Source organism: Bidens hawaiensis, unplaced genomic scaffold (genome assembly GCF_021521415.1).
Source record: "Bidens hawaiensis isolate Kalapana, Puna unplaced genomic scaffold, B.hawaiensis_p1.1 tig00017857_1, whole genome shotgun sequence".
NCBI classification, from domain to species: domain Eukaryota; kingdom Viridiplantae; phylum Streptophyta; class Magnoliopsida; order Asterales; family Asteraceae; genus Bidens; species Bidens hawaiensis.
Genome location: NW_027492694.1, coordinates 45,428 through 117,516, shown reverse-complemented (window position 1 = coordinate 117,516; position 72,089 = coordinate 45,428). Strand labels below are relative to the sequence as shown.

General features: G+C 40.3%; 3 protein-coding genes across 3 annotated transcripts; 2 read left to right on the top strand and 1 right to left on the bottom strand.

Annotated features, from left to right (window-relative positions):
- Positions 1–7,217: 7,217 nt before the first annotated feature.
- On the top strand, positions 7,218–11,008 carry LOC143554840 (exonuclease 1-like). The gene is made up of 10 exons (XM_077044515.1): positions 7,218–7,279; positions 7,355–7,410; positions 7,568–7,875; positions 7,950–7,994; positions 8,494–8,643; positions 9,330–9,444; positions 9,528–9,628; positions 9,711–9,808; positions 9,884–9,976; positions 10,423–11,008. Exons 1-10 carry the CDS (start codon positions 7,218–7,220, stop codon positions 11,006–11,008), a joined length of 1,614 nt encoding a protein of 537 aa, XP_076900630.1.
- Positions 11,009–13,796: 2,788 nt separating this feature from the next.
- Positions 13,797–28,754, bottom strand: LOC143554845 (beta-glucosidase 44-like). The gene is made up of 10 exons (XM_077044522.1): positions 28,701–28,754; positions 16,473–16,548; positions 16,309–16,380; positions 16,143–16,230; positions 15,710–15,962; positions 15,470–15,585; positions 15,177–15,394; positions 14,831–14,862; positions 14,645–14,747; positions 13,797–14,261 (listed from the first exon to the last, which is right to left on the bottom strand). Exons 2-10 carry the CDS (start codon positions 16,531–16,533, stop codon positions 13,984–13,986), a joined length of 1,221 nt encoding a protein of 406 aa, XP_076900637.1. The 5' UTR covers positions 16,534–16,548; positions 28,701–28,754; the 3' UTR covers positions 13,797–13,983.
- A 2,096-nt stretch (positions 28,755–30,850) lies between these two features.
- On the top strand, positions 30,851–33,131 carry LOC143554843 (putative receptor-like protein kinase At5g59700). Its single transcript, XM_077044520.1, has 2 exons — positions 30,851–31,117; positions 32,790–33,131. The coding sequence occupies exons 1-2, from the start codon at positions 30,851–30,853 to the stop codon at positions 33,129–33,131; spliced, it is 609 nt and encodes a 202-aa protein (XP_076900635.1).
- The last annotated feature ends 38,958 nt before the right edge of the window (positions 33,132–72,089 follow it).

The following is a 72,089-nucleotide window of genomic DNA, read 5'->3' as shown; positions in this document are numbered from 1 at the left end:
TATGCTTAAGTTATTGTTATGTATTTTATACAAGCCTACTTTATCAATGCACGATTGAGAACAAAGTACAGGACTTACCTCAGTTGGTTTGGTGGAGGTGAAGGCTATGAAGGCATGCTGAAGATCCCTCATCTGCTCCTCAGCTTCGTTCTCCTCTTCCTCGACATCCATCTCAGCAAAATTTGCAACTTGGTTACTCAAGTTCAGTGCTGCCATCTGATCTTCCCAAGAGAAGTTCTGAACCACCAAACCTCGCTCACCCGCACTCGAACTAGCCACATTCTCTTATCTTCCACCATTTACCATAACCATTGCCCTCTCTCTATTTCCTTCCTTAGCCGGATTGGTACACCCATGAATAAAATGACCCTGCTCATGACATTTGTAGCACCTTAGAGAACTTTTGTAGAATCCCACTTTCTGATTTGCAGGCACATTCCAGTTGTTCCTGCCTGTCCTCTTAATGAACTTCTTGGCTCCAAAAACAGCCATGGCGATTTGCCAAGAAATATCCATCTCCTCCACATCATCAGGATATATCTGATCTAGCTCAGCAGCCACAACGGGTTGTACCAGGTCTCTAGCAAGAAAAGCATTATAGCAGTTCATAAAACCTGCTATTAAAACTATGTTCTCTTGAGTCTCTTTGGAAATAATAGGAGTTTGAATAGGAGACTGGCTGGAGGTGGCCATAGAAGCTTGCGATTTTAGTGCAGGAGTTGGTTGTGGAAAGAAAACAGTAGCAGCTGGTGTAGATTGTGGAATGGGTTGACTTTGAGATTACCTGAACATGGAGAAGGTCTGCTAAAACTGCTGCGGTTGAGCTAGCTGATTTTTGAACAATGAGAAATTGTCTTGTGAAACTAGAGCATTGTTAGTCGTAACGCTATAACCAGCAATATTGTAGGTACTTGCATGATTGATAGCACGCTGCTTGTCATCCATGTCACAAGCCTTAATAATCTCCATCACCTCAGAGAGAGTCAGTCAAGCCAGATCCTTGGTCTTCTTATTAACAGCCACATTTAAATCCCAGCTCTGTGGCGGAGAGTTGACTAGCTTGTTGTTGATCTCAGCAGGTGTGAGATTTATATTTGCAGACCTAATCTCCGTGACTAACGAGATGAACCGGTGAAGCTGTTTGTCAAGAGACTCTCCAAAAACATAGTTGAACATGTTGAATTGTTGTCTTAGGAGATCATGCCCGCTTCTCCTCATATCTTCATTTCCTTCAAACACTTCAATGAGAGCCTCCTAGAGTGCTTAAGCAGAATTCAACTCTCTAAATCCCAAGGCAATCTCAGGTGAAAGTGCCATGGTCAAAGTAGCTAGAGCCTTCTCATCTTGCTCAACAATGTCAAAATCAGCATCTGTATATGACTCAACTGGCTTTGTCTCCACTTCTTCGGAATACTCTCTTTCATAGGTAATAACCTGAGGACCTCTAACTATGCTTCTCCACAATTTTGCATCCTTTGATTTCACGTACTTCTCAAATCTGAACTTCCACTCAGCAAACCCTTCTGATATCAGTAGTTGTGGTACGCGAGTGGTAGTTCCCATTATAGAATCAAGCTCTTGATGAAGAGTGGCATTGGAAGATGCACTAACACCTGATTGATCCATAATATCCTTGACCGAGAACTTGATAAAATGAACGAAAACAGCAAAATTCTTCCGAAAACACAGAAAGTTGACCGAGAACTATTTACAATATCTGATAACACATCAGGTTGCCCTAGAACGATGAAATCTACCCAAGAACTTGAAGATCCTCCCGATAACCTTGAATTCAACCCGAGAGCTAAAGCAGATTTACCTTGAACTTGGAATGGTTCAAGATATGGTAATCCTTGAATATTTAACTAAATCCCGAGAATGATTTGATTCAAATTAAACATGAGACTTTCAAAATCTATTCCAAACTAAACTTTTACCAGCCGAAGAACACGAAGAACAATCTTCTTCAACCTCCAGAAATCCTCAACCAAAGAAAAACACCCGCAAATCACCGGTAGAATCCTTGATATCACCAATAATCGAGCCTAGAATAGGTCTATAGGATCTGATACCAATTGTAAGTCCCATGATGGATCTTTCAATGTGATATCAAGAGACTCAATGATTAGGCGGAAGCTAATCACCAAGCCGATTCTATGTAACAAGCAAGAACACACATAAAACAAATAAACAAGCTTCAAAACACACGTATATTATACGTCGGGTGCTTAAGCCCTTAACAACTTACACGGGTAAATAATACTTTTGAACGAACAACCCTAACTTCGTTAACATACATGAATATATATTCTACCAACTAGGCCCAAAAAAAACTAAAGCCCACCGAGATCAATAGATCTCGGTTTACATACAAAAGCCCAACCAAGCCAAAAAATAAATCCAACACTACAAGCATAAACCACAAAATACGACCCAACAAAAATCGTTATAATACAAAATAGATAATAAAAAGCAACTCAGACCGAATACACATGTGTCTGGATCCATACATAACTGATAATTGGCATACAAAACCAAGTCAGTCATAACCAGTTCTCCAACAGGGTCACATAGCCTAGGGGAAGGTTGTGTCCGAACAGGGGCTATGTACTCGGGGAACCTTTGAATTATGTGTGTAAGGAAATGGGACAAATTCGGGATTGACAGGTGTTCTTGCTAAGTTTGTGAAACAGAAAACTATATTTGTATTTAACAACTGTTATAAACTGTTTTATCGAGTCAACGTTTCACCAGCATATAGATGATGTGTTTTTCCAACCCACGCAGGTAACTAGGTGTTGATAGTGATATACAGGAATTTGGAGTCATGATATTAGAAGATCGCTCATGATGTCTCAATTTTCTTTATAAATCCTTGTAATAATAATAACACTGTTTTGTAACCGAAAACACGCACCATCTCCCTCTCCTCCCCCGTCAGCCACACGCCGACGTCAGTTAGAGACAAAAATGGAAATTGTGGAACCTTCAAGTGAGTTCCAAGGCGAAGGAAGTCATGACAGAGGTCGTCCAGTTTAACGGAACATACCCCGCGGACCTGCGTATGATAAGAGTCACGCTTCTCGAAGATATCGTGACACCACGTATCATGATGAAGGATACGCGAGTGATGATAGTCGCACGTATGGAAGGAAAGGGACCAGCCGGGTGCGAACAATGGTAAAACACACTGAATGTTGTAGTGATGCTGAAGAAGACTTCACGAAACCTTACCGCCATGCGGCATTCGTAGTAAAGTCAAAATTCATTCTACGGATTGGTACAGCCCCCTTCCTAACAAACGTCATGATCCCAAGTAACCTGGGCAAATACAATGGAATGTCGGATCCAAGTGATCAACCGTTGGATATTACTGCATTAGGAGGAGTCAGCGGATGGACCCTCCCATACTGGGGCCATATGTTAGCCTTGAATCTCACCGACGAGGCTCGAGAATGGTTCGAAAAGTTGCCTGGTGGACAGATCAAGAAATGGGATGATTTGGTGGCAAAATTTCTCAATTTTTAGCCAACAGAGAAAGCACACACGCGACCCGTCCAAGATATTGAAAGTTGTTCGTCAAGATAACGAGTCAATTGAGAACTTCATTACTCGTTTCAACAATGAAAGTTTGAACATAGAAGGAATTAGTGAAGATATGCTGTAAGGTGCGTTCCGGAAGAATATTCGAAGCAACGACCTGATTCGCTGTTTGATTGGCCGTCATGGGATGCCCAAAACTTGGGATGCCATCATAACTGTAGCAAAAGTTTTTGCAACCACAGAAAAACTTCTGGGATGGGATACTCCGAAACAACATGCCAAATCAGAGTCCGAAAACGCACGCCCCAAAAAGGAAAAACGGGGTTCAATTTGGTCCCGCATTCAGGCACCCGCTAAACCCTCCAAGCAATTTGATGCAACGTATTTAATTAGACAGAAACACAAGGACCGTGGGTATGGACAGGAGAGTCACAAGTGGACTCCCCTAAGAAAAAATCCAATATAAATCTTAACTACTGAGAATATCGAGTTTAGGAAGCCGCAGCCGATGACGTGCAGGGATCACCTGAACCCGAATAAACATTGTATGTTTCATGAAGATATAGGGCATAATACAGATGATTGTGTAAGCCTGCGAAACAAGATTGAGGCCGCAATAAGCTAGAACATTTGTTGAAGAACGTTCACCAAGGCGCTCATAAAGAACCTGCCCAAGCGGATAAAGGCCCGGCGAAAAAACAAATCAAGGACTTAAACGTCCATATAATCCAGGGCAGAATGTCTCGCATTAAAAAAAATTGGAGACTCAGGATGATGACTGGAAAAGTGAACCAGTGATCTTCCCAAGGATGAAAGGAGACCCTTGCATGAAACAACCACTGGTCAGCACTCTTTTGACATTATAAATCCCAGTACGTATTCTTTGACACTTTGAGACCGAGAGGTGATAGGAAGGTAGGGTTGTCTCATTGCCTTTGCATGCTAGAATAAGAATTGTGCGAGAGCGAGTTCGTTTCTTGTCAGGTTTAGGTGTTTTGAGCGACTAGTTGATCTATTTTAGTTTAAGTTGAATTGTTCCTTTATCCTTGGTTGTGTAGTATTCATTTCCATTAGGGTCGAGTGTTGGTGAGACCGAGAGGTGATCTAGCATTAGGACACGTTAGCAATTATTTCCCAGTTTGGTCGTTTTAGCCGATTTTGAGTAGTTAGGGTTTATTGAGTGAGACCGAGAGGTAATCCAGTGAGCCCGAGCGATTCTTAGTCATGTCATCTTTAGGGACCGGTGTCTTGAAGTCATCCAATCCATTAGCTTGTTAGGCCTACAATTTGATTCAGACCTAGGTAGACGTTTTTCTCTATCCTAAGTTAACACAGTTAGTTTTCCGTTAAGTTTTCTATTTTTGGTAAGTTTTGTCAGTCAGTTAGGTTAGTTCAGTTAAGTTAAAAGAAATCAAAAATCAATTAAATATTATTCTAAGGTAGGTCTTGTCTAGGGTTAGTAATCGTTAGCGTCTTACGTGTCTACGTGTTCGATACTCGGACTTCCTAGGTCTATACTACTTGCGATCGGTACACTTGCCGGTTGTGTGTGGTTTTAGGATTTTCGTTTTAATATTAAATCTTAGTTGTGAGAGTCATCAGTATAGGGTTATTAGACACACATCAAACCAAAACCCCCAAAATTTTCGGCCATATGGTAAAACCCCACCATAAACCCAAAATTTTTTTGGGTCTAATGAAGCATGCATCCGTATAAGCGGCTCTTGATGCCATTGTTAGGTTTTAACAAGATTATCAAAGTCATAAAATCCCAATTTTATGAAAAACGCAGCGGAAATAAGATTTAAATCTTGTTAATTTAATAGGTATAAAACCTATTTTACACATGCAAAACCCAAACCCGGATCCAAATACGAAATACACACTATCAAACACATGCATGTCACTATAAGTACATGCATATTAAAGCTACCTTTCAAATCCAAGGAAGAGGAAGGAGATGATGATGAAGAAAGTAAGAACTTGAATATGAAGCACCTCAAGCTAGCATACCCCAAGCTTCCAACAAACATCACTTGTAGCTAGGATTTGGCAACACTTGTATCTTCTCCTTGGTTCCTTTTTCCTTGGCCGTCCAAAGAGAGGAAGAGAAGAATGGAGCGTAGAGGATTTATCCTCTGGTCTTGTTCTTGGCCGTCCAAGAGAAGAAGAGAGGAGTTGAGAGAGTTTTCCTCTATTGCTTTACTTGTGTATTATGTTGTGTGTTGTGTGTAATGAGAAAGAACAATGAAAGAAAACAAGTAGTCTTTTAAAATAAGGCACCACCCCAAGGAACCAATAGGAAGCTATGCATGTCTCCACTCACTTGCAACAATAATAAAATAATATCAAGTCAAGGGGGGGGGGGTGGCCGGCCCCTTCCTTCATTGTTATTATTATTATTATTTTGTTTTATAACCTTTCCATTTATGTTATAAAGCACAATTGTGTTATTTCCCAACATAACACAATATAGTAACATGCTTGACATATTATTACTTAATCCCTTTTTCTCAAAGTATAAATCATCCACATAATTTATTTATTTCACAAGTACATTATATTTGGAAACCCATTTTCAAATAACTCAAGTGTTAATATTCATTTGTTATGATCATATCATATGTAAACAAATATTGTTGGTGTTTGTCTAGCTTGTTATTGGGTATGACCTGACTTAGATCATGACGTACTAGCCATATCAATAAAAATACGTGTCTTGGACATAACGAGTCCAACATTATCTATGTAGAGTCTCTAGTTCTATTATTATTTTTTCCTTTCTTATTGATATTTTGTTTACGACAAAATACTATTTTCTTTTCTCATAAAGGGCTTTCTTTCCAAATTATATATAAGAATTTTAATTAATAGTAAATATACATTTCTATATCAATATACATTTTCTTTTTATTAAATGTAGTTTATCAAACCACTTAGATTATCCTAAGAACATTTTTGGTTTATGTTTCACGTGCGAGGTAATTGGTCCAACGCATATGCATGGTTTAACGTTTTCATATATATTTTTGGTATAGTTTAATAACTCCGTCATAACGTGCATGTCATAAATACTAGTTAAATTCAATTGATGTTTATTGTTTTGGTCATTTCATTATTATCTTCAAATAAATACTATTGTAAAAACAATTTTCCTAAAAAATGACTGTCGACGATTTTGTAGAAAACAATAATTTATTTTTGAACAAAACATTGGATTTTTTCGATCGGCCAAGCAAACTTTAAATATAAAAAAAAATCGTTACAAGCAAGACACTAACAATGACATGAAGCATTGAAATCACCTGGAAAAACATAAAAATATGTCGCTAGCAAGGAGCATACCCCACCCGACCACCAAATTACACCGCCACATCTCCCAAGTTAAGCCGGCGTTATTTCCTCTGATTCTTTACCCATGAGAAGGTTAGAACCTCGATCTCACCCACCACATAATGAAGATTAACCGGCTTGCCGTCAAACACAATTTAATACCTAATAATTTATTTATTATATTAAACAACTTTTATAGTTACAATATCAAAACACTGGCGGGAGGGTTTCCCTCAATTAAAAATTTGAAGTCAGTCAGTCTTTGGCGGTAAAAAAGATGTTGAATGGGCGTACAAAAGTAAAGCGTCAGATCCGCATCGCATCAATTGTTTAGAAAGGAAATGGGGATGAAAGATATTCTGAGATTCATGAAGCCCTACGTTCACCCCATTCACATCAACACAAACGGGTATCCATTCAAATACCAATACTACTAATACATGATTGGTTGATTCTATTCGAATTTCTAATTGTTGTTTTTTTCCCCTTTTCAGGTGGGCATCGATGCTTACTCAAAGGAGGTATTTATACATATACTTACTTTGCTCACTAATTCTTTCTTTGAAGGATAGGATATATATGAACATTGTTATTTCATTCAATCAAGGTTGTAAATGTCTGGATTTTTTCAACACTGAGTGCAGGATATATAGATGATGAATGAAAAAGAAAGAAACTGACATTCATTTCTGATCAGCATATTCATGTAGTATGGAGCTTTGTCTGAACGCGGAAGGAGACCAAAAAAAGTTCCAATACATAAACTACTGTCTGCATCGAATCAACATGCTTCGACATCATAACATTACTCCTGTCCTAGTTTTTGATGGCTGTAACATCCCTTGCAAATCCCAAACTGACAAACATTTCATTCATTATTCCCATTTCTTCAATTCATGTAGTTACTTTTGGTTTTGTAGTAAAAGGAAAGAAAACCGCGAGTTAGCAATGGTGAAACTCAAAGAAGGTGATACCAATGCTGCAGTAGAGATGTTTCAGGTACTTACTACCTGCTAATAATATGTCGAATGTTGTCTTTGTACCAATAATGAATGCTGCGTTTTTGGATGCAGAGGGCAGTGAGCATTACACCATCAATGGCATACCAACTAATTCAGGTATTCCAATTAGGACTCAGCTTGGCTCTGCTTGCTTACTTCAACGAGCTGAAAGTTTGAGCACGAGCTTGAGCCGTTCTTTTTACAAAGAGTTAATTGCAATAATGGTCCATGTAGTGAAACCCAAAACGCAAGTTCCAACCCTGTGGTGGCATTTTCGCAGTGGTCCTTTTTTTGCAATCGGGACCCCACTGTGAACCCAAAGATTGCTTTTTCTGTGAAAAGACCGTTTTACCCTTGCAATTTACAACCCTGTGGTTTTAAATACATGCAATTTGGAAACAGTTAGAGGGTCCAAATTGCATGAAATCAAGAATTTACATGGTTTGACAATATACAACATTAACCAATTGAAACACAACGTTTGACTTTCCAAAGTCAAACTGTGACTTTCAACAAATGCAGCTGTCTAATATACTCAAATGCATACAATACATACCTATACACAAATACATACAGATACACATACACATATTTTGAAGTGGCCTTACATTTGCAGGTTCTAAGATCAGAGAATATAGAGTTTGTTGTAGCACCGTATGAGGCGGATGCACAATTAGCCTATTTATCCAGTCTTGATGCTGACAAAGGTGGAATTGCTGCAGTTATATCAGAGGACAGTGATCTTCTTGCTTATGGTTGCACCTCTGTAAGACTATTCCCATTCACAACCCAACCCAACCAAATTATTCAATAAAAAATTAATTTCTCTCTTTTCCACCTACATAACCAATCAAACCCAAAATTTTCACTCCCATTAACAACCTAATCAAACAAAACTTTTTACAATAAAATATAATTACAATTTTAATAGAAATTAAAAGAAGGTTTTAATTTAAAAATAAAAAATAGATTAAAATTAAAAACAAAATTATAATTAAAATTTAATGAGAAAGGGAGTATGATACAGAAAAGAATACGAATTTGGATTACTTGTTTTAACTTAATTCGTTTTAGTTATGATATTTGAATTTAATTATGTTATTTTAAGTATGTTTAAACTTTAATATTAAATGTGTGGTCATAGGTGGGAAGTTTTCAACCACAGTTCAAATAAGAAAGAAGGTTTTTAATTAATAGTGAGATCAATTTGTGGGTGGCAAAGTACCAACCGACTTACGGTCGGTGAGCCAAACAAGTTGCTCAAGTTGATTGCCACATAAGCTAGTTTTTTATTTTCTTTTATTTCCACGTATGCTATACAAGGCAGGCCGACCGACCGAATTGTGAACAAGCAATGGGAGTGGTCTAAGAACTTCAGTCAAACTTGACTTAAATAATCTTTAATAATTAGTGCTTGTTTTAACATTTTATTTGCTGTATTTTGTGACTCAGGTTATTTTCAAGATGGACCGATATGGCAGTGGGGAAGAGATAGTTATTAATAAAGTTTTTGATTCATTGGGACGTCTACCTTCGTTCTTACATTTTAATAAAGAGTTGTTCAGCGGTAACGATACACATATAATTTTAAATAGTTAACATTATAGGTATTATATTCAATATATAATAATGATAGCAGTGAATATGTAGGCATGTGTGTTTTAGCTGGATGTGATTTTCTTCCATCTGTGCCTGGAATTGGCATTGGGAAGGCTCATGCTTTGGTTTCAAAGTATCGTAACTTAGATCGTGTAAGCATGAATATATGAAGTAAAGTTATTGTAAGTTTGTAACTGTCAAATATCTGACATTGGTTCATTAATTTGCTTACAGGTTTTATCTATGTTAAAGTTTGAGAAAGGAGATCAAATGCCTAAGGACTATTTGACATCTTTTAAAGAAGCATTAGCTGTTTTTCAGCATGCCAGAATGTTCGTAACCCTTTTATTGCCGTTTTTACATGATTTTACATATTCTGATTCTTACAACTTGTATATTATCTGCAGCTATGATGCAGATTCAAGAAAGCTAAAACACTTGACACCACTTGGGGAAACGCTTGTACATTATTCAGGCGAAGAGCTTGATTTCCTTGGACCGTATCCTTTTATTTAATGTTCACCAACGAGGTGGGAATTTTGATTTGTTTACTTATGAATGTGTTAATTCAGGTAAGGTTTTATTTTTTAAACAATCAAATGGGCATAGCATTTAGCTTAACAGGAAATGTGACAAGCAGGTTGACTTGCACTTATAAACCACCAACACTGTTTTATAAACCAAGTTAGAATATTATAGTTAAAAGTATTTATTATTACTAGTATATTCTCATATATACTAAATGATACAATTGGCAGCGATGGCCAGTTTAACCAAAGAATGATTTGATTTGGGGAAAAAGTTATTTATTTTTTTGAAACAACTCATTTTAACCTTAGTCTATTTTGTTCATCACATGTTTTAACCCAAACCAAATTATAAGCGTTAACACGACATTTTAACCCGCACTCATTATGCTTTAATTTTTGTACTTGACTATGGTTAGTGAATTATCTTCCTCACAAGCTTCTGCAATAGCCGAAGGTCAACTAGACCCTTGTACCATGAAGGCGTTTAATGAGCTTCCTGGTTGTGACGGTCAACTGAAAAAACCAACGGCAGTCAACAACCTGGTTCCTAACCGGATCTTGAAAAAGGAAACCACAGAGGGATGTTTTACCATTGTCTCATCTCGCAAAACTGGAACCAAAAAAATTACAGTGGTGAACAAAACTAAGCCTGATTCAAATTTTGAACTATTATCAAATCTTAAACAGTTGATATCTCCATTAAACGGCAATAGTGTCAACATAGTTAACCACACGATTCCTGCCAAAAGATCATCAGTGGTTCCTAATAACAACCCTTTTAAGAGACAGAAACAGACAGTTGTAATCGATGACTGTGCTTCTGAATATTCAGAGGTTACGGAAGTTGAAGATCTTGAAATGACTCCCGACTCGCAGAGTAGTGTAGAGTCTAAATTTGTTAACAAGACTGGAGTAAAAAAGATAGTAACAAGTGGAAAGAAAGTTGAAAGTAAATCAGAGAGCAACAAAAACACCATCTTGAATTTTTTCTCAAGGGTGTAATGCACTTTTGGCTATTCTAACTTTGAATTGAACCTGTTTTGACCCGGACCTGAGGCTTGTTTTGCTGGGCCTACTTTTAAAATGAAGCAAGGTTTTGTCATTTTCTTGGTTCATGATACTACATAACTATGAATGATATAACTTAATTGTCATTCAAGGTGGCAGTGCAGCTGTAAGGGTATGTCTTGCATGTTCGGTTTTTTATTAAGGTTTCATTCTTTCTTTTTAGTTACTGTCAAAGTGATAATCAGAGAAGAGACTAATTTTGATTTTTATTATATGTAATCGAACACCAAAAACTCAGCAATACAACTGTAACAGCTTGATTACAATTAACAAACCAGTACCATGATGATTTGTTTCTTCAATCACTTGAGATCTAACAGACTTATCAATTCTTAGAACAAGATGAACAAGAATTTAAACCCTAGATCAACTAATCGCCTAACAGTATGAAAGAGAAGAGTACCAGTCTGTTATTATAATCTCTTCTAAAATCTAATACGATCTGATGGAAATAACAAACTCAACCAGCTACAAGCCCATAGCAACATGTCTCTTATCTACAAGCCCATCTAGAAGCCCAAATAGCATGCATCCACTTAAGTCCAAGCCCATCTACTCAACTTGTACTCCAGATCATCAATTCCTCACAACAACAAACATTGAATTGTATTAGTAACATTTTAAATGTGTTATATCTTTCAACACCCCTTCTCAATTCAATGTCCAAACATATCAAAAATATTCAACTTGTTACAAAGTTCTACATGTTGATTTATTAGAAGTCCTTTCGTAAAAACATCGGCAACTTGATTTTCAGATTTAATGGTAACAGTTTTAATTGTTCCTTTTGAAATTTTATCCCTTAAAAAAAACAAGTCTAACTTGAAATGTTTAGTTCTCTCATGAAAGACAGGATTGGCTGCAATAGAAATTGCAGCCATATTATCACAATATAAGTTTACAGGAAGACTAACCTTGACTTTGAGTTCAAATAGCAAATTTATTAACCACATAATCTCAGATGTTGCAGCACACATTGGACGGTATTCTGACTCGGCAGAAGACTAATGTTTTCTCCAAAAGATCGCTTTCTTAAAGACATCACTATGACACCATTTAAGTAAAACATAATCACTTTACATTTCCACTCAAAAGAAGCCAAAGATCATCATCTGCTAACAAATCTCCCTTAGGCTGAACAACTGGCAGTACCTTATGGCATTCAGGAATTAAGAGACCCCGAAAGTGAATACCCTGAATAATTAAAACAAAAGGGTAACTTTCAACACAAACTCACCAACATGTTTTCTTGAATAAAATATGAATATGAATCTAACCAATCAATATGCATAAAATATGTAAAGATTACAATGGCAGGTGGAAAGAATATATACCTCATATGGATAAAGTTAGGATGTTTCCCATAGCAGCCCTGACATTCCTCTCGCACCAAGTAACTTTAGAAATTTTAAAACATGCGTTACATACTAAGAAATGAAAATGGTTTACTAAGCAGATGCAAATAATAACATCTCAAACTTACATTTTTAAGTTGCAAATCCAATTATATTTGTAGAATATGCAGAAGACATATTAGTAAAGAATAATCCTAAAATTACATCTCAAGTTTTTCCACAAACTACTTCCATGGTTTCACCAATCCTTAGATTCAAATTGGTATGCTTAGATGGATTATGAGCCCATGTTTACATAAGGCTGAAATCATAACTTAAGGCTCAGATCATAGTCATGGCTGCAATTGTGGTTGCTTGTTTCCAAGCACCACAGTCACCACGCCAAGAGTCCGTCATCATCATCGCCAAAAAAACAACCCAAAAGGTGTAGCACAATCATCAAAGCATTCCGTCAAACACCTTATGTGCACCATACCTAGGCTCAGAAAAACCATCACAGCCTTTCTAAAACCCAAACAGACAGACGTGCACTTCATTGAACACCTCATGTGCACCGCGTGTAACGTAACAATAGACGCTACACACCTCATGTTTTTAGCAAGACGTTTCATGTGCTATTACAAACACAAATAAAAAGGTCAAAAATAGCTACACGCATGCCGAATCTCAGGAAACCATCATTGCTTCAGCAGTGGCCACATAAAGGCCACAAATGAACAGATATAACGGGAAAAAACAATACAACAAAACACAAAACACAACAATCAGCCTCATACAATACCAAATAAAACATCACAAACGGTAACTTATAACTTTATAAGGCATAATTCATTAAACATTCCATATTTAGGGCTAACCACATCAGTTCTAGGTTTTGACGGCCACCGAACCACCGCCGCCACTTAGATTTAGATGGAACAACACATGCCACAACCTCACTAACGGACCCCTGCGTCATAAAACACCGCCGCCGTCATGCTATCGCCACCTAGGGTTTCCAAATGGAACCGGCAACGGTAGGCGTCCGTACAGTTGAAGACGACGGTCGGTTTGAAGATGGTGGTACCAGAGCTCGAAGACGAAGTGACAGTGGTACCGAAGGTTGAGTGAGATCGGGAGAGAATTGTGTTTGAGAAGTCGTCAAAGTTGGTGTTGGAGTGTGAATTATGGGTGGAGCCATGGAGGAAGACACAAACACGTGTATGATACGTGTAAAATTCTTAGAAACAAAGGACACCAAACACTTGGTACCAATAGAGAAGCAGAGAACATGACTTTATAAAGCATTAGTACAAATACTACAGCATAATGAACAATCTCTAAAGCTTAAGAAAGTTGCAAATTAATATATATATATATATATTAAACACAACTCAAACTAATTCATTTGCATGTAAAAACGTTGGTTGAAATTGTCACATTCATGGCATTTTGTCAGTTACAAAGCAAAGCATGTGAATATGATTTATATATTAACTCAAACATTTGCATTTAACCATTTATTACAACTTATTGATGCATGTTTATTTAGAACTTGTTCTACTTCTCATGTTCTCAGTGCTTATTTCTGCTTAGTATTTTCTTGAACCAGTAAGCAGACATCTTTGGGTACCGCTTTAGCGTTTTAAAGTCAACGTAAACAATGCCAAACCTTGAAGTGTACCCTAATCGCCATTCAAAGTTGTCTAGCAGTGACCAAGCAAAGTAGCCGATAATATTTGCACCATCATCAACCGATTGCTTGAGTGCAGCCAGATAACCCTTGTAGTAATTGATCCTTGTTGTGTCATGTAAACCCTTAGCAAGGGTTATATTACCTGGATCATCCATGCCTATAACATACACAATGAAAACCAAAATTAATTGGATGATGTTTATTTGATAAATGTTATGTGTATTGATAGTTAAACTAAATATAGGGGTCAATGTGTCATTAGTAGAAAGTATGTTTTATGTATTTGTTAAAATAAAAGGGTCTAGTATGTATACATGTAAAGTTAGAAATTGATTTACAGTTATTTGGGTTAGAAGTCACGACGTTTCATTGAAACGTTGTGTCTGTTGGTTGGGAATATAAACCCATCAACACCTGTTGTAACAAACGATCGATTTAGTAATCAGAATGTTTAATTCGTCTTTGTTCTTCAATTCTTCATGTCAGTTTGATATATGATTGCATCTTGATTTACCAACAATGTGATAATTTTGTTCATACCATTTTCAGCCAGAATAACAGTTGGGTTCCCGTAACGTTCTTTAATATACATAATTGCTTTGTATAGACCCCATGGTACGTTGTACAACCAGTATGAATATGCCTGCATTTTCAACCATGTTAGTCATGAAAGTTCTCTTAATAAAATTCATAGACGTCTTTTTCTTTGAAAAATGCTGTGATTACCCTTGGACCGATTGGAACCCCTTTGCGCTCATCTACATAAAAGGTAAAGAACATTTAAGTACATATACTAATTTGAGAGTACTTGTCGCATATTAAAACAGGCTGCTACAGAAATATTAGCTTCAATAATGTACACCAGTGTGCTATCACATCATACATGCCATATGATAGAGGGAAAATGGTAGCATCAGTTAATTCTTTGTCACTAAAAAATCATACAAGACGCATGATTTGTCACTCATACGGCAAGTATAATCATTGGCTCGTATGAAACTCAGTTGTTTGGATATTGTGTCAGTAGTGAGGTTTGTTTAGATGTCCCTAAAGAAAGAAAAAGAGTTCTTACAAGCAAATCCCGCATTCCAGTCCATTTGATAGCCAAGTTCCTTTGGTGGTTTTTGATGTGGATCATACATGTAATAAGTTGTATACTGATTAATCCCAATTAAATCAAAAGACCCCTTCACCATTTTCACCTCTTCTTTTGTGAATTTGGGTAGACGATCCTTGACAATGTTTTGCATGGTTTTTGGGTATTCACCGTAAACAATAGGATGCAAAAACCTACATAGAAAAACTTAGTCATATCATATCATATCCTATGCATGAGTTCCAAACGCCAATCAATGTTTCATTTACCATCCAACATGAAAGTCACGTGCTCTTTGAGCAGCCAAATTGTCGGCTTTCGATCTTGTGAGCGGTTCATACCAAACAAAATCCAACAAAATCCCGATACGTCCCTTCTGTTTTTCCTGTATAACTTAATGCGTTCATACTAGGCTAGCTACCACAAAATATAATTATTTAATGGGAAATTATAAGTTGAAATAATTTAAAATGTTCAGTTAAGTTTGTTGAATGCATCATCTTAATTACTTGATATTTTTGGCGGTATCTTTCAACTGCCGCCGCATGACTTAAGATGAGATTGTGGGCGGCAATGTACGGTTCGGTTGCGGAATTTCCAGCCGTGCAATTCCCGTATGCCTTGGAACACCTTCCTGGGGCGAAAAACCCAGTGTCATAACCGAGGGCGGCCACAACTCTAGGCTCATTAAATGTCATCCAGTTCTTAACTCTATCTCCAAATGCGTTGAAGCAAAAGCCGGCATAATTAGCATAATCTTCCCTGTGTTTTGCACAAATGAACAATACATTCATGGTGAACCGAATAATTAGTAATATTAATTTGAAGAATGTATGTAATGTATATTTGGGTTAATAGTTAATACCATAAAAAAGTAGTAAACTTTCCAGCTTATAATAAAGCTTAAAGCATTTATATTTTTTTAGTATGTAGAGTACTTACACAACTTGATGGTTCAGCCATCCAAGATACTTTTGTTCAAGGGCTAGTGGAAAATCATAATGATTAAGATTGGCGTACGGGGTAATGCCTGTAACAAAAAATCAAATAATTTCATTAAAAAGAACATTGGTTTTCTGATTTTATTCCATTTAAAAAAAAAAAAAACCTTTCTTCAGCATGTAGTCAATTAAACGGTTATAGTAAGCAACTCCTTTTTTATTCACCTTCCCGGTCCCCTCTACACATAATAATTGAATAAAATTCAAACAAACAATAATCACAAGTGCGGCTTTCTTAGGTCAGCTATTGATACGAGGGTTTGATGGTTACTTGGAAATATCCGAGTCCATGAGATCGAGAAGCGATAAGCATCAAAATTGAGGTTTGCCATCAAATCGATATCTTCCTGTACCCCGTACAAACACTTTAGCTATACACGTTTGTAGTACGCAACTAAGAATTAGATTTTTATACTTTACATATTTTTAAAGCCCTATTTAATAGGTGTGTGTTTTCAACAATTTATTCAAACCTTATGTTTTTGTGAGCGAATCTTTTAAAGAAAAATTGGGATGAAAGCAATAAGAAGAAAACAAAATTGCAAGAGAGGCATCTGGGTCCAGTCACCACTGCCCAAGACGATTGTCGTCACATGTTCACGGGGCCTTTCAATTTCAGTTCAACGTTGGACCACTGCTTCATTCCACTATTATTTCATTATAATATTTTCTTCATCTAAATAACATATACATACATATATATATATATATATATATTAAGGGTTTTACAAATATGGGGAGATTTCAAATGAGAACCCCTTTGAGTTTTAAGAACTCGAAAGAACTCAGTGTAACAATTTTTTTTAATGCTGGTTGGTGAAGAGGTAGGTCCCAGCAGAGACCAGTTGGTCCCGCAAGACTCACCTTGAACAGGGTTGTCTGCGCAAAGGCCATCTGCTCCCGCAGGACCCACCATGCTCATAGAATCTTACGCGCAGTACGCAAGCTGTACACGCAGGGAAAGCCTCTCAATGGTGAAGTACCCCGCCTGTTCCCGCAGTTGCGGATACAAGCCATCAGGGAAGGCTACCCGCAGACAGCAAGGCTACACGTACAAGATTAGCTACTTCAGCAGTCACGTGAAGGCATGAGCAAGGCGGGAACAATCCCGCCCAAATGAGCCAGTCTGATTCTGAAAGATCTTTTGTACCATACCTACCAAGGTATGGATAGGACAGACGATCTGACCAGAACAGCCCATGAGCCAATCACAGGGTGACAGCTCACCGACAACAGTGCGAGGAGGAGCACCCTCTAGTACTGTTTGTCACTATTAGCCGCTGCCTACTCACCAACTCTCACTGTGGAGCAGGCGCAGCCTACAGTTGGTGGAATAGTATTACTGTTGGCCGTAACCTATTCACCAACCAGCATGGTCTGCGTACAATCCACAGTCAGTAGGACGTGCATGGTCTACAGTTGGTGGAATAGTGCAGCCGACTTTATTACTGTTGGCTGTAACCTACCCACCAACCAGTATGGCCTGTGCGTAATCCACTGTTGGTTGAACAGGAATACTATTCAGCCGGCTGTACCTTCTAGAAAACCTACCTTCGGCTATAAATACTCCAATATCTTGGAATGGTAAGATCATCTACTATCTCGTATAACTTACTTGATAACTGCTCTAATAGTATTCACATACTTTTATATTCAAAGAGCAATATAGACTGATTCTCACGCCGGAGGGTGGTCACAAGGAGGAACCCCCCCTTCTCAGTGACGAGCTTACGGTGTCTGTTTTGCAGGTTCCCGGAAGTACAACCTACTCTGCTGGACCTAACCTTCGTGGGAAACATTACCTGGCCCCCAGATTACCTGTAATCTGCCCGGGGTTGATTAGTGTTTCTTCATTGGCGCCATCCGGGGTTGATTGTTGATCCAACACGCACCTTACTCAAGCGCTTACTGCAGCGAAACGCAGACATCTTCGCGTGGACACCAGCCGACATGACTGGTGTACCCCGGGGAAAGGCAGAGCATAAGCTCAAATGCGATCCGGCCGTAACGCCGATCGTACAAAAGCGCAGAGTAATGGGGCCCGAGCAAACCAACGCGTGCAGAACCCAAGTCAAGGAACTCCTTGATGCGGGCATCGTGCGCGTTAGCAAATATCAAACATGGGTTGCAAATCCCGTAATGGTACCGAAGAATAATAAACAATGGCGCATGTGCATAGATTTCAAAGATTTGAATAAAGCATGCCCCAAAGATTGTTATCCGTTGCCAGAAATTGATCTCAAGGTGGATTCGGTGGCACCATTTCGCCTTAAATGCTTCTTGGATGCGTATAAGGGGTACCATCAAATCCACATGGCTGTGGATGACCAGGACAAAACCGCCTTTCGGACGCCCGATGGCACATTTTGTTATAAAATGATGCCGTTCGGACTTAAGAACGCGGGGTCCACGTACCAACGACTAATGGACAAAGAGTTTCACGCCCAAATTGGGAGAAACTTGGAAGTCTATATGGATGATTTGGTCATCAAAAGCCCCGAGCCAGAGACGATGTTGAAAGACATTGAGGAAACTTTCAACACGCTCAGAAAGATAAACATGAAGCTCAACCCGAGCAAGTGTTCATTTGGGGTGGAAGAAGGGAAGTTCTTAGGGGTCATTATTACTAAAGATGGCTTCAGAGCGAACCCTGAAAAGGTCGAAGCCATTGTCAAAATGGAATCACCTACCACCATAAAACAGGCTCAAACACTTAATGGACGACTAGTCGCGCTTAACCGCTTTTTGGCAAACCATGCGGATAGGTCGTTCCCTTTTGTGTCAACACTAAGAAATTGTTTAAAGAAAACGCACTTCCGCTGGACACCAGAAGCGGAAGCAGCTTTCCAGGAGATTCGATCACGCCTGATCGAACTCCCAACACTCACAGCACCACAAGCGGGAGAGGAGTTAATCCTATACCTCTCCGCAACAGATAGAGCAACCGGGGCAGTCCTGCTTGTAGAACGAAAAGGCATCCAGATGCCAATCTATTATGTTAGCCGCGTGCTGGCAGACGCGGAAACCCGGTACTCTACCCTGGAAAAACTGGTCTTGGCACTTATACACGCTTCACGCAGGTTGAGACGATATTTCCAGGGTCACCCAATCACTATTCTCACCAACTTCAAACTCTCAAATGTTCTAGGCAAACCCGAGTTATCGGGACGCCTAGCCAAATGGGCAATTGAATTGGGAGAATATGCGATTCAATACAAGCCGAGACCAGCCATTAAAGGCCAGGTCCTGGCTGATTTTATTGCCGAAGTCCCCGCTGCGCGGGAGAAAGAGTGCCAGGAGGAGGTTCAACCCTCCCCAGCACACGAAATCGATGAGGTCTGGCGACTCTATACTGATGGAGCAGCTAGTAACGAGGGTTCAGGCGCAGGGTTAAAATTAACAAACCCAGCAGGCCAGGAATATACTTATGCTATTCGGCTGGATTTCCCAAGTACGAATAACGAAGCTGAATATGAAGCATTCCTGGCCGGATTGAGGATTGCGCGAAAGATGGGTGTCAAAAATTTGGAAGCCCACGTTGATTCCATGCTAGTGGCAAACCAAATAAACGGGACGTACACGGCTGTGAACCACACAATGGCCCTGTACCTTGCCCAAGCCAAAGCCATCATGCGCGATTTTAATGATTGTAAAGTGATACACGTCAAGCGCAGCGAAAACAAATCTGCGGATGCGTTAAGCAAGCTTGCATCACTGGCCTTCACCCACTTGGGAAAGGACATCCGCGTGGAACTCCTCGAAACACCATCAGTCCCGCACAAGGAAATTTGTGTCATCCAAACCGGTACAGAAACATGGATGACCCCAATAATAAAATACCTTGAAGCAGGAACGTTACCAGAATCGAAGTCACAGGCAAGAAAACTACGCTGTAAAGCACTAAATTATCAGCTGGTCAATGACACCCTTTACAGACGTAACTTTCTTGGCCCGTTGTTAAGATGCGTGGACAACCAAGATGCTGACTACCTCCTGAGGGAGGTTCACGAAGGCATCTGTGGAGTACACGCAGGCCCCCGCGCTGTGGTAGCCAAGCTAAACAACGCGGGATACTTCTGGCCGGGGATGCATATGGACGCGTTGGCATACATCAGAAAATGCAGATCTTGCCAGCTTTACGCACCCAACACGCATCGCCCGAAAAATGATCTTGTTCCTGTCACTTCCTCGTGGCCATCTCAGAAGTGGGCCATCGACGTGACAGGCCCATTTCCAACAGCAGCTGGGAATGTTCAGTTCCTAGTGGTAGCCATTGACTACTTCACCAAATGGATAGAAGCGAAACCTTTAGCCCAAACAACCGCAAAGCATATCAAAAAATTTATTTGGGAATTTATTATTTGTCGTTTTGGACTTCCACAGAATTTGGTAAGCGACAATGGCACCAACTTTGCTGACAAGAAGCTGCAGCAGTGGCTGAAAGAACTTCAAATCACCCACACCTTTACCTCAGTGGCACACCCGCAAGGTAACGGTGAGGTGGAAAGAGCAAATAAGAGCATCGTCGAAGGCATAAAGAAAAGACTCTTGGAACATAGATCCGGTTGGGTGGACGAACTTCCACACGTCCTTTGGGCAAACAGAACGCTGAAGAAGACCAGTACGGGAGAAACCCCGTTCAGTCTCACTTATGGCACTGAAGCCATGATCCCAGTCGAAATCGGTTTACCCTCACCAAGGGTCTTAATCCAACCAGAAGACAATGATGCGGAAAGACGGTTAGACCTTATGCTAGCCGAAGAGCGCAGAGACTTAGCCGCCGTGCGTGAAGAAAACTACAAACGACAAATGCAAAAATACTACAACACGCGGGTAAAACTCTGCAACTTCAAGGAAGGAGACTACATACTGCGTAACAACGAGGCTTCGAACCAACAACGCCCAGGAAAGTTGGCCCCGATTTGGGAGGGGCCATACATTATCAAAGAGGTTCTGGGAAAGGGCGCGTACCGGCTCGAAAGGCTCGATGGCACTCCCATCCCTAGAACATGGAATGGAGCTCAATTACGCAAATGTTATATGTAGATCAATTCCAACTTGTAAAGAAAAGGCCTAGAGCCACTTCTAATGGAAATGATTCTCCTTTCATGATGTATTGATAGCTTGTAACCTATGAACTTCCCTTACAGGAAGAAGTAGTTGCGTGTGGAAGGCGGCAATACCCGCATAAACACAACGCCAAAATGTTAAAAAAGTTCTAAGGAAAACCTACACGCAGGTCAGATGTAGGTAAAGTTTAGCCATCCTTGTAAGTGCAAGTGACGGTCTTACCCGCACAATCACATTCAAGGAAGCCAAACTTAACTTACCATCTACCACGTTAAAAGGTTAACTTATGAACACTTAAAAAAGGATAAGAAAAAACCTACACGCAGGTCAGATATAGGTCTAAAGTTAAAGCCATCCTTCTAAGTGCAAGTGACGGTTACACCCGCACAATCACGAAAGAGGGAGCAAAAACTTTAGTCCATTATCAACCACGTTCAAAGGTTTAACTTAATGCCTTAGAAATTTTGAAAAACCTACACGCAGGTTAGATAGAGGGTAAAGGTTAGCCATCCTACCAAGTGCAAGTGACGGTTTTACCCGCACAATCACGAAGGAGGAGGCGAAACTTTAGCCCATCATCAACCACGTTCAAAGGTTCTTATTCTAAACACTTGGGAAATTGCTAATTTAAACTAAGTATGCAAGTCATAAGTTTATAAAGCAAAGAACCCAAGGAAGGAAATAACAATCTTATACGCAAAGAGATTAATATTTCACAATCATTTACAAGAATGGCTGGGTAACTACCCGCCTAAAAGAAATCTATACAAAGCTAAGTCTATCCTACCAGCGGGAAGGGATCTTCAGGATCAGGCTTCAGGGCCACCTCCCGCTTGGGCCAGCACCATCAGAGCGCGGCTGCCCAAGGAAAGCCTTAAGGATGTTTAGCCCATCATCAGCAGCAGCAGCTTCATTCACCTTCTCCACCACTGGATGCGGGAAGGCAGCGTACTGGTTCACAGCTTGGTCATAAGCAGCTTCAGTGTTAACATTGAATAAAGGGAAGTTGGAGGGCGGAAAGCCTCTCTCAGCAAACCCTAGACCAAGCAGGAAGCCAGTCTTCTGCCCATCCTCATGAGAAGCGTTGAGGGCTGCGCTCATCGCATCGTCATAAGAGGTCTCTGAAAGGACCTGACGCACAACCTACAAAAGAATAAAGTTAGAACATTTTCTAATTACGAGCAGAAAGCGTAAAGAAAAAGAGGATACCTGAGGCAACGCTTCTCGAAGCAACCATTGGAGGGTAGCTTGACTTTCTTTACAAGCACGTTCGGCTCCGCTTTTATCAAGGTTGGCAAGTTGAACTTCCTTGGCGGCAGCTTCTTCGACGCTTTTGAGTTTCCTTTCAGTACGGTCAAGCACCCCCCTCTGGTCAAGGATCTCCTGCAGCTTCTTGGCATCTTCCATTGCCAAGGCGTCATGAGCATGCTGAAGAGCCTTTAATTTGCATTTAAGCTGCTCATTCTCTTCGCGAAGTGGCTCAGCAACAGCTTCAGCCTTGGCAGCCCTCTCAGTTGAGTTTCGCGCAGTCTCCTTGGCCAGCCGAAGCTGTTCATTCACAGCTTGGGCAGCCTTGGAGCGGGCCTCGAGTCGCGCCTGGACTTCAACCTCAAGGGCCTTGAATGCCTTCTCCTTCTCGGCTGCGGCAGCGGCCAACTGCCGGTTCTCCTCCCGAAGAGCCCGCGCTTCAGATATATCTTTGGCGCGAGCTGCTTTTAACTTGTCGTTTTCACGACAAAGCAGCTCGACGCGGGGGCTGCGTTCGGGCCTGGAGAACCCGAAGCTCATTGGTTAGCCTACCCTCTTGGTAGCTAGCCATGGCTTCCCCCAACGCACCATGAGGAGCAGCGTGGCGAGCCCAGTCCACGCACTCCACAGGGGTGCGAAGGGTTGTTCCTCGGCGTATGTTCCATCTTGGAACATACACTTCATTGGAATCCGACACTGCAAAAGAAACAAAGGCAGTTAGGAAAAGATGATAAAAATATGTAAAGGAAAAAGAACCCTACGTACCTGTAGGGTCAATAACAGGCCGATAGCCGCCAAACCCATCACCTGAACCTAAAGGAAATCCATCCAACAGGTCAGGCAGACGGGAAGGTGGCATAGATCGGCGGGAAGCCTGGCGCATACCTGAAGGTCCGGCCGTCGGTGCCGGTGGCGCAGGTATAGTGGCAGCCGCTGTGGTAGCCATGGTTGGCGCCACCTCCTCAGCAACAGTAACCGCCGGCTCCGTGAAAGATGCTGTAAAAATTGCACTCACGGCCGGCGGAGACACCTTCTCAGCTGGAACAGCCTCAGGAAGGCTGGAACCAGCGGAAGCAGGCGTAGACGCCTGGGTCGATGCCTCGGGAAGGCTGACCGAGCCTACCGTCATTGGCGGGGGAATACTTGCTCCAACTCCACCCTGGAATGCGTCAACATCCACACCTACATAAGCAAAAGTGTTAGAAAAATTTATTTTAAACAACAAATCTAGACAAGAATTATGGGGGCACTTACGGGGTTTCTTGAGCTTGAACGCACGGACGAGCGGGGGCGAACCCGATGGAGCCGCCTCTTGACACCGGTTAACCGTCGTTGCCGCTGCCTCCTCGGAGGTGACACCTGCAGCCTCCGGAGCGTGGTCTCTTCACCACCGGGCTTCCCCGCCACCTCTGCATTATCTGACTCCGAGTCAGATAGGACTACCGGGTCGGCCGTAGAGGCCACCTTCTCCTTGCCCTTCGCGACGGCAGCCTTTCTCTTCCGCACCAGTGGAGGACCTTCTGCGGATTCCTCAGAAGAAGAAATGTCATGAACTCCAGCAGCAGGCACAGCTTTGAGAGGTTCAGGGTAGAAGATAGGCTTACCTGGCCGTCGGTGGCTCAGGATCTCTTGGCTGGTAGGTAAACCTCCACGAACCGACCCGCAGTCTGCTCGAGGATGGGCAACTCGTTCTCGTCCAGAGCACGAGTACCCATCCGCGCAGGACCATCTTCCTCCCGCGGATTCAGGAGCGACTGAAGATCGTTACCCTCTGAAATCAACAAGAAAGTTAGAAAAAATCGTAGTCAGCAAAAAAGAAACAAGACATACCATAAGGGGTAGAGTTCGAACCATATTCAAGGACGATCGGAACCTTATCCGCATTCGCCGCCTTCCACACCCGGCTCATCCCCAGCATCACCATCGCCGACTCCGGAAAACGGAAAACCGGGGACTGGACCCGGGATATCTTCGAAAACCATTCCGCCTCCTCGTAGTTAAGGGCGGGAAGGTTCGGAAGCGCCTGGCCATTCTTAAACTTCATGGCGATGGGGACGGCGCGAGCGGATATGAAGAAGAACTCTCTTCTCCATGAGCGAAGACTCCGCTCGGTGGTACAAATCTTTAAACCCTTTATACGGGTTGTAAGAGTGTACCACCCCTGGATGCACCTCCAAGTGTAGAAGGTCATCAGACGGTCAACAAAGGGCTCAAGGCCCAGTATCCGGCACACCCACTCAAAGTGCCGGACCTTGGCAATGGCCATGGGGTGCACCTCTGTCAGGTGCACACCGTGCCTCTCCAGGACACGGTACACAAACTTTGTCAACGGAAACCTAAGGTTTCCGTAGACAAAGAATGCAGCATAAACCCCGATCTTGCCACTAGGGGCATCGTACACAGTATGGTGGGGTTCAGGAAACTCAGGCTCGAGAGACTCGAGCATGAACTTCCTGACGATATACTGGTACAGATCGACAGGAAGAGAACACTGGCACTCGCCAGCAGTCTTCTGATCATCAGTATCATGAGAAGACATGGTGGAAAGAAGAAAGTGATTTCGGGAAAATGCTTGCCTGAAAAGGGGAGTATTTGCCGGAAATCACTAAGAAGAAGAAGAAAGGTGAAAGTGTGAATTACAGATAACTCTCTCCCCCTTTATATAGTAATCGCAATTAATGCGGTGAATTTAATGCGGAGGAGAGAGAAATCAAAGGTGCAATGAAACTATGACACGTGGCAAAAAGCAGGCTGGCAACAGCTGTTGAAAGGACGTGTGCCAGTAATTTCGCGGCCACGCGCCTGAAAAATCACGCCCACGCGCCTGAAAAAACGACTGGAATGACCATGTTCTGTCACGTCACCATAACTTCCTGCACGTCCTGACACAGTCAGAAGAAACTGTCGCACGACGTTTCAGAGGTTTGGACTGTTCTTATCTTTTCACCAACTCTTCGAATTTCAAAATTCAAAATTCGAAAATATTAAAAAGTAAGCGGGAAAATATCCCTTACCCCTTGGCAAACAAGTAACCGTAAGACGGCTGCGGGTACAGTGTTAAGGCAAAACCCTTCACATACCCAGCACCCGCAGGGAATTGAAGCCAAGAAAACCTTGGTAAACAAGTAACCGTAAGACGGCTGCGGGTACAGTGTTAAGGCAGAACCCTTCACATACCTAGCACCCGCAGGGAATTGAAGCCAAGTACCCGGCAACCAAGTAACTATAAGACGGGTGCGGGTACAGTGTAAAGGCAAAACCCTTCACATACCTAGCACCCGCAGGGAATTGACGCCAGGAATACCTTGGAAGTAAAGTAACCGTTAAGACGAGCGCAGGTACAGTGTTAAGGCAAAACCCTTCACATACCTAGCGCTCCGCTGGGAATTGAAACCAAGAAGGATCTTCTGGGCAATGCTTGCGGAAACGGAAGTAACATCCCCGCATAGCGGGAACGTCGAGAACTACGTTGTTTGAAGCTCTAAGATGGAATTGGTGGTCTTAACATAATTGATCACTATGTTCAAAACTACCAAAACCTCATGGAAAATACATACAACTGGGACTCAACGCTCCTGACTTGCGAGGAGGTTACAGACCTACCCGCATCATACCCAGAGACCAAGCAGGAAACTCGGGCATTTCTGCAAGTGACAAGGACTTCCCATGGAAAACCTTACAAAACCCTTTTCAAAACCCTTTGCTTAAGTCCAAAAGTTCACCTCACTTTATTAAACACGCATGAGAAGAACATTGGACTGGGGGGGACTTGAAGAGGTAGGTCCCAGCAGAGACCAGTTGGTCCCGCAAGACTCACCTTGAACAGGGTTGTCTGCGCAAAGGCCATCTGCTCCCGCAGGACCCACCATGCTCATAGAATCTTACGCGCAGTACGCAAGCTGTACACGCAGGGAAAGCCTCTCAATGGTGAAGTACCCCGCCTGTTCCCGCAGTTGCGGATACAAGCCATCAGGGAAGGCTACCCGCAGACAGCAAGGCTACACGTACAAGATTAGCTACTTCAGCAGTCACGTGAAGGCATGAGCAAGGCGGGAACAATCCCGCCCAAATGAGCCAGTCTGATTCTGAAAGATCTTTTGTACCATACCTACCAAGGTATGGATAGGACAGACGATCTGACCAGAACAGCCCATGAGCCAATCACAGGGGTGACAGCTCACCGACAACAGTGCGAGGAGGAGCACCCTCTAGTACTGTTTGTCACTATTAGCGCTGCCTACTCACCAACTCTCACTGTGGAGCAGGCGCAGCCTACAGTTGGTGGAATAGTATTACTGTTGGCCGTAACCTATTCACCAACCAGCATGGTCTGCGTACAATCCACAGTCAGTAGGACGTGCATGGTCTACAGTTGGTGGAATAGTGCAGCCGACTTTATTACTGTTGGCTGTAACCTACCCACCAACCAGTATGGCCTGTGCGTAATCCACTGTTGGTTGAACAGGAATACTATTCAGCCGGCTGTACCTTCTAGAAAAACCTACCTTCGGCTATAAATACTCCAATATCTTGGAATGGTAAGATCATCTACTATCTCGTATAACTTACTTGATAACTGCTCTAATAGTATTCACATACTTTTATATTCAAGAGCAATATAGACTGATTCTCACGCCGGAGGGTGGTCACAAGGAGGAACCCCCCCTTCTCAGTGACGAGCTTACGGTGTCTGTTTTGCAGGTTCCCGGGAAGTACAACCTACTCTGCTGGACCTAACCTTCGTGGGAAACATTACCTGGCCCCCAGATTACCTGTAATCTGCCCGGGGTTGATTAGTGTTTCTTCAGACACTGCTTCATTCCACTATTATTTCATTATAATATTTCTTCATCTAAATAACATATACATACATATATATATATATATATATATTAAGGGTTTTACAAATATGGGGAGATTTCAAATGAGAACCCCTTTGAGTTTTAAGAACTCGAAAGAACTCAGTGTAACAATTTTTTTTTTCGAATTTTTTTACACATGCGTAATATATGTAAGTTACATACACGTAAAAAAATTACATAATTTTTTACGCACCGAGTCGACTTTTTACACATGTGTAACGGACGTAAAAGTTAGTGTAACCACTTACATATTTATTCTCTCTCCTACTTTAACTTCTTTGTCAGATTTAATCTCAACCACATATTCCAATCCATTTAATTAAATGTGTGACATAGAATTGAGTTCTTTAAGTTCTTAAAACTCAACATGGTTCTCAAAATATCTCTCCCCTTACAAATATTTAAACCCATTACAACCTTAAACATGGGCACAATAATCATTCTTGCATTAAATTTTACGTGTGTTTCGTGTTTCTCCAAAGTAGTTACAACGATTTTTAAACGGTCATAACTTTTTCGTACGTTAATAATTTAAAAAAAAAAGTGTACCATAGAAACGAAAATTTTATTCTCTTTAATTTGACTATAGTATTGTCATGGATTTTTTTTTTCAGTTAATAAAAAAACATTTTACGTATAGGTGTTTGCAGTCTGGTTTTGATGACTTGAAATTAAACTGTGAGCTAAGCCGTTAGTAATGGTTTTTAGTCGTCGAAAACAGATTCCGGTCCGTTAAAAATCGAATGGTTAGGTTTAGATTTCGTTTGTGGTTCGATTTAAATTGAGTTTAAAATAAGAATTATTTATCCACATATACAAATAAACGGTTTCAAGGTTTCAAACTTAATAATGAGCACCCATAAATCTATTATGTGATTACAAATGTCTATGATTCCCGCTGCATCACGCAGACACCCTCATAGTATGTGTGTGTGTGTGTGTGTGTGTGTGTGTGTGTGTGGTTAGGATAAAATAAAAACACATTTGTGTTGAGAAAATTCTAGAAACTCTTTTCAAACACATGTTTTAAATTAAATTTTGAATCTTGTGGCCCACAACTAAAGTTAACAAAAATGTAAAAGTAAATTTAACTTTTCTCTCCAGAAAAATTTTTAAAAGTTAAAAAAATGTAAAAAAATCACGAAACATATTTTTTTATTTTTTGATATTTTGTATTAAATGTAACAACATATTACATATGTAAACAAAAAAACAAAAATAATGTTAGATAGGGCTTTCACGGGTTTTCTCAACTCAAATTGAGTTTTCATTATATACATACCCTATATATATTTACGTAATGTAATAACCAAACTCACCTTGTAGCGATGATATTGATCCACGGTAACTTCCCCCGTGGCATTGTTCGGCTCAAGTCCTGCACATATTTTGTTACACTCTGGTATTACCATTTTATATGTAAATCATGAAACAAACATTTATGTAAATGGAAACATTGCATAAAAGCTCAAAATTCAAACGAGCAGTCAAGCATAACTCGGGTTATGATTGGAGTTTTGGAGCCCATTACCAATGGGTGGAATTGTTTTTAGCGGCGAAGCTTGGGCTAACTAATAGGGGTGGCCAAAATTCACGAACTCAAATATTTTCAGGTCAGTGATTCAGTTCAAGTCCGATCAAAAACCTAAAAGTTTTCGGGTTCGCGATTCAATTCAGGTCTGATAAATAACAAAAAAAGATAGCTTTTTAAATTACCGTTCTAACACATTCAAAAGATCGTTCCATCACATAAAAAAACATAACCTTTCATTTATTCAAAGGACCATTATAACATATAAAAAAACTAGATAACTTTTTAACAAACAAAGACCTAAAATATTTATGATGATAGGTTTTATTAAAGAAAATAATAATAATAATAATAATAATAATAATAATAATCTAATCTAACTATACCATTAAAGTAACACAAGTTGTCCACATGACATTTACTACTCCACATAGAATGCCAAGTAGATGCCATTTCACTATTTCCTATTATATTATGGCCCATGACCCGTAAGGCTTTATAAAATTTTAAAAAATAAATTATTGTGTGATACAGGTTTAGAACCAAGATCTCATGTTTTAAACCAATTGTGCTTACCAGCTCCACTAAATTGGTAATTGTGTTTGATTTCTTGATTTAACATATATAAATGTGATTTCTCTTTAAATATAAAACAAAAATTATTTTTAATTGCTAACATTTTCATAATTCACAATATCACATTGTCTTCTCATATATCTTTAACTCAACCATTTAAAATTGTTCATCGTTTTTCTTTTTATTTTAGAATATAATATATTTTTATTTATTTTCTTTTACAGTAAAACCTTAGTCATTATAAATTTAGTTTTTAAATATGTGACAAAATTTGTTATAAATGTCCTTTTATACACACAATATTTAATATAAGAATATCGGTATGAATGTTTTATTTTAAATAAACAAACATCAAGATTTGATTTTCAACTTAAAATTATAGTACATAATATATCAAAAACTTAATAGAAAAAGTTATAAATAAAAATTATTATATGTAACAACTGAATTTACGTATTACAAATAATAATTTTTTATTTTTATTATATTTTTCGCCCGTATGAAACACAGACTCTAACCTATTAATAATAAAACGAAGGGGTTTTATACAAAAAGAATCATGGGTGACCAATAAGCTGGATTCCATTGTTGTCTTTAGTTTTTCTAGAAAATATTAACCCGCTTATCCATGTCAGATATTTAATTTGCAGGTAAACAACTTGGAGAATTGGAAGATTCATCTCGCTGATATTAAATTAGCAACTAATAATTTTTCAGACACATACAAAATTGCATCTTGTGATGGTTGTACTTTGTACAAAGCAGAGCTTGACCATTTTGGTAAAGGTAATCCTTTATCTGTTAAAAGGTGTGTGGTTATAAAACAGTACCCTTCAAGAAATGAGCACTACGGAGAAAAAGAGTTTATTAGAGAAATTGAAATGCTTAGCACTATTAAGCATCCCAACATAGTCACTCTGCATGGATTTTGTGTTGAAGTTACGAGATGATCCTTGTCATTGACAATGTTTCTAATGGAAACCTTGGCGATTGTTTTGGAAAGGTCAACGGCATGCGTGCTTTTAATTGGAAAAACGTTTAAAAATCTCCATTGATGTTGCACACGCATTAAAGTACCTACACTTTGAGATGGAAAACCAAAAGACCATAATAAACCGTGATATATGTAGCTACAACATTGTGTTGGACGAGAGCTGGGGGGGGGGGGGGCAAAGATTCTTTATTTTGGTGACTCTGTATTCCTACCTCCAAATCAGGACGACAAAGCTCTCTATCTTGACGGCATGTGCAGATCTTCCTATGTAGATCCGGAATATGAGAAGACTCGTAAGTTGAAAAGAGAATCAGATGTTTATAGTTTTGGAGTAGTTTTGTTTGAAATTCTATGTGGGAGGCTAGCCAATGACCCATATTGCGTTAAAGAGAGTGGTCAATGGGCTAGCCCCTATGGCAAGACAAAGCTATATCATGGGAAGACTAGAGGATATAATAGATCCTATAATAAAGGAAGAAGTTGGTGAAAACAAATTTGTTCTGAACATGGGACCCAACAAAGATTCCTTGCACACATTTATTGAAATTGCATATATGTGTTTGGCAGAAACTCAAGACCAACACCCAACAATGAAAGTCGTTGTCGATGAACTTCAGAAAGCATTGACCTTTCAAGTAAGTCATTGTTCTAACTAAATATTATTGATCCCAAGAAGTAATCAGTGTGTTGAGTCGGTAGATTAAAGCTGTTAGGTTTACATTGCTAAAAATCATTTCCATTTTCTCAGTTCACTTTCTTTTAGGGATATTGGTTTTAATACTCTCAACTTTCTCTCATTGGTAGATAATATTCTCAACTTTCACTTTGTCTCCGATCACTCCCACTTTTACCATATTTGTTTTTATCACTCTCCTGTTAACTTAAGGCTGACGCTGTTAGTGGAGACGGGCTCGGCGTGGCTTTATTTATAATATTTTCTTAGTTAACTCAGCTAATGTGTCTTCCTTACATAGAAATTCTTTCTTTTTTTTTATCAAACATCAATTAATATACTTGTATCAAAGTCTAAAACATCCTACCATTAACAACTGCATATATTCTAATGGCATCAAACAGTTGTAATAGACTTGATGGGTGTGTTTTGGTTTTCGGTTTAGGAGTTAGGATTGGTGGTGAACAGTGGGATTATGTGGGTGGTTGGCGACGGTGGAAGTGTAAGCAACGACGGTGGTTGAATCGGTGGCGAGGGAAAGTGAACGGTGGTTGAGAGTTGTGTTTGGGATGACAAGGTGTGATGAAGGCCATGGCGGCTGGCGGCGGCGATTAAGATGAACACGGACAAGGGTCGATGTGGTAGCTGTTGGATGGCGACGTCGGAACTGTGAGGGTTTAATCAATCGGTGGCAGAGCAGGGGTCTCCCGTGTTATAGGGTGTTTGTGTTGATGAAGATGACGGCGACGACAGTTAAAGATGAGAGATGATGGCTCAAATTGTTTGATGTAGTATATTAATTGATGTTTGATAAAAAAAAAGAAGTATTTCCATGTAAGCAAGACACATCAGCTGAGTTAACTAAGAAAATAGTATAAAGAAAGTCACGTCAGTGTCTACACTAACGGCGTTAGCCTTAAGTTAACGGGGGAGTGAAAAACAAATATGGTGAAAGTTGGGAGTGGTAGGATACAAAGTGAAAGTTGAGAGTGTTATTCACCAACGGAAGAAAGTTGGGAGTATTAAAAACCAATATCCCTTTGTTTTATTGTTTTGTATTTAAACTTTTGACTCTGAATTTAGGACTTTGCTGAACTACTGACATGAAAGTGTGAAGAAAGAATATGGCCAAAGTTCAATAAAAACTTTTGAAAACTTAGCATATTGCTTTAACGGATAAAGCACATTTATCAAGTTGTTGATTGTTTGAAGTCTATATATGATACCAAATGTTCAATTTTATCATCGTTTTATAGTTTTCAAAAATTTTAGAACTTTTTATTACCAATTCAGTTTTTTTCACTGCTTACAGTTTCTGCACCAATTACCATTACCATTACCATTTCAGTTTTCATCACCGTTTATTGTTCACCAATTTGTAGTCTTTCATTACTATTTACTAATATGTATTTTATCAATTTATAGTTTTCTATTAGCATTCACCAATCTGTAGATATGTTTTTCAACACAATTTTAATCATCACAATTTTTATTTTAACAACTTATTGTTATCAATATCAGTATTTTATTTGTTGTCATGTTTGATAGGAAAACAAGAAGGACAACCCCAGAATTTCACTCGAGGAAATAAAAGTGGCCACAAAAAACTTCAGTCGTGACAATTGCATTGGCAGAGGAGGATTTGGAGTGTTTTTAAAGGAGAACTTCAAGACGGTAATGAGCATAAAACCATTGTTGCAAAGCGTTTGGATACACGTCATGGTCAAGGGGAACGACAATTCTTGACCGAGCTCCAAATTCTTTTGGAGTATAAGCACAAGAATCTCATTGGTCTTGTAGGCTATTGTGATGAAAAAGATGAAAAAGTTATAGTTTTTGAGTATGCATCAAGAGGAAGTCTTGATAGGCATTTGAAAGAAGCTTCTCTTACATGGGTGGAACGACTTAATATATGTATTGATGTTGCAAGTACATTGGATTTCCTTCATGGAGGAGTTGGAAAACAAGCAAGGTGATACATAGGAACATCAAAACTTCGAACATTCTATTAAACCATCATTGGAAAGCAAAACTCGCTGATTTTGGGCTTTCCTTTATAAGCTCAATAACTCAGAAAACAGATTATGCGTCGATCATGCATGTGGCACTCGGGATACCTGGATCCAGTTTATGAAAATTAAGATACCTAACAATAGAATCTGATATTTATTCATTTGATGTGGTTTTATTTGAGTTCTTGTGTGGGAGATCGACGTTTGAAATCCAAAGACATGAAGGCCGCTATCTACCATATTTCATTACACTACTAGAAAGAATGTCTTTCGTGACATGCGCACAATGACACGCATAGATTTATGACGCGCAATTGTGCAAGTCATTTAAAATGAAGTCATAATTTTTGAAAATTAGAGGATCTATGACACTCGTTTTTGTGTGTCATTAAACAGGTGTCGTAAATAAAAAAAAAAAGGTAGTACGTGTCACACATGCGAGTCATCTTTCTCTCAAAATAAAAAAAAATATCATCCCAAAAATATGATGGGATATATATGACCTGATTATTAAAACACACGATCTCTCTCTCAAAACTTAACAAGACCCAGACCTTCTTCTCTCGAAACCCCAAACCATTAAACTACCACCGGCCGTCACCACCACAAACGCCATCACCACCAATATTCCGACACCACCACAGGCCATGTGATGAACACAATCATCATCATCATCTAGGTAATTAAGTAACTGAGTCATAATATTATTAAGGTAAAAATTAGGTTTACATTTCATCTATCCAGCCTCTAATTTATATGTTGATTCGATTATCCTGATTAATTGTTAATAGTTTTTAGTAAATTGTTGACTAGTTTATACAGATCTGAAGATCCTTCTGAAGTATAGCTTAATTTAGAATTTATATCGATTTTTAATATTTTGCTATGATAGTAAGTTGTATAGATAGGATCGTGTGTTTGTAGTTTCCGTGGATTTACCTTCAATGTAACTTACCGTTGTAGGTTTTACTTTTATTGAAAGATAAAGCCCTGTTATTGAAGAAACACTAGATGACCCCGGCAGATTAAGGATAATCTTAGGGTTAAGTAGATGTTTCCCACGAGGGTTAGGTCCGGCAAAGATGATTATTCTTCTTGACACCGTGAGCTCGTCACTGAGAAGGGGGGGGGGGGGTTCCTCCTTGTGACCACCCTCCGGCGTGAGAATCAGACTAGATTGCTCTGAATATAAGTGTATATTGAGAGAAATAGCTAGAGAGAAGATAAGATAAGATGATGATACCTTTCCAAGGTGTTGGAGTATTTATAGCCGAAGGTAGGTTTTCCAAGCAGGTACGGCATCTGTATAATATTCCTTTTCCACCAACTACGGGCTATGTACGTGCCACGATGGGAGTTGGTGGGTAGGCAGCGGCTGATAGTGACATGGCCGGCTGTATACTATTCCTTTTTCCACCAACTACGGGCTATGTACGTGCCACGATGGGAGTTGGTGGGTAGGCAGCGGCTGATAGTGACATTTTGTACTAGAGCGTGCTCCTCCTCGTACTATTGTCGGTGAGCTGTCACCCTGTGATTGGTTCATGGGCTGCTTTGGTCAGATCTTGTCTATTTTGTCCATACCTTGGCAGGTATAGTACAAAAGATCTTCCAGAAGCGTACGGACTGGCTCTTTTGGGCGGGAATATTCCCGCCTTGCTCATTCCTTCTTCAGGTGACATTGCTGAAGTATGAGTTAGTGCCTTATGGGTGTAGCCTTCCGTTAGTGCGGGTAGCCTTCCTTCTTGGCTTGTACCCATAGCTGCGGGAACAGGCAGGGTACTGTACCAAGGGAGGCTTTCCTGCGGGAACAGCTGGCTTACTGCGTATAAGGTCTTCATCTCTCTGAGCATGGTGGGTCCTGCGGGACCAGTTAGTCTTTGCGCAGACGTACCTCTTCAAGGTGTGTCTTGCGGGTCCAACTGGGCTTTGCGGGGACCTACCTCTTCAAGTCCCCCAGTCCATTGTTCTCTCATGAATTGTTAATGAGTGAGGTGAACTTTTGGACTTTAAACAAGGGGTTTTAAAGAGGTTTTTGTTTTTTAAGGTTTTCCGTGAGGATTCTTCCCGCGGTATTCCTAATGTCACTTGCAGAAATTCCCGACTTTTCTGCTGATCTTTGGTTATGATGCGGGTAGGTGTTTAACCTCTTCGCAAGTCGGGAGCGTTGCATTTCACTTGTATAGACTTCACGAGGTTTTGGTAGTTTTGGACATAGTGATCAGTTATGTTAAACTACCAATTCCACCTTGAAGTTTCAAACAATCTAGTTCTCAACATTCCCGCCATGCGGAGGTGTTATTTCCCTTTCCGCAAGCATTGCCCATAAGATCCTTCTTGGTTCAATTCCCTGCAAGTGCTAAGTATGTGAAGGGTTTTCGCCTTGACACTGTACTCGCGCTTGTCTTTTGGTTTTTTGCTTCCCAAGGTAAGGGGGTATATTCCCTCTTATTCTTGAATCTTTTTGAATCTTTTTGAAATTTGAAGAGTTGGTGAAATGATAAGAACAGTCCAAACGGTTGAAGTGACGTTGGCGTCTCCTGACGGTTTCTTCTGACAGTTTCAGGACATGCAAGAAGTTATGGCGACGTGACAGTATATGGTCATTCCAGACGCTTTTTCAGGCGCGTGGCGCGAGTTTTCGGGCGCGTGGGCGCGAATTTTACGGCACGCGTCCTGTCGACGGCTGTTGCCAGCTTGCGCTTTCCACGTGTCGTCGTTTCATTGCACCTGCGCTTCTCTCTCTCCGCATTAAATTCATCGCATTTATTGCGATGAGTATATAAAGGGGGAAGAGGGTGCATCTCAACTCACACCTTCACCTCCTTCTTCTTCTTCTAAGCGATTTCCGGCGAATACTCTAACTTTTCTGTCGAGCATTCTCCTGAAATCGTTCTCCTTCAAACCCAAAACATGTCTTCCATTCATGATCCTGAGATTACTGCTGAAGAGTCCGACGTATACCCTGAGAACCCGATGTCCGCCTCTGACAAGGACGACAAGAGTACTGCTGGCGAGTGCTAGTGTGCTTTTTCTGTCGATCTATACAACTATATCGTCAAGAAATTCATGCTCGATCCTTACGAGCCTGAGTTTCCGGAGCCTTACCAGACGGTGTATGATGCCCCCAAGGGCAAGATAGGGGTTTATGCCTCATTCTTCATGTATGGGAATCTCAGATTCCCATTAACGAAGTTTGTATACCTGGTTTGGAGAAACACGGTGTACACTTGACGGAGGTACACCCAATGGCGATCGCTAAGGTCCGCCATTTTGAATGGGTGTGCCACATTCTGGGCATCGAGCCCCGTGTCGACCGCCTGATGACCTTCTCCTCCTGTAGGTGCATCCAAGGCTGGTATACCTTGGTCACTCAGATCAAGGGTTTGAAGATTTGCGCTACCGAGCGCAGTCTTCGGTCTTGGAAACGGGAGTTCTTCTACATCTCTGCCCGTGTCGTCCCCATTGCGATGACATTCAAGAACGGGAGAGCACTCCCCAACCTTCACGCCTCCAACTACTAGGAGACGGAATGGTTTACCAAGATCTCCCAGATCCAGACTCCGGTTTACCGCTTTGCGGAGTCTGGGATGGTGATGCTCGGGATGAGCCGGGTATGGAAGGATGCCGGTTCTGGGACGCCGCAAGTACCTATCCTCCTTGAATACGGTTTGAATTCTACTCCCTACGGTATGCTCCGTCTTGTTTGCTGATTTAGGGTTTTTCTTCTAACTGTTTCTTTTTATTTTAAGAGGGGAACAACTTGCAATCGCTTCTGCAACCTCGGGAGACTGGTGGTCCCGCTCGACTGGGTACTTGTGATCTCGACGAGAACGAGTTGCCCATTTTGGAGCAAACGGCGGACAGATTCGTGGAGGTCTATCCGCTGGGCCACGAGATTTTGAGCGCCGCGCGGCCAGGTAAGGGATTCTTTAATCCTCGCCCTCTGCATGCTCAGACTTCTGCTGGAGTTCCTCTAATTTTGTCATCTTCTGACGAGGAATCCGCAGATGGGCCTTTCTTCATGAGGAAGAAGAAAGCTGCCGCCGTGAAGGGCAAGGCGAAGGTTACATCCGCCGTCGACCTAGGAAATCAGTCTGACTCCGAGACTGAAATCGAGGAGGCGGCGGGGAACCCTGGTGGTGGTGAGACAATTGTCTCGGAGGTTGAGACAGCTGTCACCTCCGAGCAACCAAGTTCTACGACGGTGACTGGAGTGAAGAGGCCAGTTCCATCGGGTTTATCCCCGCCCGTCAGAACCTTCAAGATTAAGAAAACCCGTAAGTATACTTTTTATTTATCTTTCCCGCATTTCTTTCCGCCATTGTTTTTAATATTGTTATCTTCATGCAGGCGTGGATGCAACCGCATTCCAAAGTGGTGCGGGAAGGAGCAGTTCTAGACCCACGACGGTAGGTTTGGTCAACCTACCCGAGGCGATGACCCAGGCAGCTGCACCTGTTTGCAGTGTTGGTTCAGTTGCTCATCCCGTTGAGGCAACTGTTCCAATTGTGACGTCATCTCCGCCGGCTGTCAGTGCCATCTTCACCGCATCCTTTACTGAGCCGGCGGTGATTTTTTCTGCGGGCTCTTCCGCAGCGGCGGCTACGGTTGTGAGTTCACCTCCAGTGAGTTCACCTCCGATGGTCTCTACCGCGGCGGCTTCAACCATGCCTCCTCCGGCACCGGCGACTACCTCGTCCATGGCCGGTTCATCAGGTATGTTCAGGGTTGGGGCTTCTAGCCAATCTTTGCCTCCTTCCCATCTCCCTGACCTCTTGGATGGATATCCCTTAGGTTCGGGTGATGGGTTTGGCGGCTACCGGCCTGTTGTCGACCCTACAGGTGCGTGGGGTTATTTTTGCCTATTGTCTTTTTTTTTATCATTTTTTCCTAACTGTTTTTTGTTTTTGCAGTTTCAGATTCCAATGAGGTGTATGTTCCACGGTGGAACATACGTCAGGGAACAACCCTTCGAACGGCTGTGGACTGCGTCGAATGTGCGCGCCACGCCGCCCCAAGCGGTGCGTTGGGGGAGGCAATGGCTAGCTACCAGGAGGGTAGGCTAACCAATGAGCTTCGAATTCTCCTTGCTCGAATGCAGCCGCGCGTCGAGCTGCTTTGTCGTGAAAACGACAAGTTAAAGACGACGCGTAGCCTGGAAGTGGCTCAGGCGCGTGCATCGCGGGAGGAGAACAAAAGGCTTGCCACGATTGCTGCGGAGAAGGAGAAGGCCTTCATGGACCTTGAGGTCGAGGTCCAGGCTAGGCATGAGGCCCGTTCCAAGGCTACCCAAGCTGTTAACGAACAGCTTAGGTTGGCCAAGGAAACTGCGCGGAACGCGACTGAGAGGGCCACCAAAGCTGAAGCCATTGCTGAGCCTCTGCGCGCCAAGAATGAGGAGCTTAAAGCTAAACTAGAGAGGCTTCAGCAGGCTCATGGTGCTTTGGCCTTAGAAGATGCCAAGAAACTCCAAGAGCTCCTAGACCAGAAGGGTATGCTTGACAGCACTGAGCGTAAGCTGAAGGGCGTTGAAGAGGCTGCTGCTAAGGATGTGTTGCTTGCCAACCTTAACAAAAATGAAGCCGAACGCGCCCGTGATCAAGCTCAAGCTGCCCTCCAGGAAGCTCTGGTCACCAAGGAATGGCTTCTACGAGAAGCGTTGTCGCAGGTATGCGTAGTTCCGTAATTTCTTTACGCTTTTCTTTATACTTAGAAAAGTTTTTGATACATATATTTTTATTTTTTGTAGGTTGTGCATCGGATCTTCACGAACACATCTTATGACGATGCCATGAGCGCAGCCCTCAACGCTTCTCATGAGGATGGGGAAAAGGCTGGTTTCCTGCTTGGTCTGGGGTTTGTTGAGAACGGCATCCCGCCTTCCAACTTTCCTCTATATGACGTGGACACTGAAGCTGCTTACGACCAAGCAGTGAACTAGTATACTGCCTTCCCGCATCCGGTGGTGGAGAAGGTGAATGAGATTGCTGCTGCTGATGATGGGCTAACTATTCTCAAGGCTTTCCTTGAACTGCCACAGCCAACTGATGGTGCGGGTTCAAGTGGGTTTGGAGGGAGTGGTCCTGAAGTTTGAACCTTGAGATCCCTTCCCACCATTAGGATAGATTTATATATTTGTAGGCGGGTAGATACCCAGCCATTCTTGTAATGTTTGAATTTTTATGGAATATAAATGTTTTGTTAGTGCCTTGCCTTGTAAACCTTATATGTTGTGCTCATACATATTTTAGTTTAACTTAGCAATTTTCTAAATGTTTAGGATAAGTTAACCTGTCAACGTGGTAGATAATAAGTTCAAGTTTTGCTTCCTCTATCATGATTGTGCGGGTAAGACCGTCACTTTCACTTAGTAGGATGGCAAAACTTTACCTATATCTGACCTGCGTGAAGGTTTTCCTCATCTTTTCCTTAGAAATTTTTACCGTTTTTATGTTTATGCGGGTTTTGCCGCCTTCCACACGCAACGACTTACTTCTTTCCACACTTATTTATGCGGTGAATACCGGCATATCAGTCTGGAAAGTTCATAAGTATAAAGGTAAGGTTATCAACACAATGTGATAAAGGAGAATCATTTCCATTAGAAGTGGCTCTAGGCCTTTTCTTTACAAGTTTGGAATTGATCTACATGTAACATTTGCGTAATTGAGCTCCATTCCATGTTCTTGGGATGGGGGTGCCATCGAGCCTTTCGAGCCGGTATGCGCCCTTTCCCCAAACTTCTTTGATAATATATGGCCCTTCCCAGACCGGGGCCAGCTTTCCTGGGCGTTCTTGGTTCGAAGCCTCGTTGTTATGCAGTATGTAGTCTCCGACATTGAAGTTGCAGAGTTTTACCCGCGTGTTGTAGTACTTTTGCATTTGTCGCTTGTAGTTCTCTTCACGCGCTGCGGCTAAGTCTCTGCGTTCTTCGGTTAGCATAAGGTCTAACCGTCTTTCCGCATCATTGTCTTCTGGTTGAGTCAAGACCCTTGGTGAGGGTAGACCAATTTCGACCGGGACCATGGCTTCAGTGCCGTAGGTGAGGCTGAACGGGGTTTCTCCAGTACTTGCCTTTTTTAGCGTTCTGTTTGCCCAAAGGACGTGTGGAACTTCGTCCACCCAGCCGGATCTATGTTCCAAGAGTCTTTTCTTTATGCCGTCGACGATGCTCTTATTTGCTCTTTCCACCTCACCATTACCCTGCAGGTGTGCCACTGAGGTAAATGTGTGGGTGATTTGAAGTTCTTCAAGCCACTTTTGTAGCTTCTTGTCAGCAAAGTTGGTGCCGTTATCACTCACCAAATTCTATGAAAGTCCAAAACGACAAATAATAAATTCCCAAATAAATTTTTTGATATGTTTTGCGGTTGTTTGGGCTAAGGGTTTTGCTTCTATCCACTTGGTAAAGTAATCGATAGCTACCACTAGGAACTGAACGTTCCCTGCTGCTGTGGGAAATGGGCCCGTCACATCGATGACCCACTTCTGAAATGGCCATGAAGAAGTTACTGGAACGAGTTCATTTTTCGGGCGATGCGTGTTGGGTGCGTAGAGCTGACAGGACCTACATTTTCCGATGTATGCCAGCGCATCCGTATGCATCCCCGGCCAAAAGTATCCCGCGTTGTTTAGCTTAGCTACAACAGCGCGTGGGCCTGCGTGTACTCCACAGATGCCTTCGTGTACTTCCCTTAGGAGGTAATCAGCATCTTGGTCGTCCACGCATCTTAGGAGTGGGCCAAGAAAATTACGCCTGTAAAGTATGTCATCAACGAGTTGATAGTTCAGTGCTTTACAGCGTATCTTTCTTGCCTGTGCTTTTGACTCTGGTAGTATACTCGCCGCAAGGTAATTTATGATTGGTGTCATCCACGTTTCCGTACCGGTTTGGATGACACAAATTTCCTTGTGCGGGACTGACGGTGCTCCAAGGAGTTCAACGCGGATGTCCTTTCCCAAGTGGGTGAAGGCTAACGATGCAAGCTTGCTTAACGCGTCCGCAGATTTGTTTTCGCTTCGCTTGATGTGCATGACTTTGCAATCGTTGAAATCGCGCATAAGGGTTTTTGCTTGTGCGAGGTACAGGGCCATTGTGTCGTTAACGGCCGTGTACATCCCGTTTATCTGGTTGGCTACTAACATGGAATCCACGTGGGCTTCCAGGTTTTTCACCCCCATCTTCCGCACAATTCTCAACCCGGCCAGGAATGCTTCGTACTCCACTTCGTTATTCGTACTTGGAAAATCCAGCCGAATAGCGTAAGTGTACTCTTGGCCTGCTGAGTTGGTTTGTTTCAACCCTGCGCCTGAACCCTCGTTGTTGGCTGCTCCATCAGTGTAGAGTCGCCAGACATTATCAATGTCCTGTGCTGGAGAGGGTTGAGCCTCTTCCTGGCACTCTTTCTATCGCGAAGCGGGGACTTCTGCAATAAAGTCGGCCAAGACCTGGCCTTTTATGGCTGGTCTTGGCTTGTACTTTATCGCATATTCTCCCAATTCTATTGCCCATTTGGCTAGGCGTCCTGACAACTCTGGTTTGCCTAGAACGTTTGCAAGTTTGAAGTTGGTGAGAATGGTGATTGGGTGACCTTGGAAATACCGTCTTAGCCTGCGTGAAGCCTGTACGAGCGCTAAGACTAATTTTTCCAAAGTAGAGTACCGGGTTTCTACGTCTGTTAAGACGCGACTAACATAGTAGATGGGCATCTGGATGCCTTTTCGTTCTACTAGCAGGACTGCCCCGGTTGCTCTATCTGTGGCGGAGAGGTATATGATTAACTCCTCCCCCGCTTCTGGTGCTGTGAGCGTTGGGAGTTCGATCAAGCGTGACCGGATCTCTTGAAAAGCTGCTTCCGCTTCTGGTGTCCATCGGAAGTGCGTTTTCTTTAAACAATTTCTCAATGTTGACACGAATGGGAACGACCTATCCGCATGATTCGCCAAAAAGCGGTTAAGTGCGACTAGTCGTCCATTCAGTGTCTTAGCTTGTTTGATGGTAGTAGGTGATTCCATTTTGATAATGGCTTCGACCTTTTCAGGGTTCGCTCTGAAGCCATCTTTGGTAACGATGACTCCTAAGAACTTCCCTTTTTCCATTCCAAAAGAACACTTGCTCGGGTTGAGCTTCATGTTTATCTTTTTGAGCGTGTTGAAAGTTTCCAGGATGTCTTTTAACATCGCTTCTGGCTCAAGGCTTTTGATGACTAGGTCATCCATGTAAACTTCCAAGTTCCTCCCAATTTGGGCATGAAACTCTTTGTCCATCAGGCGTTGGTATGTGGACCCGGCATTCTTAAGTCCGAATGGCATCATTTGATAACAAAACGTCCCATCGGGCGTCCGAAATGCGGTTTTGTCCTGATCGTCAACGGCCATGTGGATTTGATGGTATCCCTTATACGCATCAAGGAAGCATTTAAGGCGAAACGGTGCTAACGAATCTACCTTAAGGTCAATTTCGGGTAACGGGTAACAATCTTTGGGGCATGCTTTGTTTAGGTCTTTGAAATCTATGCACATGCGCCATTGTTTGTTAGATTTCGGTACCATGACGGGATTTGCAACCCATGTTTGATATTTACTAACGCGTACGATGCCTGCGTCAAGGAGTTCCTTGACTTGGGTTCTACACGCGTTAGCCTGTTCCGCTCCCATTACTCGACGCTTTTGTATGACCGGCGTAAAAGCCGGGTCACACTTGAGCTTATGCTCTGCCTTACTTCGAGGTACACCAGTCATGTCAGCTGGTGTCCACGCGAAGATGTCAGCGTTTTTCTGCAGTAACCGTTTGAGTAAGGTGCATGTGGGATCGGTGATTGTTGGACCAATGGTAACAGCCTGGTCAGGGTATTTGCCATTGAAGGCCCATTCTTCTGGTTCGGTAATGGTTGGTTTAGCCATATTTGGTTTGGGTTTAGATAAGACAGATGCGATGCATACCTGGAGAATACCGGTGATCATCGCTACACCCTCAGCTGTTGGCCACCCCATCATGCCGTGGACTGAAGACACCACGGCATTGAATCTTGCCATCCCATCTCTCCCGAAGAGAATGTCGTATGTGTGGTGTGGCTTCCTCATTACGACGAAGTCCACGTTTTCTGTGCGGGAGTGTTTCCCGTCTGTGAGAGTGACAGGGAAAGATAGGATACCCAGGGGGGTGTTTGTGCTGCCATCGAACCCTTCCATCGAGGCGTAGACCGTTTCCAGGCGTTCTTTGTCTTCGTCGTCTAGCTTGTCGAAGAACTGCCTGTACATGACCGTTGACGAAGCGCCGTTATCAGCAAGAGTGCGAGAAGTGATGTAGTGCTCCAGCTGGCTTTTGATGACTATAGGGCCATCTTTGTTGGGCCCTCCTGGCACTCGCGGGAAACGCACTTCAGCTTCTTTCCACGCACATGGTTCTGTCATTCGTCGTTTTCTTCCTCTGACGTTGCCATGAACCATGTGGATGCTGATGTCGACGGGCTTTCGTCCGTTGCCCTTGTACCGATTATCATTCCTCCCTCCATTCTTGATTGATGCCACAAGGTGTGTAAGTTTTCCATCTTTGATGAATGTTTCGACAATATCCTTCAAAGATGTACACTCCTCAGTGGTGTGGCCCTTTGTCCCGTGGAAGTCATAGGATTTGCTCTGATCAGCGTTATGGCGCTGTCGGATCATTGGAGCTTTTGGCCATGGGAGTTTCTCGGTGGCAAATATCTTTGTGACGCTTTTGGTGAGTGGCGTCCATCTAGGGTTCCGGTTTGATGGGTGCGTGTTATCCCTTCCGCCTAATAGAGGGCGAGAGCTGGATGAGTTGTCAAAGTTTACCCTTGACTGCCAAATACCAAGCTTCCTCTTTTTATTTTGCCGGGCGGTACGGACGTTGTTTTCTCTGGTCCTCTGCGTGTAGAGGTTTGTACTCTGGGGAAGATTCCTACCTAGTTGCTTCTCCGTTTCGGCAAAGCGCTTGGCTGCCGTCATGATGGCATCCCATGTGGATGGCATGCCGTCTTTACCCGTCAGCGTGCGGATAAGCTCTGGGTATTCGGCGCCTTGGATGAAAGCGGCGCGAACAAGATCTTCACTTATGGTGCCCAAACTCAGCTTCTTTGAGTTGAAGCGAGTGATGAAGTCTAGAAAAGATTCATCCTCCTCTCTAACGCAGTTAAGGATCGTCCACTGCTCTTCAGTATATTTTCTCTGTTGACTGAAGTGTTGGCTGAACTTGTGCTGGAAGTCCGCCCAATCGTAGATGTGGTGGACCGGTAGACGATCAAACCACGCCCTTGCCGCTCCGACCAGCGTCATCTGGAAAATATAACACCACGTGGGTTCCGTCCAGTTGCTGACGGTTGCCCCCGCTATGAATCTGTTCAAGTGATCGTCTGGGTCGGATATGCCATCATAAGTGCCGATGTTGGACATCTGTTTGGCACTCTTCGGGGCGATTGCTTCCGCAATGTCCCTTGCAAACTTCGATGTTCCCGCATTTGCAACAGTTGGCCTGAAAGTTTTGGAGAAGTCACGTGGGTTTCCCCCCGCGTTCCTTGGTTTAAAGGTTTCTCCAAAATTTCTTCTCGGCTGGAAGTCCGTTTCTTTACGCTTCCCTTTCGCCCTATGACGAGGGTTTGCGTCGCTGTCGGACTCCTCCCAATCATCGTCTAAGTACTCACAATCATTGCTCATGTTGAGCTGTTGTCGAGTGCTTCCGAATTCGTCATTAGCCTGTTGGAGTGAACGTAAACGTTCATCCAACTCAGCTTGGAATTCTTTCTGACGTGCTTCTGCCCACGCTTTAACTTGATCAAGTGTTTGGCGGGGGAGCCTCATCTGTTGTTTCTCCAACTGGGTATCAATGAATCCCAGGGGAGGATTGTTTACTGCACTTGCCCCCGCTTGGGTAACCGGGGTAGTGTTCGTAAAAATTGTATACTCGCCGGTGTTCCCCCCAGTAGCTGGGGTTGTGGTTACCGGAGTTTCTTGGTCACTCGCTGGCCTTGGCATCGGAGTAACCTTAACCATCTTTCCAGAGGTTTTGAAAAAACTGAGAAAAAGAATTAGTTCTAGCTTTTATGCACAGATGGCGCCAATGAAGAAACACTAGATGACCCCGGCAGATTAAGGATAATCTTAAGGTTAAGTAGATGTTTCCCACGAGGGTTAGGTCCGGCAAAGATGATTATTCTTATTGACCTGCAAAACAGACACCGTGAGCTCGTTACTGAGAAGGGGGGGGGGGAGGTTCCTCCTTGTGACCACCCTCCGGCGTGAGAATCAGACTAGATTGCTCTGAATATAAGTGTATATTGAAAGAAATAGCTAGAGAGAAGATAAGATAAGATGATGATACCGTTCCAAGGTGTTGGAGTATTTATAGCCGAAGGTAGGTTTCCAAGCAGGTACGGCCAGCTGTATAATATTCCTTTTCCACCAACTACGGGCTATGTACGTGCCACGATGGGAGTTGGTGGGTAGGCAACGGCTGATAGTGACATGGCAGGCTGTATACTATTCCCTTTCCACCAACTACGGGCTATGTACTTGCCACGATGGGAGTTGGTGGGTAGGCAGCGGCTGATAGTGACATTTTGTACTAGAGCGTGCTCCTTCTCGTACTATTGTCGGTGAGCTGTCACCCTGTGATTGGTTCATGGGCTGCTTTGGTCAGATCTTGTCTATTTTGTCCATACCTTGGCAGGTATAGTACAAAAGATCTTCCAGAAGCGTACGGACTGGCTCTTTTGGGCGGGAATATTCCCGCCTTGCTCATTCCTTCTTCAGGTGACATTGCTGAAGTATGAGTTAGTGCCTTATGGGTGTAGCCTTTCCGTTAGTGCGGGTAGCCTTCCTTCTTGGCTTGTACCCATAGCTGCGGGAACAGGCAGGGTACTGTACTAAGGGAGGCTTTCCTGCGGGAACAGCTGGCTTACTGCGTATAAGGTCTTCATCTCTCTGAGCATGGTGGGTCCTGCGGGACTAGTTAGTCTTTGTGCAGACGTACCTCTTCAAGGTGTGTCTTGCGGGTTCAACTGGGCTTTGCGGGGACCTACCTCTTCAAGTCCCCCCAGTCCATTGTTCTTCTCATGAATTGTTAATGAGTGAGGTGAACTTTTGGACTTTAAACAAGGGGTTTTAAAGAGGTTTTTGTTTTTTAAGGTTTTCCGTGGGGATTCTTCCCGCGGTATTCCTAATGTCACTTGCAGAATTCCCGACTTTTCTGCCTGATCTTTGGTTATGATGCGGGTAGGTGTTTAACCTCTTCGCAAGTTGGGAGCGTTGCATTTCACTTGTATAGACTTCACGAGGTTTTAATCTTTAATTATTAAAATAGGCTTTATTATTAATCAGGGAACTTACTCTTTTTTCTTTGTTTGTTTTTATATATATGCAAGGAAAGTTGCTGGAGCCTTTAAGCGCAGTTAAATAAGGCAGTCAATTTTAGAACTAGATGGTCACAACTTAACCATCTGACTCAAAATTGGTTAGGTAATTTTTTAGTTATTTGTAAGGTAATTTTTTTTAATTATATTAAATGATTTTTCCAAGTGCTACAAATCTTGTTTTACGTGTAGGAGCTTCTTCGAGCTCTGAAGTATATACATACAAGTCTCTCAAACATAGAAATCAAATCCGATGACAAGATCGACGTTTGAACAAGAAGTCACTGTTTTGGAGGCTGCATGTTTAGAAATGACTAAAGACATACTTCTTTTACATGATATTACAGCAGAATAAACATTACAGGTGCATTATTTTAATTAATATTTATTTATTTATTTAAACTATACAATGCTAACAAGGTTAGTATTGCTTGTATTTTTTTTATCGGATTCAAGGGTTAATTCATATGTTACCGGAAAACCTTTCATCTTTATTGGTGTTTTTGGTTGGTATTAATCAAACAGAACAACAAGCATCTTTAGGCTCTATTGATGATTTAATCCGTCACTTTGTCAAATGCGAATATTGGCAGGTTCGTATTATTTGACTTGTTGACTTATAAACGGGTCGATCCAAGTAAATGTTAATATATGTTGGACACACCTCTCAAGTCTATTATTGCATATTTGGGAAAGTGGTGTGTCGTATGCCATGAGCTCTAAAATTTCTTTTGTTTATATTTTTCCCAGGTCGAGGGAATTAAAGATGAACAAACAATGCTGATAATGATGGAATTCAAGATGAATAGTTCACCTTTATTTTCGGGTTTATTTTGTATCGATAAACAGTATTTTAGTTAACTTTGACGTATTTGTTAACATATTTGACTTATGATGTCTATAATAAGAAATGAATTGTTTTAATGTATATGTATTTTATTTGGTATTATCAGTATATAATTGTCGTGAAAATTAATAATTTGCAGTTTTTCTTAAAACACCTAAAACTATGACACGCATCAATGCATGTCGTAAATTCACGTCATAACTGTGTGTCGTAATCGCGTGTCATCAGCGCATGTCATGGTGAGGTGGTGTTCGAGCAAATAAAGGAACAGATCGTGCCAAAATCATTGACTACATTTCAAAATATTGCCTACCAATGCTTACATCATGATAGAGAAAAACGACCGACAACAAAAGAAGTTCTGATGCAACTTAAAAAGGCAATGGAATATCAAGTAAGTTTTACGAAAGCTAGTATTGTTCCTTTGAATGCACTTTCATCATAAAATGTTATCTTTGGTAAGTATATATCATATAATTCGTTCATATTTATTTAATTAAAAGGAATAAAAAGTCATGGGTGAGGCTGCTAGGTCTTATATAATTATCTATGCCTGGTTGCTCACACATCTTATATCTTACCTTCTCATTCATTTGTAAACCACTGTTTTTTTCACCATTTTCTACTTGATAAACAGAACATGGCATCAACAATGACCAAGTTTGCACACTTACAAATCCCTCTTGAAGACGTAGTAAAGGCCACCACCAACTTTGATCATGATAACATCATCAGACATAGTGGATTTGCTACCACATATCTAGGAGTACTCTTGCGCTCTGGAAGGTCATTAGAGATTGCTGCACAGAGGTTTGATTCTAAGAGTGAGGAGGCAGACCTTGAGTTCTTCATGGAAATCTCATTGCTTTATGATCTCAAACAAGCGAATCTAATCTTTATTATTGGGTTTTCTGACGAGAAAGATGAAAAGATCATTGCAACCACGTATGAAGCCAAAGGAAGTCTTGAGCGGTATCTAAACAACCCAAACCTCTCGTGGACGCAAAGATTGAAAATATCTGTTGAAGTGGCTCATGCGTTGAGTTACCTTCATTCTTATGAGGGACGTGATTATGCTATTATACACTGTAACATCAATAGCGACACAATTTTATTAGCCGAGAATTGGGAAGCCAAGTTATCGGGTTTTGAAATTTCCATCAAACAATCAGTATACGATAAGGAACAGGTCTACGTTTGTGAACATATTGACACAATGGGGTGTATGGACCCAGCAATTGAAAAGACGGGAGGTGTGACCCACAAGTCGGATATCTACTCATTTGGTGTTGTTTTATATGAAATGTTATGCGGAAGGAAAGCATTTGTTCAAAATGAAGTTAGAAGTTTTCAAGCTATATTGGCCAAATATAATAATGAAAACAAAACATTGCAGGATATAATATATCCTGATCTACAATGGAATCAGATGTCCATGCAATCACTTCTCATGTACTCTAACATAGCATATTCTTGCTTAAGGGAGGATCCAGTAGACCGCCCAAATATGAACTATATTGTTGATGAGCTTCAGAAAGCATGGGAACTTCAGCTCCGGCGTAATAATATTGTAAGATCTTTTTTTGTTTTATTAATAGGTATATTGGTTTTTATTAATCTCAACTATCGTCTTTTGGCCGCTGTCTGTCCCAACTAACGAATTGGCTGCTGACGGTCCCAACTTTTAACGTATTTGTTCCCAACGGTCGCGACTAACAGAATCCTAGCGTCGTTAGTGTAGAATAATGAAAACCCTGTAAGGTGTAATGTATTATTGATCAACTATATATAGATGAGTACAATGAGATAAATACAAGGAAATATAATCAAATACAGTCTCCCAATTATGATAACACTATAATACTAAAACTCTAATAATATTATCTAGAATATTCTCTAACATTCCCCCGCAGTCAGAGCGGTAGGAAATCGGACGCTCAGACTGGAGCGCAAATCTTGTGAAGATGCTTGATCGGCTGTCACGTAGAGCAGAAACTCGATCGGTTTTAGGATCTACGAAGATCATCGGTGTCTTGACCGTGGCCAGATGACGACTAGGTTTGATGATAGGAGCTTCGACTGCAACGGCAGGAGCTAAAACTGAGTCGGCCGAAGCAACGACTTGGCGGCACAATGACGGCATAATAATAAAAAAGTAAATAAAAAATAATAACTACTTTTTTTATGTGCAACGAGAAAAAAATATTAAAAAAAATACAAACAAATATTAAATAAGAATTGCATATATTAGGAGGTTTGTGATTGTGATAGGACTTGAACGAAATGAGCACATGCAGGCAGCTCCAACTAATAAAGGATTCTACTCGTAATTTGAACGAAAAAAAATACGGCTGCAGCGGTGTTGGTTACTTTGGCCCGTAGGCGCGTAAATATGATATAGAACGGCAGCAAGAAAGTAATATATTATGTATGTACAAACGTCCCCGGGGCAGGACGAGAACGAGAAGAAGAAAAAGAAACAGGCCAGAACCTTAAGGCTTTGATACCATGTAGAATAATGAAAACCCCGTAAGGTGTAATGTATTATTGATCAACTATATATAGATGAGTACAATGAGATAAATACAAGGAAACATAATCAAATACAGTCTCCTAATTATGATAATACTATAATACTAAAACTCTAATAATATTATCTAGAATATTCTCTAACAGTTAGATGTAGGTCGCCGGAAAACTCACTTTTTTTCGCGGAAGATACCACCTGAACACCGCCACCGCCATCAATTGACTCACCACCAATCAACCACCACCACTTGAGCACCACCAACTGACTCCGACGATGGGTCTAGGGTTCCGACAACTTCAATAATTGGGATTTTTACTAGTAAAATGTTCCTAAAGGTCTGATACAAAGTTACAAAGATGTTTGGGACGAAAACGTTGAGTTTTCGGGAAAAAAATGAGTTTTCCGGCCAAAAACATTTTTCTTGGAACCTGCAACTAACGGCGTTAAGATTCTGTTAGTCGCGGACCATTGGGAATAAATACGATAAAAGTTTGGACTGTTAGAAACCAATTCGTTAGTTGGGACTAGTAATGACCAAAAGATAACAGTTGAGACCAATAATAACCAATATACCTTATTATTATCCTTTTTTTTCCTCCATTTTTCTTGTATGACAATATTTCTTTTGTTTCTATTGCTTTATTTGATATTGTTCTCAAAGTAGGTCAAACATAGGATGGCAAATGTATCCTAACCGGACGGGAAACCTGAAACATTTAGTGTAGGTGATAGGACGTGAATTTAGATATGAACTTAGTTTAATATATTATATGATCTCAAAAAAATTTAGTAAATAGTATGTTAGAAGTTATTAAAAATTTGAAAAAAATACTAAAGAGCACAGATATGTTAAGAAGTTAGTTGATTGTTTGTAATGGTTACCTTACGAGTATAATATGGGAGAATGGTTTATAATCAAATATGAAGCTCATACTACCAAAACCCAACATAATATGAAGCTGATACTACCATTCATAGTCAAAATGATGGAGTGGGTTGGGTTGGCCATTGGTCGTAATAATAATAATAATAATAATAATAATAATAATAATAATAAGTTGTTAAGTTCATTTTACATATTTACCCAACCTTTAAAAGTCCATTACATATTTTTTCTCTTTAATATATATATATATATATATAGGGGTATGATTAAATGAAAACTTTTTTTAAAAAGAAAACTTAAAAACTAAAAAAAAAACTAGTCGGTAATCTTGTCGGTATACTGCACATGTGTAATAGTGTGCATTGCATATATGCAACTATTATATTGCATAGAATACAACAGTATTGCACATATTTGATACACACTATTGTATATATGCAATATAAGACTAATACACACATCGAATACACATTAGTACGTATGTGTAACATAACATTAATGCACATGTCCACTACATCGACTTTTATTATTATTTTTTATTTTTATTTTTTGCATATAACACAACACTACTACACGTATACAATACACAAATATTGAATATATATATATATATATACACACGCAATCAAACAATATTAAACATAAAAATACATAGTAATACACATATGTAATACAACAGTATTACACAATAATACGTATGTGCATTACAACGTCTTTTTTTCAAGTGAAAACTAACAAATATAAGAATAATGGCAAAAATGAAAATTTGAAAATATTTTTTTCTTTTTAGTTAAAAATAATTCTTTAGTAATTTTTAAGTTTTCTATCAAAAAATGAGTTTTCTCTTGATCATCTTCCCTATATTTATGTAAATGAGAAAGTTAACTAACAAATGAAATTGGCATGATAATTGTGAGAATCAAGTAGAGTAATTATGTAATTACATCATACGGTACTTACATAAGTACCCTATGATATAATTACATAATTAATCTACTTGTATATACAATTACTCTACTTGATCTCACAATTTGCACCCTAATTTCATTTGTATTTGATATAAACCCTAAATATATATATATATAGGGTAGGGTTAACGTAAAAAATAATAGTTTTGTAAGAAGCATAAGAATAGATGTAGACCCTTGGATCTAGGATCTAGTGGTTGAGACTAGTAGTTTTTAAAAGTTGTATAGTTTTTTATTTACATGGTATAGTATTCTATTAGGTGGTGTACTTTATTTTTAAACATTCTCACACTTCTCACAAAACTATTAATTTTTATTTGAACCCTATATATATATATATATAAGGGTTAAAATTCTAAAAATGGTAAGAAGAGCATAAAATTTAAAGTTTGGAAACTATGTAGTCTAAATCCTAGATCCTAAGAAACTATTTGATATTTTGAAAATTAACAATCTCAACCACTAAATCATAAATCCAATGGCTTATATCTATTGTTACTCTTCCTAGAAAACTATCTATTTTTATTTTAACCTACCCTATATATATATATATATATATATATATATATATATATATATATTTACAGGGGTGGTTAAAGTTTAAAAAAATAGTTTTCTAGGAAAAGTATGAATAGATCTAGACCCTTGGATCTAGAATCTAGTGGTTGAGATTAAAAGATTTCAAAATACCAAATAATTTCCTATGATCTAGCATTTAGGCTACATAGTTTCATAGATAAGCTCACATAATTTACTAACCTTAAATTTTATGCCCTTCTTACCATTCTTAGAAAACTTTTTATTTTTATTTGAACTCTTTTATATGTGTGTGTGTGTGTGTCAGTGTGTATGTGTAGGGTTTGGATCAAATATAAATGAAATTAACATGCTAATTGTGAGAATCAAGTAGAGTAATTATGTAATTACTCTATTTGTATATATAATTACTCAACTTGATTCTCTTTTAATATATATATATATATATATATATATATATATATATATGTGGTAATGATCAAGAGAGAACTTCTTCTAAAAGAGAAAACTAAAGAACTAATAAAGAAATATTTGTAATTTAATTAAAAAAAATATTTTTAATTTTTTTTCTTTCATCATTCTTAAATGTTGTTATTCTTTAACAGAAAAATATAAAAAAAACTCATTTTTGTGCATATATGCAATAAATCAACTTTTATTTTATTCCGTATGTGTAATAGTATGTATTTTAGATATACAATAGTGTTATATTATAATCAAATATATAAAAAAATCGATATACTGTATATGTACATTAGTGTTGTATTACATATATGCAATAGAGTGTATTGTGTATAAGAACTAATGTTATATTTGCATATATTCAATAGTTTGTGTTGTATAATATAATTGTGTTGTATTTTATGCATAAAATACTATTGTATATATGCATTACACATTCTTACACATATGCACTACATCAACAATTTTTTTAGTAACAATATGAACTTATTAGTTGGCGAAAAGAAAAAAAAATTAAAAATAGTTTCTAAAAAATGTTAAAAATATTTCTGAATTATTTATATAGTTCTCTTTTTAAGAGGAATTCTCTTTAGATTCCATATATATATATATATATATATATATATATATATATAGGGTATGGTTAACATAAAAAACAATAGTTTTCTGATAAATATAAGAATAGATGTAGACCCTTGTATCTAGGATCTAGTGGTTGATATTAGTAGTTTATAAAAGTTATATAGTTTCTTATTTACATGGTATAGTGTCATATTTAGATGGTGTGGTTTATTTTAGAGTCTTCTCACATTTCTCACAAAACAATTGTTTTTTATTTGAACATTTATATATGTTAGTGCACAGAAATTTGACACTGTGGATATGTTATCCTGGCATATGTTTTGGATCAGTTATCCTTAGCGTGTGTTCCAGATCCCGTCAGGATCAAGGATCCACAGTCCTTATTATTTATTAACGGTTGTTCTCATGTGTAGTCTTATATTTAGCAGGTATAACGGTTAGAAGACTCAGTCTATCCACTAACTTGCATTCAAGAAGATATTGACTTGTCTGGATCAATTATCCTTCTGAAGAGTTCCAGAGCTACGTCAGGATCAGTGATCCTCAGTACTTATTGCTTATTAATGATTTTCCTTTGTTATGTTGATATTTTTGGCAGGTATAACGGCTAATGACCAAGTCAAAGCTATAATCTCGCAATCTAATTAATATACCGCGTGGATAATGAAGGAAACAATCACAATTAAGGAATGGCTTGATTGGCGGCTTAAATTAGGGATATTTGTTATTCTTTTCTTGTATATAATGAAGATATGATCAGTTAGGTTAAACACATGTATGAACACACACACTAGAGCAGAAGCAAACATTCTCTCTACACACTAGTTTACTTTGTAATCTCGATCATATACTCCACAACACTTGTAACCACCTTTTATTATCAATATAATCGACGGTGATAGTTTTCACCGTCCGGGGGTTTTTTGTGCCGGAGACCACGATAATTACTTATCGACCAAAGGTTACTTTGTTGATCATTGACAAAAGTAATTCGACCAAAGATTATCTTATTAATCTTTGACCGAAGTTATTTTACCAAAGATTACCTTGATAAGTTTTGACCGAAGTAATACTATTTTGGTTAAGGGCTTTTTCCCTCGTGATCAAATCATTGTGTTCACCAAGATTTCGATTACACATTCAATATTATCATCATAGCACTAGACCTCACAATTACGAATTTGGATACATTATCCTTGAGTGATTTTTGTCCAAAACAATTTGGCGCCCACCGTGGGGCAATTGGTGCTATAATCCAGAAAATACCCTATCAATATTCAACCTTTCTTACCCATATTACTATCAATGGCCTCTCAATCAACCTCTTCTTCATCAACCATGCCATCTTCAGTTTCTCTCTCATCAAAGACTTTGCCGCCGATGCCTCCTCCAATTACGGGAGTATCACGGGCTGCTGCTGCTGGAAACAAGACACAAATTCCAGTCTTCCAGAGCTCAAAGACCACTGCTGCCACATCGGTGGTTAACTCTAACAATGATGTTTCTGCTATGTTTTCACAGGTTAAAGCATACATGGAGCAGCAGAACAAGACTAATCAGAAGGTCCTTCGTGAAATTGAAGATCTCAAGAAAAGAAAGAGACCACTGGAGGATGAGACTCCTTTGATGCCAAGGATTCTGGATTTCACTACTCCAGGATCCGTGGCTCAATAGACTCAAGGATCCTCCATCTTCCAGCAAGGATCATCTATCCTTCAACCAGGATCTACGGGTCAGAAAACTCAAGGATCCTCGTTCCTTCAACAAGGATCATCTATCCTTCGACAGGGACCCATGGGTCAGCAAACTCAAGGATCATCGTTCCTTCAACCAGGGTCCTCTGGGATGTATCACCAAGGATCCTTCAGCTCCCAACCTCAAGGATCCTTATGGCAGAATCAATGATCCTCAGGGGTGCAACATCAAAGATCCTTAGAGGTTCATGAAGGAGACATAATCCCCATGCAAACCATTGCCTATGGTGGACCAACTCCTATAGCAGATGCTTCTTATCTTGGCTACACTTCTGGGATACCAACGTTCAATCAACCGAGAGGTAACATGTATAATCATATATCCTTAGACACTAACCTTGGCTCTATGCAAGATACAGGTATCAACCTGGCTATGGCTAAGGAACTTCAGAAGCTTAAGGATATGATATCCAGCGTGCCAGGAGTGGTCCGTCCAATTCCTGAAATACCAGAAGGGAGCCATAAGTTGTCCAGATTTGCTCCACCTATTTGTGATGCTGAAGTCCCGAAACGCTTTCAAACCCCCAACATGTAGGTGTATGATGGGACCACTGATCCGGAAGAGCACGTGGCTCAATATAGAGAGAGGATGAAGATCAATCCAATTCCTGAAAGACTCAAGGAAGCATGTCTATGCAAGGGTTTCAGATCCACACTAACAGGATCTGCACTTAAATGGCTGCTAAGTCTTCCTCCCTATTCTGTTACTTCTTTTTCGCATTTAGTTAACTTGTTCAACAGCCAATTTTCTTGTAGTAGGAAATTTGAGAAGTTAACTAGTGATTTGTATAGAGTTGTCCAACCTTATAATGAATCCCTAAGGGATTTTGTTACAAGGTTTGGCAGGGAGGCCCTAGAGATACCTAGTCTTGATATGGCTACGGCTATTGAAGCATTCAAGATGGGACTTCAAAAGGGCTCCCCATTTTATGACGATCTTGTGATGACTCCATGCAGGACTTTAGATGAAGTCAGAAACAGGGCACTCAGATTCATAAGACTAGAAGATGACAAGAAGATCCAAGAACGGTTAGGAGCTCCAACGAAACAAGAGTCACCTAACCAGAAACAAGGATCCTCATTCAGGAACAATGACTCAAATCCGTACTCAAAATCCAACAATCAAAATGTCCGGGCAGTTGAAGAAGGAGAAGATGATGAGGACTACCCAAGTATTTCCGAGTATTGCTTCTCTGTTGATACCCATGGTTTGATTTGTGCCATGAAGGATCTTGGAGAGAAAGCAAGGTGGCCTCGAAAAAATGAGAAAACAACATCCTTCAAAGACAAGTCCAAGTGGTGTGCATTCCATGAAGACTTTGGCCATCAGACAGAAGGTTGTATTGGTTTAAGGAGGGAAATTGGATACCTCCTGAGCAAGGGTCATTTCAAATAGCTCTTGGGAAGAAATAAGTCTAAGATCCAGGATCCTGAAGATGTACCACAAAAAGCAACTCCGCCCCCACCAGATGCACAAGTAATCAACTTCATCTCCGGTGGCTCAGATATATGTGGTACTTCTTTCTCCTCAGCAAAAAGACACGCCAAAGAAACAAAGTTGGAGAACGGAGACCGACCAGTCATATCCACTACTTTGACGACTGACAAAATAATCTTCTTTGACGAAGAAGATAAGACAAGCATCCAGGATCCTCACCACGATGGTTTGGTTATAACTTTATTTATTGCTAACCATTATGTACGCAGGATCCTAGTCGACGGTGGAAGCTCGGTCAACATCATCCAACATGACGCACTACAGAAAATGAACATCCCGGACTCAGAAATCATCCCAAGAACGTCGGTGTTAGTGGGTTTCAGTGGTGAAACCAAGAAAACATTGGGGGACATCAAACTCCAAATATACATCGAAGGGTTAAACTCTTACCAAAAGTTTTGTGTTATTGACAGTCTTTCTTGTTGCAACGTTATTCTTGGCAGGCCTTGGATACATGGAATGAAGGCTGTAGCCTCTACTTACCATCAGTTCATCAAACTACCAACTCCTTGGGGAGTAGTAAAGATAGATGGTGACCAAGTGGAAGCCAAGAATTATTATTTTTCATCAATGAAGCCGACAGCTAAACAAACGATAACATAGCAATTACAGCAACATCCTAGAGACATGCTGGAAGCTCGAGAGCGAGATGTGAAAGAAGTATCTTTAGATCCTGAAGATCCAGACATGAAGGTGTTCCTAGGATCCTGTATCCCTGACGAGATCGAGGAGGATATAGTATCCTTCCTAAAGCAACGAAAATCCACGTTTGCCTTCAGACATTCAGACATGACAGGTATTTCTAAGGAGGTAATTACTCATAAGTTGGGCCTTGATTATTCTATTAAACCCGTCCATCAGAAGCGAAAGAAATTCGCTCCTAAGAGGAATGCGATCATACAAGAGGAAGTTGAAAAACTTCTTAAGGCCGGTATGATCAGAGAGGTTAAGTATCCTCGATGGTTGGCTAATGTGGTTGTTGTTTCTAAAAAGAATGGAAAGTGGAGGGTGTGTGTCGATTTTACCGATTTAAACAAGGCATGCCCCAAGGATCCTTTCCCGTTACCACATATAGACTCCATGGTGGATGCAACGGCAGGGCATGAGATGCTTATCTTTATGGATGCTTCCTCTGGATTTCAACAAATTCAGATGGAACCATCTGATCAAGAGGATACAACATTCATGACTCCTACCGGCATATATTGTTATATTGCTATGCCGTTCGGACTAAGAAATGCAGGGGCAACATATCAAAGATTGGTTAACATGATGTTCAAGGATCAGTTAGGCAAAACCATGGAAGTCTACATAGATGATATGGTAGTGAAGTCGAAAAGGGCTGAGGATCATCTTAGAGATCTTGAAGAAGCATTCAATATCCTTGATCAGTACAATATGAAACTGAACCCTTCAAAATGCCATTTTGGTGTTAAGGCTGGAAAATTTCTAGGATACATGGTGACCAAAAGGGGAATAGAAGCGAGCCCCGCGTAGATAGAAGCCATCATTAATTTAAAGTCTCCTGTGAATGCTAAAGTTGTCCAAAGACTAACGGGAAGAATAACTGCTCTCAACATATTCATTTCCATATCCTCAGAGAAGTGAAAAGACTTCTATGATATCTTGAGGAAAAATAAAAAGTTTGAATGGACTCAAAGGCATGAAGATGCACTAAAGGCTCTTAAGGATTATCTATCCTCGGCGCCTGCTTTGATGAAGCCAATAGATGGTGAGCCGCTGTCTCTGTACTTAGCTGTGTCAGGTAATGCAATCAGTGCTGTTCTGGCCAAGGATCATGAAGGACAACAGCACCCGGTATATTATGTAAGTAAAAGCCTGTTAGACGCAGAGGTCAGGTATTCTCACCTTGAAAAATTAATTCTTGCTTTGATTATGGCCTCAACCAAGTTGTGACACTACTTTGAAACACATACTATTATTTTAAGAACTAATTATCCTGTTAAGAATGTGATTAGAAAACTAGAATTTTCAGGAAGGATGGCCAAATGGGCTGTGAAATTGAGTGCATATGATATTCAGTATGAGCCCAGAACAACCATTAAGTCACAAGCGCTTGCAGACTTTGTGGCTGATTTAAGTAGTGACATGCAAGAGGAAGCTTATTTGGAGGTTCAACAACTGGAAGAAACCAAGGATCCTTGGATCCTCTTTACTGATGGAGCATCCAACGTAAGAGGAACATGATTGGGTATCCTACTGAAATCGCCACAGGGGGACATAATACCCCAGTCCATTGCATGTGCATTCCAAGCCACCAATAATGAAGCGGAATACGAAGCTCTGATCGCAGGTTTGCAATTAGCTAAACACATGAGGATCAGGTATCTTCAAGTATATGTAGATTCTTTATTGATGGCTAACCACTTTAATGGCTCATATGCTGTTAAAGGTGAAAAACTAATCAAATATCTAGATGTTGTGAAGGAACTATCAAAGTTCTTCGAATCTTTTAGTATTATACAGGTACCAAGAGAAGAGAATGCTGGGGCAGATGCCTTAGCAAATTTAGCTTCATCATTGAAGATTCCAGAAGATATGAAGATCCCAATTATCCATGTACTCTCACCAGCAATAGGAGAACAAGAAGTTGGGGAGATAACAACTGACAAAGATATTGTGTCTTTGGATCTATTATCCTCAAGTAATCAAGGATCTTGGATCCTACCGATCAAGAAGTTCATTCAAAATGGAGAGATCCCAGCCACAGAGAAACCTAAGTCCTTCAAATTTAAGGTATCACAATACATTTTATTAAATAATATTCTGTATAGGAAATCTCTTGCAGGTCCATACTTAAGACGTATCGAAGATCTTGAAATTCAAGAGGTGCTCAAAGACTTTCACGAAGTAGATTGCGGTAATCATACCGGAGGTAGAGCCCTATTCTCTAGGATTCTGAGAACATGATACTTCTGGCCTACCATGAAGAGAGACGCCATGGAGTACTCAAATAAGTGTGATTCATGTCAAAGACATGGCAATATTCTGCATCAGCCAGCAGAGCCTATGTATCCTATATCCTCATCATGGCCTTTCATGAAGTGGGGCATGGATATTGTGGGTAAGCTACCTAAAGCGCCAGGAGGGAAAGTATTCATGCTTGCAATGACTGATAACTTTTCAAAGTGGATAGAAGCAGAAGCTTTCGTTCAAGTCAGCGAAAAAGAGGTGATACCCTTCATTAAAAGAAATATTATTACTAGATTTGGTATCCCTTCAGAAATTATTTGTGACAATGGTTCCCAGTTTATCGGGAAAAGAACCACTAACTTTTGTGACAGTTGGGGCATTAAGATGATTACCTCCACACCAATTCATCCTCAAGCTAATGGTCAAGCAGAATCAAGTAACAAGATTATTATCAACAACTTGAAGAAGAAATTAGGATCCAAGAAAGACATGTGGGCCGAAGAGCTACCATATGTTCTTTGGGCTGATAGAACAACACCAAAGAATGCAACAGGTCAAACACCCTTCTCATTGGTATTTGGTTCAGAAGCTATAATCCCTACGGAGATGGTGGTTCCTACTGCCAGAACAAGCATCCGTGATCCTCAAGCCAACAACGAAATCCTTCTCCAAGATCTGGATACTGTTAATGAGCTCAGAGACCTAGCTAAAATCAGAATGACAGCATATCAACAAAGGGTAGCTGGGGCATACAACAAGAATATCAGGATTCGAAGATTTCAAGAAGAGATCTAGTTTTGAGGAAAGCTTTCCAAAACACAACTAATCCAGCAGATGGAAAGCTAGCACCCAATTGGGAAGGCCCCTACTTGATCAAGTCAGAAGCCGAAAAGGGGGCATATCACCTGCTGACTATGGAAGGGAACAGGTTACCTAGAGCATGGAATGCTATTCATCTCAAGAAATACTTTTTCTAATCAGGATCAAGTATCCTCAGAAGGATCAAGGATCCTGAAATTGGTAATATCTATCCGATTAGTTATTCATTTCAGATTCTTATTAATTTAAGGATAATATGTTTTTAACGTTTGTCTTTTTCCAAGTTTTAAATAACAATGCAGATTTCAACAAGAGGTTTAATGTCTAAGAGGTTGGCCACCTCTCCCTCACACTTAAGGTACTTTACTATTTCCTTGGCCTAGCCCACGATTGGATATGACCCCCGATGGTCATATCCCCTAAGGTTTAAAGGTTTTCACCTTCTTATAAATTAGAGTTTTTACACTCTCGCCTGGAGCGCACGCTATCCAACGTATAGTCCGGGGCAGCAGGACCAGTATACGTTTAGTGGCTGACAATTTCGTTGTCTTCGGCTATATGGAGGATCATACGATTTATGGTAGACGTACCATGCCACCGGTTTATAACGTTTTCACGTTATCTCACGTTTGGGCTAAATCCCGGTTTGGGCGAGTCCCCAGTTAACATACGTATCTTTGGGCCAGTCCCCAGTTTGGGCTTGTCCCCAGTTTTTTGGGCTTGTCCCCAGTTCACGGGCTTGTCCCCAGCTACACGGGCTTGTCCCCAGTTGCACGGGCTTGTCCCCAGTTTATTTGGGTTTGTCCCCAGTTTGTTGGGTTTAATCCCAGTTAATATCATAATTTATTTGCATCAGGTATCCAAAATTCAATTACGAGGATCACAAAAGGATCAATACTTATGGTAAAAGGATATACAGTCGGAAGGGATGTTCCCAAGGAAACTCCATGATGACAATTATATCCAGCTTGTCAAATCTCATCTGTTTTGCAGGAAGTTTGATTTCAATGGCAAAATGACAGCTGTGATCTTATTACAACCGCCATTTTGGGGGCAATTGTTAATGCACATAAATTTAACACTGTGGATATGTTATCCTGGCATATGTTTTGGATCAGTTATCCTTAGCGTGTGTTCCAGATCCCGTCAGGATCAAGGATCCACAGTCCTTATTATATATTAACGGTTGTTCTCATGTGTAGTCTTATATTTAGCAGGTATAACGGTTAGAAGACTCAGTCTATCCACTAACTTGCAGTCAAGAAGATATTGACTTGTCTGGATCAATTATCCTTCTGAAGAGTTCCAGAGCTACGTCAGGATCAGTGATCCTCAGTACTTATTGCTTATTAACAATTTTCCTTTGTTATGTTGATATTTTTGGCAGGTATAACGGCTAATGACCAAGTCAAAGCTATAATCTCACAATCTAATTAATATACCGCGTGGATAATGAAGGAAACAATCACAATTAAGGAATGGCTTGATTGGCGGCTTAAATTAGGGATATTTGTTATTCTTTTCTTGTATATAATGAAGATATGATCAGTTAGGTTAAACACATGTATGAACACACACACTAGAGCAGAAGCAAACATTCTCTCTACACACTAGTTTACTTTGTAATCTCGATCATATACTCCACAACACTTGTAACCACCTTTTATTATCAATATAATCGACGGTGATAGTTTTCACCGTCCGGGGGTTTTTTGTGCCGGAGACCACGATAATTACTTATCGACCAAAGGTTACTTTGTTGATCATTGACAAAAGTAATTCGACCAAAGATTATCTTATTAATCTTTGACCGAAGTTATTTTACCAAAGATTACCTTGATAAGTTTTGACCGAAGTAATACTATTTTGGTTAAGGGCTTTTTCCCTCGTGATCAAATCATTGTGTTCACCAAGATTTCGATTACACATTCAATATTATCATCATAGCACTAGACCTCACAATTACGAATTTGGATACATTATCCTTGAGTGATTTTTGTCCAAAACAATTTGGCGCCCACCGTGGGGCAATTGGTGCTATAATCCAGAAAATACCCTATCAATATTCAACCTTTCTTACCCATATTACTATCAATGGCCTCTCAATCAACCTCTTCTTCATTAACCATGCCATCTTCAGTTTCTCTCTCATCAAAGACTTTGCCGCCGATGCCTCCTCCAATTACGGGAGTATCACGGGCTGCTGCTGCTGGAAACAAGACACAAATTCCAGTCTTCCAGAGCTCAAAGACCACTGCTGCCACATCGGTGGTTAACTCTAACAATGATGTTTCTGCTATGTTTTCACAGGTTAAAGCATACATGGAGCAGCAGAACAAGACTAATCAGAAGGTCCTTCGTGAAATTGAAGATCTCAAGAAAAGAAAGAGACCACTGGAGGATGAGACTCCTTTGATGCCAAGGATTCTGGATTTCACTACTCCAGGATCCGTGGCTCAATAGACTCAAGGATCCTCCATCTTCCAGCAAGGATCATCTATCCTTCAACCAGGATCTACGGGTCAGAAAACTCAAGGATCCTCGTTCCTTCAACAAGGATCATCTATCCTTCGACAGGGACCCATGGGTCAGCAAACTCAAGGATCATCGTTCCTTCAACCAGGGTCCTCTGGGATGTATCACCAAGGATCCTTCAGCTCCCAACCTCAAGGATCCTTATGGCAGAATCAATGATCCTCAGGGGTGCAACATCAAAGATCCTTAGAGGTTCATGAAGGAGACATAATCCCCATGCAAACCATTGCCTATGGTGGACCAACTCCTATAGCAGATGCTTCTTATCTTGGCTACACTTCTGGGATACCAACGTTCAATCAACCGAGAGGTAACATGTATAATCATATATCCTTAGACACTAACCTTGGCTCTATGCAAGATACAGGTATCAACCTGGCTATGGCTAAGGAACTTCAGAAGCTTAAGGATATGATATCCAGCGTGCCAGGAGTGGTCCGTCCAATTCCTGAAATACCAGAAGGGAGCCATAAGTTGTCCAGATTTGCTCCACCTATTTGTGATGCTGAAGTCCCGAAACGCTTTCAAACCCCCAACATGTAGGTGTATGATGGGACCACTGATCCGGAAGAGCACGTGGCTCAATATAGAGAGAGGATGAAGATCAATCCAATTCCTGAAAGACTCAAGGAAGCATGTCTATGCAAGGGTTTCAGATCCACACTAACAGGATCTGCACTTAAATGGCTGCTAAGTCTTCCTCCCTATTCTGTTACTTCTTTTTCGCATTTAGTTTACTTGTTCAACAGCCAATTTTCTTGTAGTAGGAAATTTGAGAAGTTAACTAGTGATTTGTATAGAGTTGTCCAACCTTATAATGAATCCCTAAGGGATTTTGTTACAAGGTTTGGCAGGGAGGCCCTAGAGATACCTAGTCTTGATATGGCTACGGCTATTGAAGCATTCAAGATGGGACTTCAAAAGGGCTCCCCATTTTATGACGATCTTGTGATGACTCCATGCAGGACTTTAGATGAAGTCAGAAACAGGGCACTCAGATTCATAAGACTAGAAGATGACAAGAAGATCCAAGAACGGTTAGGAGCTCCAACGAAACAAGAGTCACCTAACCAGAAACAAGGATCCTCATTCAGGAACAATGACTCAAATCCGTACTCAAAATCCAACAATCAAAATGTCCGGGCAGTTGAAGAAGGAGAAGATGATGAGGACTACCCAAGTATTTCCGAGTATTGCTTCTCTGTTGATACCCATGGTTTGATTTGTGCCATGAAGGATCTTGGAGAGAAAGCAAGGTGGCCTCGAAAAAATGAGAAAACAACATCCTTCAAAGACAAGTCCAAGTGGTGTGCATTCCATGAAGACTTTGGCCATCAGACAGAAGGTTGTATTGGTTTAAGGAGGGAAATTGGATACCTCCTGAGCAAGGGTCATTTCAAATAGCTCTTGGGAAGAAATAAGTCTAAGATCCAGGATCCTGAAGATGTACCACAAAAAGCAACTCCGCCCCCACCAGATGCACAAGTAATCAACTTCATCTCCGGTGGCTCAGATATATGTGGTACTTCTTTCTCCTCAGCAAAAAGACACGCCAAAGAAACAAAGTTGGAGAACGGAGACCGACCAGTCATATCCACTACTTTGACGACTGACAAAATAATCTTCTTTGACGAAGAAGATAAGACAAGCATCCAGGATCCTCACCACGATGGTTTGGTTATAACTTTATTTATTGCTAACCATTATGTACGCAGGATCCTAGTCGACGGTGGAAGCTCGGTCAACATCATCCAACATGACGCACTACAGAAAATGAACATCCCGGACTCAGAAATCATCCCAAGAACGTCGGTGTTAGTGGGTTTCAGTGGTGAAACCAAGAAAACATTGGGGGACATCAAACTCCAAATATACATCGAAGGGTTAAACTCTTACCAAAAGTTTTGTGTTATTGACAGTCTTTCTTGTTGCAACGTTATTCTTGGCAGGCCTTGGATACATGGAATGAAGGCTGTAGCCTCTACTTACCATCAGTTCATCAAACTACCAACTCCTTGGGGAGTAGTAAAGATAGATGGTGACCAAGTGGAAGCCAAGAATTATTATTTTTCATCAATGAAGCCGACAGCTAAACAAACGATAACATAGCAATTACAGCAACATCCTAGAGACATGCTGGAAGCTCGAGAGCGAGATGTGAAAGAAGTATCTTTAGATCCTGAAGATCCAGACATGAAGGTGTTCCTAGGATCCTGTATCCCTGACGAGATCGAGGAGGATATAGTATCCTTCCTAAAGCAACGAAAATCCACGTTTGCCTTCAGACATTCAGACATGACAGGTATTTCTAAGGAGGTAATTACTCATAAGTTGGGCCTTGATTATTCTATTAAACCCGTCCATCAGAAGCGAAAGAAATTCGCTCCTAAGAGGAATGCGATCATACAAGAGGAAGTTGAAAAACTTCTTAAGGCCGGTATGATCAGAGAGGTTAAGTATCCTCGATGGTTGGCTAATGTGGTTGTTGTTTCTAAAAAGAATGGAAAGTGGAGGGTGTGTGTCGATTTTACCGATTTAAACAAGGCATGCCCCAAGGATCCTTTCCCGTTACCACATATAGACTCCATGGTGGATGCAACGGCAGGGCATGAGATGCTTACCTTTATGGATGCTTCCTCTGGATTTCAACAAATTCAGATGGAACCATCTGATCAAGAGGATACAACATTCATGACTCCTACCGGCATATATTGTTATATTGCTATGCCGTTCGGACTAAGAAATGCAGGGGCAACATATCAAAGATTGGTTAACATGATGTTCAAGGATCAGTTAGGCAAAACCATGGAAGTCTACATAGATGATATGGTAGTGAAGTCGAAAAGGGCTGAGGATCATCTTAGAGATCTTGAAGAAGCATTCAATATCCTTGATCAGTACAATATGAAACTGAACCCTTCAAAATGCCATTTTGGTGTTAAGGCTGGAAAGTTTCTAGGATACATGGTGACCAAAAGGGGAATAGAAGCGAGCCCCGCGTAGATAGAAGCCATCATTAATTTAAAGTCTCCTGTGAATGCTAAAGTTGTCCAAAGACTAACGGGAAGAATAACTGCTCTCAACATATTCATTTCCATATCCTCAGAGAAGTGAAAAGACTTCTATGATATCTTGAGGAAAAATAAAAAGTTTGAATGGACTCAAAGGCATGAAGATGCACTAAAGGCTCTTAAGGATTATCTATCCTCGGCGCCTGCTTTGATGAAGCCAATAGATGGTGAGCCGCTGTCTCTGTACTTAGCTGTGTCAGGTAATGCAATCAGTGCTGTTCTGGCCAAGGATCATGAAGGACAACAGCACCCGGTATATTATGTAAGTAAAAGCCTGTTAGACGCAGAGGTCAGGTATTCTCACCTTGAAAAATTAATTCTTGCTTTGATTATGGCCTCAACCAAGTTGTGACACTACTTTGAAACACATACTATTATTTTAAGAACTAATTATCCTGTTAAGAATGTGATTAGAAAACTAGAATTTTCAGGAAGGATGGCCAAATGGGCTGTGAAATTGAGTGCATATGATATTCAGTATGAGCCCAGAACAACCATTAAGTCACAAGCGCTTGCAGACTTTGTGGCTGATTTAAGTAGTGACATGCAAGAGGAAGCTTATTTGGAGGTTCAACAACTGGAAGAAACCAAGGATCCTTGGATCCTCTTTACTGATGGAGCATCCAACGTAAGAGGAACATGATTGGGTATCCTACTGAAATCGCCACAGGGGGACATAATACCCCAGTCCATTGCATGTGCATTCCAAGCCACCAATAATGAAGCGGAATACGAAGCTCTGATCGCAGGTTTGCAATTAGCTAAACACATGAGGATCAGGTATCTTCAAGTATATGTAGATTCTTTATTGATGGCTAACCACTTTAATGGCTCATATGCTGTTAAAGGTGAAAAACTAATCAAATATCTAGATGTTGTGAAGGAACTATCAAAGTTCTTCGAATCTTTTAGTATTATACAGGTACCAAGAGAAGAGAATGCTGGGGCAGATGCCTTAGCAAATTTAGCTTCATCATTGAAGATTCCAGAAGATATGAAGATCCCAATTATCCATGTACTCTCACCAGCAATAGGAGAACAAGAAGTTGGGGAGATAACAACTGACAAAGATATTGTGTCTTTGGATCTATTATCCTCAAGTAATCAAGGATCTTGGATCCTACCGATCAAGAAGTTCATTCAAAATGGAGAGATCCCAGCCACAGAGAAACCTAAGTCCTTCAAATTTAAGGTATCACAATACATTTTATTAAATAATATTCTGTATAGGAAATCTCTTGCAGGTCCATACTTAAGACGTATCGAAGATCTTGAAATTCAAGAGGTGCTCAAAGACTTTCACGAAGTAGATTGCGGTAATCATACCGGAGGTAGAGCCCTATTCTCTAGGATTCTGAGAACATGATACTTCTGGCCTACCATGAAGAGAGACGCCATGGAGTACTCAAATAAGTGTGATTCATGTCAAAGACATGGCAATATTCTGCATCAGCCAGCAGAGCCTATGTATCCTATATCCTCATCATGGCCTTTCATGAAGTGGGGCATGGATATTGTGGGTAAGCTACCTAAAGCGCCAGGAGGGAAAGTATTCATGCTTGCAATGACTGATAACTTTTCAAAGTGGATAGAAGCAGAAGCTTTCGTTCAAGTCAGCGAAAAAGAGGTGATATCCTTCATTAAAAGAAATATTATTACTAGATTTGGTATCCCTTCAGAAATTATTTGTGACAATGGTTCCCAGTTTATCGGGAAAAGAACCACTAACTTTTGTGACAGTTGGGGCATTAAGATGATTACCTCCACACCAATTCATCCTCAAGCTAATGGTCAAGCAGAATCAAGTAACAAGATTATTATCAACAACTTGAAGAAGAAATTAGGATCCAAGAAAGACAAGTGGGCCGAAGAGCTACCATATGTTCTTTGGGCTGATAGAACAACACCAAAGAATGCAACAGGTCAAACACCCTTCTCATTGGTATTTGGTTCAGAAGCTATAATCCCTACGGAGATGGTGGTTCCTACTGCCAGAACAAGCATCCGTGATCCTCAAGCCAACAACGAAATCCTTCTCCAAGATCTGGATACTGTTAATGAGCTCAGAGACCTAGCTAAAATCAGAATGACAGCATATCAACAAAGGGTAGCTGGGGCATACAACAAGAATATCAGGATTCGAAGATTTCAAGAAGGAGATCTAGTTTTGAGGAAAGCTTTCCAAAACACAACTAATCCAGCAGATGGAAAGCTAGCACCCAATTGGGAAGGCCCCTACTTGATCAAGTCAGAAGCCGAAAAGGGGGCATATCACCTGCTGACTATGGAGGGGAACAGGTTACCTAGAGCATGGAATGCTATTCATCTCAAGAAATACTTTTTCTAATCAGGATCAAGTATCCTCAGAAGGATCAAGGATCCTGAAATTGGTAATATCTATCCGATTAGTTATTCATTTCAGATTCTTATTAATTTAAGGATAATATGTTTTTAACGTTTGTCTTTTTCCAAGTTTTAAATAACAATGCAGATTTCAACAAGAGGTTTAATGTCTAAGAGGTTGGCCACCTCTCCCTCACACTTAAGGTACTTTACTATTTCCTTGGCCTAGCCCACGATTGGATATGACCCCCGATGGTCATATCCCCTAAGGTTTAAAGGTTTTCACCTTTCTTATAAATTAGAGTTTTTACACTCTCGCCTGGAGCGCACGCTATCCAACGTATAGTCCGGGGCAGCAGGACCAGTATACGTTTAGTGGCTGACAATTTCGTTGTCTTCGGCTATATGGAGGATCATACGATTTATGGTAGACGTACCATGCCACCGGTTTATAACGTTTTCACGTTATCTCACGTTTGGGCTAAATCCCGGTTTGGGCGAGTCCCCAGTTAACATACGTATCTTTGGGCCAGTCCCCAGTTTGGGCTTGTCCCCAGTTTTTTGGGCTTGTCCCCAGTTCACGGGCTTGTCCCCAGCTACACGGGCTTGTCCCCAGTTGCACGGGCTTGTCCCCAGTTTATTTGGGTTTGTCCCCAGTTTGTTGGGTTTAATCCCAGTTAATATCATAATTTATTTGCATCAGGTATCCAAAATTCAATTACGAGGATCACAAAAGGATCAATACTTATGGTAAAAGGATATACAGTCGGAAGGGATGTTCCCAAGGAAACTCCATGATGACAATTATATCCAGCTTGTCAAATCTCATCTGTTTTGCAGGAAGTTTGATTTCAATGGCAAAATGACAGCTGTGATCTTATTACAACCGCCATTTTGGGGGCAATTGTTAATGCACATAAATTTAACACTGTGGATATGTTATCCTGGCATATGTTTTGGATCAGTTATCCTTAGCGTGTGTTCCAGATCCCGTCAGGATCAAGGATCCACAGTCCTTATTATATATTAACGGTTGTTCTCATGTGTAGTCTTATATTTAGCAGGTATAACGGTTAGAAGACTCAGTCTATCCACTAACTTGCAGTCAAGAAGATATTGACGTGTCTGGATCAATTATCCTTCTGAAGAGTTCCAGAGCTACGTCAGGATCAGTGATCCTCAGTACTTATTGCTTATTAACAATTTTCCTTTGTTATGTTGATATTTTTGGCAGGTATAACGGCTAATGACCAAGTCAAAGCTATAATCTCACAATCTAATTAATATACCGCGTGGATAATGAAGGAAACAATCACAATTAAGGAATGGCTTGATTGGCGGCTTAAATTAGGGATATTTGTTATTCTTTTCTTGTATATAATGAAGATATGATCAGTTAGGTTAAACACATGTATGAACACACACACTAGAGCAGAAGCAAACATTCTCTCTACACACTAGTTTACTTTGTAATCTCGATCATATACTCCACAACACTTGTAACCACCTTTTATTATCAATATAATCGACGGTGATAGTTTTCACCGTCCGGGGGTTTTTTGTGCCGGAGACCACGATAATTACTTATCGACCAAAGGTTACTTTGTTGATCATTGACAAAAGTAATTCGACCAAAGATTATCTTATTAATCCTTGACCGAAGTTATTTTACCGATTTTGGTTAAGGGCTTTTTCCCTCGTGATCAAATCATTGTGTTCACCAAGATTTCGATTACACATTCAATATTATCATCATAGCACTAGACCTCACAATTACGAATTTGGATACATTATCCTTGAGTGATTTTTGTCCAAAACAATATATATATATATATATATATATATATATATATATATATGGCATGTTTAAAATAAAAACCAACTCTAGTTGCGAAAACTATTAAAACTCTATAATAGCCCTTCATATATATATATATATATATATATGACATGTTTAAAATAAAAACTCACTCTAGTTGCGAAAACCATTAAAACTCTATAATAGCCCTTCATCTTGATAAAAACCCACTCTAGATATCTGAAATAAAACCTAAAAAAACCTAGAAAAAATAAAAATAAGCTAACAACATGTTTTAAAATCAAACTTACAGGTCTCAAAACATCAATCCAAGTATCCACCAATATGTTTTAAAGTTTAACTTACAAATCACGAAATCCATTATCCGAATCCAAAATTTTGGATATACGAAGTTCAATCAGATTGAATAGTGATTCGGATATCCGAAATAAAACTTAAAAAAACCTAGAATAAAGAAGAAGCTAACAGCCTGTTTTAAAATCGAACTTATGGGTCCCAAAACATCAAATCCAAGTATCCGACACTATGTTTTAAAGTTTAACTTCCAAATAGGGTTAAGAATTAATAAGGATGATGTATAAGGTATATATATTAAATTAAACAAAATAATAAATTTAATATTTCGGACAGATACGAACTATCCGAAAATTCTTATAAATGCTATCTGAATCCGAATTTTCGAATATCAAAATTCCGAATAGTCCGGATACGGGATTAAAATACCCTAGAAGGAAGTAATGAAGATCACATGTGGCCATGTGGGTCTAATCAAGTTTTTGCTTTTTTGACTTTATGAGTATTTTTCTCATATTAAAATTTTAGAGATGGAGATCACTTTTATGCGCTCTCACATGTTTAGTACTCGTCAAAATTTAAATAATTTTTTAGATGGCGGTTAGTGTAGAGTAAAAAAACCAAGCGAAACATGTAAATAAGGATAAAGGGTAAAAGTTATTTTAAAAAAATGATTCATTTTATAATTAGCTAATCAAAGACAAACATTGTAATTTTCTCATTACATTAATAGTCTTTTACTAAAATGCTCTCACCAACTGACTTTTTGAATGATTGTTTATGTAAAAACGTTTTTAGTACGGTACCGGTATTGAATTCAGTATCGATTTGGTATTATCGTTACCGAATCAGTATTAAGTTTTTATTTTTTGGTATTTGTACGGTTCAGTACGATACCAGTATTTCCCAATTTTGCACATATGACCTATACTGAACCAAACATTTCAGTAACAGTACTAAATATTTCAAATTTTCGAGATAGGTACCCTCCCGAGTTAATCCTTAGCATAAAGGACTAAAACGGGACATCTTGTCATTTAAATAATTGAGAATTAAAGTAAACTTAAAAAAGCTAAGAATTAAAGTAAACTTTTTAAAAAAACCCGTTTTAAAATGGTCCTGTTTAAATGACAAAAAAAAAAATATACTATTTAGTCTATATTAATCATTATGTTAGAACCCATGTAATACACGAGCTAGTAAAAAATAGATAATTATAAAAAAAACAAAACAAAAACACATGTAGTAAGTGCAAAGGGCAATAATATAACAAAAATGATAAAAAACTGATAATATAAACAATTACAAACATTTTTGTTAATATCATAAAATTACCAATAGGATATACGTAATAGACATTAGTGTTTTATATTAGTTAACAAATGTTCTGAAATTTTAAAATTTTCTATTGGTAAACTTTCATGGAGACTAAATCTTAAAGTTGTCTAATACTTTGATTGTTTCATATCGAAACTAAATCTAAAAAATCAGCAAAAAAACAATGTAATAAAAGACCAAAAGAGGCCCTAAACTCTGAAAATATGTTTTTAACAAATAACTTGTAAAAAATTAAATTAATAAATAAATACTCATTTTATTCATGGTGGTTGCGTATCACATTGAGCTTCAAAAGGTCCATCATATCATACACGGGTTGTTCAAATAAAAAA

Coding starts and splice junctions, on each gene's coding strand:
- LOC143554843 (XM_077044520.1), top strand. CDS start 30,851: ATGACCCATATTGCGTTAAAGAGAGTGGTCAATGGGCTAGCCCCTATG. Junction 31,118..32,789: donor AGAAAGCATTGACCTTTCAA/GTAAGTCATTGT, acceptor TTGCATTGGCAG/AGGAGGATTTGGAGTGTTTT.
- LOC143554845 (XM_077044522.1), bottom strand. CDS start 16,533: ATGGCAAACCTCAATTTTGATGCTTATCGCTTCTCGATCTCATGGACT. Junction 15,963..16,142: donor TGGCTGAACCATCAAGTTGT/GTAAGTACTCTA, acceptor TGCAAAACACAG/GGAAGATTATGCTAATTATG. Junction 14,262..14,644: donor TGTTATTCTGGCTGAAAATG/GTATGAACAAAA, acceptor TGTATGTTATAG/GCATGGATGATCCAGGTAAT.
- LOC143554840 (XM_077044515.1), top strand. CDS start 7,218: ATGGGGATGAAAGATATTCTGAGATTCATGAAGCCCTACGTTCACCCC. Junction 7,995..8,493: donor TGGCATACCAACTAATTCAG/GTATTCCAATTA, acceptor TTACATTTGCAG/GTTCTAAGATCAGAGAATAT. Junction 9,809..9,883: donor GTTTTTCAGCATGCCAGAAT/GTTCGTAACCCT, acceptor TATTATCTGCAG/CTATGATGCAGATTCAAGAA.